At 45.4% G+C, this 68,387-nt stretch overlaps 6 protein-coding genes across 10 annotated transcripts in view; 5 read left to right on the top strand and 1 right to left on the bottom strand.

Moving 5' to 3' along the window:
• The first annotated feature begins 10,261 nt into the window (after positions 1 to 10,261).
• Positions 10,262 to 15,349, top strand: LOC134424829 (ovomucoid-like). Its single transcript, XM_063168956.1, has 8 exons — positions 10,262 to 10,346; positions 11,312 to 11,331; positions 12,103 to 12,239; positions 12,723 to 12,780; positions 13,050 to 13,186; positions 13,701 to 13,761; positions 14,645 to 14,754; positions 15,246 to 15,349. The coding sequence occupies exons 1-8, from the start codon at positions 10,292 to 10,294 to the stop codon at positions 15,289 to 15,291; spliced, it is 624 nt and encodes a 207-aa protein (XP_063025026.1). The 5' UTR covers positions 10,262 to 10,291; the 3' UTR covers positions 15,292 to 15,349.
• Positions 15,350 to 17,087: 1,738 nt separating this feature from the next.
• On the top strand, positions 17,088 to 19,221 carry LOC134424828 (ovomucoid-like). The gene is made up of 4 exons (XM_063168954.1): positions 17,088 to 17,197; positions 18,011 to 18,033; positions 18,474 to 18,598; positions 19,041 to 19,221. Exons 1-4 carry the CDS (start codon positions 17,143 to 17,145, stop codon positions 19,084 to 19,086), a joined length of 249 nt encoding a protein of 82 aa, XP_063025024.1. The 5' UTR covers positions 17,088 to 17,142; the 3' UTR covers positions 19,087 to 19,221.
• A 5,358-nt stretch (positions 19,222 to 24,579) lies between these two features.
• Positions 24,580 to 28,848, top strand: LOC134424827 (double-headed protease inhibitor, submandibular gland-like). The gene is made up of 8 exons (XM_063168953.1): positions 24,580 to 24,809; positions 25,284 to 25,306; positions 25,839 to 25,966; positions 26,223 to 26,268; positions 27,100 to 27,227; positions 27,366 to 27,411; positions 28,068 to 28,201; positions 28,671 to 28,848. Exons 1-8 carry the CDS (start codon positions 24,752 to 24,754, stop codon positions 28,714 to 28,716), a joined length of 609 nt encoding a protein of 202 aa, XP_063025023.1. The 5' UTR covers positions 24,580 to 24,751; the 3' UTR covers positions 28,717 to 28,848.
• A 3,060-nt stretch (positions 28,849 to 31,908) lies between these two features.
• LOC134424571 (serine protease inhibitor Kazal-type 6-like) lies at positions 31,909 to 36,163 on the top strand. The gene is made up of 4 exons (XM_063168379.1): positions 31,909 to 32,068; positions 34,185 to 34,216; positions 35,137 to 35,249; positions 36,012 to 36,163. The coding sequence occupies exons 1-4, from the start codon at positions 32,011 to 32,013 to the stop codon at positions 36,055 to 36,057; spliced, it is 249 nt and encodes an 82-aa protein (XP_063024449.1). The 5' UTR covers positions 31,909 to 32,010; the 3' UTR covers positions 36,058 to 36,163.
• An 11,794-nt stretch (positions 36,164 to 47,957) lies between these two features.
• On the bottom strand, positions 47,958 to 60,649 carry UBLCP1 (ubiquitin like domain containing CTD phosphatase 1). 4 transcript variants are annotated; one of them, XM_063168947.1, is made up of 11 exons: positions 60,599 to 60,649; positions 58,070 to 58,263; positions 57,292 to 57,383; positions 56,797 to 56,882; positions 56,593 to 56,708; positions 55,428 to 55,526; positions 54,483 to 54,520; positions 52,279 to 52,377; positions 51,731 to 51,847; positions 50,293 to 50,420; positions 47,958 to 48,974 (listed from the first exon to the last, which is right to left on the bottom strand). In XM_063168947.1, the coding sequence occupies exons 2-11, from the start codon at positions 58,221 to 58,223 to the stop codon at positions 48,947 to 48,949; spliced, it is 957 nt and encodes a 318-aa protein (XP_063025017.1). In that variant the 5' UTR covers positions 58,224 to 58,263; positions 60,599 to 60,649; the 3' UTR covers positions 47,958 to 48,946. The 4 variants fall into 4 exon arrangements, with proteins under 4 accessions (XP_063025017.1, XP_063025016.1, XP_063025018.1 ...); XM_063168946.1 differs by having other exon boundaries at positions 60,541 to 60,626; XM_063168948.1 differs by having other exon boundaries at positions 58,070 to 58,260; positions 60,541 to 60,625.
• A 6,988-nt stretch (positions 60,650 to 67,637) lies between these two features.
• The window catches only part of RNF145 (ring finger protein 145), a 44,517-nt gene continuing 43,767 nt past the window's right edge, over positions 67,638 to 68,387 (top strand). Inside the window, exon 1 of one of the 2 annotated variants that reach the window (XM_063168943.1) lies at positions 67,638 to 67,780. The gene's annotated coding sequence lies outside the window, so the exon portion shown is untranslated. Of the gene's footprint in view, positions 67,781 to 68,293 lie in introns of those variants that run through there. The other variant, XM_063168944.1, reaches the window with a different exon arrangement.

Below are 68,387 nucleotides of genomic sequence, written 5' to 3'. Positions count from 1 at the left end.
GTTTTATGTCGAAGTACATAATGGAATAAATCACTAAAACTGGACCAGGAAATGGGAAAAGCCTGACATTGGAGTTTAAATATCCCCCAGGCTCAGGGGGTGTTTTATGAGGCAATATAACTATAAAAATAGGGCAGCCTTCTCAGGGACAGCGTGGTTTTCTGTGCCTTGGAGTTGTTTTTCAGCTGTTCCATGGTTACTGACTGAGCGTGTGTTACTTAGATGATTTCTTTCTGCTTTGTATTGGAAATGGCCTCAAGTTGCACCAGGGGAGCTTTAGATCAGATGTTAGGAAAAATTTATTCATGGAAAGGGCTGTCAAGCACTGGAAGAGGCTGCTCAGGGAAGTGATTGAGTCACTTACCCTAGGGAGATTTAAAAGATGTATAGATGTGGTGCTTCAGGACGTGGTTTAGTGGTGGCCTTGGCAATGGTAATGGTTGGACTTGATGATCTTAAAGGTCTTTTCCAACCTGAACAATTCTATGATGAGGCAAAGGCGAGCACATTCCAGAGAGAACATTAAATTTTTGTGGCTTTGGAGAGAGGTGGAACAATACCAGGGTTCAAGTGCCACTAAGAGACTTGAAAGGTGGTGTCAAGGCACGGTGGACTGAGCTGGGTTCCTGCTTGGGCACAGACAGGAGTGGCTGGATGGGTGGATGCTACTGTGGTGGGAAACAGAGAGAAGTGACAGAATAGTTAAAGCTGGAAGTGAGCCCTGGAGGGCATCTGGTCCATCCTCCCCTGTCAAGAAGTCCCCAATCTCCTTATGAGCTCAGTGCTTGCCAAACTGCAAACAGCAGCCATGGCTGTGTGGGTGACAGATGCTTTAGTGCTGCTCAGCCTGCTGCTCCATCCCTGCTCAGGTGCAGGATGCTGCAGAGCACTGGGGCTTTCTTACTCACCTTGAGCTGCCTGAGCAGCTTCAAAATAGTCAGGTTTTCTCAAAAAACATTCCACAGTCATGCTGGGAAAGCTTGGTTTTTGTCCTGGAAAGAGACACTGAAAGGATCAGCTGCAAGCACGGACTTAGTCCTGCTTTGGTGGACTTTTATTTTTGCTCTCTTGCCATGACCAGAAGCAGCCTTATATCCTCATTCAAGGATGAAGTGAAGGAAAAAAAGGCTCTGACTTTGCAGAGCCTGCTGTGGCTGCAGCACGAGGCATCTGAAGTGCAGCTGGTGCCACTCCAGAGGCTGCCTGGCAGCCACAGCCCTGGGGATGGGGACGGAGCTGCCAAGGCTGGACCAACTCTGACGTGTCTCACACTGCTGACCATCCAGCCTCAGGATCTGTGACCTGTAAGTGTACCAGGGCATATCACAGAGGCCGTGTTTTAAAAATATAAATGTCCTCCCTCTTTCCATGTTTGTCTGACTTATCTTTATAGCGTTATCAATGTTTTCTGAGTCTACAGTCATTTTTCTTGCAACACAAAGAGGGGGAAGAATGAGGCGAATCATTTAAATTTTGATTGATAAGTGGAATGTAGAAAACAGTACTTAGTCCTTTCATATTGAGCTGGGAATTTTTTTTCACCTTTTATCAGCACTCATACATCTGCAAGTTGTAAAAAAAAAAAGCCCACAACTTTTCCTTGAGTGTGACTGTACCTAAACTTCCTTCAAACCCGTTATCTAAAAATCTGTGCCTTTCAAAATTATGTCTGCTGATAATTTGCCTTGGTTTAGCTATTTTTTCATGTGCTGCATTTGTTAGTGAGGCGTGTGGATGGGCTCAGACACTCTGTCACTCTCTTGAGGGATGCTGGAGAGTGACAAGGCTCATCCCACTGATTTTTAAATATTCATTTCAGAAGAATATTTAAATTATTTTTAAAGCATTTTTATAACCATATGTTCCTCAAAAAAAAAAAAAAAAAAAAAAAAGAAATCCAGAAATAATTATTCAAACTCATTGTATCAATTGCACCATCCTATTTAACTGACAACTGGCAAAGAAAATAGTTTGGGAACTTTAAAAATTTCCTTGGACCTCTGTGTTTAAAGAAATATATAGCCCTGTTATGCACCCATTTCATCCATCAATGTGTTCACACTCTGGCATGTTCATTCTCTTGCTGTAATTTAATGTTTGATACAGATTTATTTGATTTTGTGCCATGCCCTGGGCTCTGGTTTTGTGCTCTCTGCAGATCAGCGAGTAGAGAGGCAAAAAGCAGCAGTGGAAGGAGCCTGTCTCCAGCTGGCAGACATCCACACAGCCCAGGAGGGCTTCCCACATTTTCACCAGCTGAGGTGAGGCCCCATGATTTTAAACTTGACATGAAACTGCAAAGAATGAGTGTTCATACAGCGTGCTGCTTCCTGCCTATTTTTCATGCGTAGAAGTAAAACATTAATTTTGTTCAAGCCCCCTGAAGGACGAGGAATGTTTGGATGAATTGCTGTGAGCTCTTTCTTGCATTCCCTTTAAAGCTGGGCTGCTGCCCGTGCCCCAGGGCATTGCTGGGGATGGCCAGTCAGGGCCCCCTGACCAAGTGCTGGAGCAGATCCGTGGCACAGATGGTTCCACTTACACCAGTGAATGTGGGATCTGTGCCTATAAAGTGTCATTCTGAAGGAAAGAACATGCTTTCTGAGTGACAGTTCCCTAGCCCCGTGGCCTCTCCCTGTGCTTTTCCAATTTATCCTCCTTTTCTCCATCTCCACTTGCTGTTTGTGCTTGGGGGTAAATCACGAAGATTTAGCTGAGAAAAAAAAAAAAAAAACAGCTGAAGAAAGTATCTGGGGTGGAAATTCAAATGATGCAGCACATTCAGATGGCAGAGGTTTGTTGACTGATAGGTTTATAATAGTCAGAGACAGTAAAACCCCTTCATTGTTGGTGGTTAACTCGGGTGAACTCCCCACCACTTGCATCATTTGGGAGTTTTATGTACATTCAGCACTCGTGTCCCTTTGGGAAAGGGGTCATACTGAGCCTCTAATGGCAGACTTTCAGAGAACATGGGGCACTCAGGAGCAGCAGTGAAGGCAAAGGAAGCAGCAGCCTGAACTCCCATTGCTCTTGGTGGCAGCATCCCAACGGTGTCAGCCGGGCGCTGAGCAGGCAGCGCAGGATTGGACGTCAGTGATGCAGATACCTTCTGTTGACATTTTATTTGGCAGTGATTTAACACGAGCTTTCTAATATTGCTGTTCTCCACAGGCTGCATTCCAAAGTAGGAAGGGAAGGAGTGCAAAATGATGCAAAATATGAGACAAGTAGGAGAAATATTTCTTTGCTATAGAAGCATTCGCAAGCAGCCTCCACTGACAGCAGCAGGAAAGTGCAGAATAACACGTTTCAGGACCAGAAAAGGAGGCACACAAAGCCTCTGCAGAGATCAGTGCATTCAGTTCTCCTGAGATAAGAATGTTTTGTCAGGTTGCAAATGGGGCAGTGCCCAAACCAGGGGATGTAGGGACCCTATGATCACGTATAATATAGCAGTTGTCAAGCATATATAACTTACTAAGTAAATACCTGGTTATTTTGGGTTGCTTTGCTGCTGCAATAGTTCAGAGAGGGTAGAATTCCTGCTGTCTACCTCAGTTTTACTGTAAAATGGTAAAATCCTGTAATTTGGCATCCTGTGCCTTTCTGTCAGCACCAACTGTGCTTCACCCATGTCCAGATGCAAAGAATCAGCCAGTGGTCTCATTAAAGCTCAGCTCTGCGGAATAAATGAAATTGTTGCCCTTTCTTTTGATGTTAATAATGAGGATGTGTTCAGTGGTTATGATGCTAATAGTTCTTCAGCTATAGAAGTTCTTTCCATCCAGTTCAGCCTCTCCCAGCCAAGTGTGGAAGCTATAGCACCATGATATATCCTGCCTCTCAGCCTCTCCTCCCTGCTGTTCCCACCAGGAAGAGCAGTGAATTTCCATTCTAAGCCTGTTGCACCTCTCTCTTGTTGCTCCTTTATTTGCAAGATCATTCTTAAAAACCAAACTCTCCTTTATCCCATATCCAGGGGCTCCTGATTTTATCCCCACACAGGAGAGCAAGCACCTTCACTTGTCTTTTCCAAACATTGTTCCTCATTTACCTTTTTGCTGGTTTGTTGGCTGATAAGGTGAGACCTGGGGGCATGTTTTTGCTTGGTGCTCTGCTTCTTGCTTCTGTTCTGGCTCACCCCATCCTGTGGTTTCACATGGAAAAAGGGTTTGCATGGGGATGTGATCCCCTGATTTTTCCTGGGGCAGAGTGATGCCTGCAGGTGACAGTGGCACTCCTGGTTGCTTCCTCCCACATGGGGTTTGTGCAGGGGGACAAACCCTTGAAATGTTTATCTAACTTAACCCCCCCTTTACAGCAATTCCTTGGCTACATGTCACTGTCTGTGCACAAACTTCTTCCCCCTGTTTCTCCTAAGTTGGGCAGAGCCTCAGCTCACCCTGATCTGAGCTCACATAAAGCAAATCCCAGACCCAAAGGGCTCAGTTTCAGATTTATGGATGATTGCAGACCTGGTGCTGGTCCAAAAGCCCCGAGTCCAAGGCTTTGGCCATTTACCCAGGGAAATTCTCCCTTGGTTACATACTGCTCCATGTAGAGCTTAGGAAAGTCACTCCTTGTGGGCTCTGATCAAGGGCATGAAAGGAAACTGTAACTCATTTACAGCCAGGCCTGCCCAAATCCCCAAATTGTGTGTTACTTACCAAAAGGAAGGAGATGTAAACATTGAAGGTTAATTACCCTTTTGTCAAGAACACTTTGTGATCTATAGACATATCTGTCAATCTTACAAAAGAGAACTGAGGGGAGTGAGCACTGCAGGCATGTCCCCATGATAAATTAATGAGACTTGGCAGCTCGCTGTGAAGAGATGATCCCTGTGCTTTGTGAGACAATAACCTGGCTCCCCAGCCAGCCTGGGCACAGATTTTGTGCTGCAGTCACATCCGGGGTGGTTATCCCTCTGTAAACAAACTCTGCAATGCAACTGTCCAGGGATCAAGCCATCTTCCTTGAGGCCTTCACTCTGCCGCTCAGTGTGCAGCAAGTGCTCATCCCAGACACCCCAGAGCTTTTTCCAGTCAGTTAAAATATCTGACTTGTGCCTCTCTCAGCAGTGACACGCCTTGGTGGGTCACAGAGCTGCCTGCAATCCGAGGGACATGGCCACATTCCCCCTGCTGTGTGCTGTTCTGGTGATGGGAGTGCTGCTGCATGACTGGTAGCTTGAAAATGGGTTCAACTATTCCCTGGTTTATATAACCTCAAAGCAATTTGCTTTCATAGCTAAACATGCTTATTCATTCTATTTTAACCGTGCATTGAGCTATAAATAATGTCTCATTGCAGATAAGAATCTATTGAATTTTATTATTTGTTTTTGTACCTCGGGAAGATTTTCTCCTGAAGGAGACTTTGCCAGCCCTAGCAGTGAAGCTGCCTGACTGACTCTGTCCTCTGTCAGCCACGAATGGTGTCAGTCCCAGGTCAGCTGCCACTTCCCTGCAGCCACCTCCTCATTGCTCCTGCTTGGGCTGTGGCAAAGATGAGACGAGTGCTCAGTGATGCAGAGCTGAGATCACTGAAGTGTTAGGGAAGCTGATTGAACCAATGATTTCCTGTTCCTCTGATCAGCTGCAGGTTAATACCTCAGTGTTACCTCCAGCCCACCTCCCCTGCAGTGCATTCACTTCAAAGAGCAATAACCTGGGTCAGTGTCCAGCCAAACTGTGTGGGTTGCTGCCTCCTTTTTCTGGTGTTCATTGCGGCATTGTCCTGCTTCTCATGAGTTACTCCTGTCTTCTGCAGTGGAGCCCTGGCCTGACATCCTTGTCCAGAAACTTCTCTGAGCTGGAGCACAGCCTGAGCTGGGCAGGTGAGGGATGGAGATGTGTCCTCAGAGCTGCTGCTGAGACCCTCATCTGGTCCAGGCTGCACACAGCAGGGAAGTGGATGATATTTGGGCACCTGATTTTCCCTGGTGCAGGTAACTTTTCTTGAGATTCAAATGCTGATGCTCTTCTGGAGAAGGGTCGTGGTGGCAAAGTGCTGGGCTCCTGCAGAACTGAGGAGACTTTGAAATCATTGTGAGCTAATAATGTCTTGAAATGTGGATGGTTTAGTGTGTTATGATGCTAATAGTGGTTTAGATGGTTTATTTTAACAATTATTACAATCCACTCCTTCTGTTGTACATGTCACTGGTCACCCCTGTAAAAACATTCTGGGAGTTCTTTGTAGAGCTGTGACTCTTTAGTAAAGGCTGGAGGAAAATTCTGAGAAGACTCTCCTGGGTCATAGAGAAATATTATGATTTTTTTATTAATAACAGCTATTTATAGGAGAGAGAATTATATAAGTACAACATAAATAAAATAATTCAAGTTGTAAGAGCTCTCCAGAGATCTCTGGCTCAAATCCTGATCAAAGCAAGGCCAAAGTCAGAGGCAGGTCAGGGTGCCCAAGGCCTTTCTTGTTCAGTTGGGTTCTCAATAGCACTGAGGAAGGACATGCATGGCCTCTCTGCTCTCTGTGCTTGATCATACTCGTGACAAGGAATAATTCCTCACATTCATTCAGAATTTAATCCTTTTGCCATACAGCTTGGAGAAGACTTATCTCTGACCCCATCAGGGAGCTGCAGACAGCAGAGTGATCCCAGTAGCCATCTATTCCCCATGATGAACAAGCCCATCTCCTTCAGCTTTCCTGGAATGCCCTGTGCCCTGTCCCTGCCAGCCTGCCTGCCTCTGCTGGACTCATTCCCATGTGTCAACATCTGCCCTTGTAGTGGGGCCAAATTCATTCAATTCATTGCACAAGTAACGTGAAACCATGTTAGCCTTCACCTGCAGGGTACAAAGTTCTGCCCATGGTCTTATTAGCTCAGGAAAACATCCACTGGCATTACCTGGATCAAGCTCTATTTAATAAGTTCATAAACACATGGATATGTTTTGGTGGTGAGATGTTTTTAATCGTATCAGTGACTTTGTTTGCTTTATTGCTCAGTTCAGATGAGGCCTTCAAGCACTGGGTGAGAGGCAGAGCTTCCATTTGTGCTGCATTGGTTTCTCCAGGCATGAGGCTCAATGCAAACAGTTATTGGCCACACTGTGGCCAAAAGAAAGCCAGAGATGAAAACTGTAGCCTGAATTGTGTTTAGCAGGCATTTTGGAGTGATTAGAGGCATTTTCATGGAAGAGCTGCAACCAATTGGTATTTCCCACCTTTACAGCAGTTATTTGTTAATTAAATAATGTGTCAAACCCTGGGAGTGTTTAGAAAAGTGTATTAAATGATTTCCCATTAATTTATCAATGTGTTATTTATGCTGGGGAGTTGCATATCTGCTAAGAAAATTCTTCAACCTCAGTTTTGATTTTTTCAGAGAATAGGAAATCGATACTGGAAAAAAAACTGTAATGGGAAACGTAAAACAAGGATTTACATGAGTAAGTCAGAGAGGATATTGTATAATGGCCAAATCCTGCTCTGGTGTCAGCACACAGACCTTATGTGCTCAGGACCATAACAGGCAGCGCCCTGAGGTGTGGCACTGCCTTTGCTTACCTGCAGAATACAGAACCATAGAAATTTTTGGGTTGGAAGAGAGCTTAAAGATAATTTTGATCCAACCCCTCTGCCATAGGTAGGGGCATTTTCCACTGTCCCAGGGTGCTCCAATCCCTGTCCAGCCTGGCCTTGGACCCTTCCAGGGATGGGGCAGCCACAGCTGCTCTGGGCACCTGTGCCAAGACTTCCCACTAAAGAATTTCTCCCTAATACTCAATCTAAACCTTCCCTCTTTCTGCTTAAAGCCTTTCCATTCCCCCTTGTCCTCTCACTCCATGCTCTTGTCCAGAGTCCATCTCCAGCTCTCTTGTAGGATCTCTGCCCTCGTGCTGGCTGCTGCTCACAGAGGATTTTCCTCCAGCCAAATGGTCATTAGCCATATGCTGCATCTGACTTTGAGGATTAGAGGGCCATAATGAAGTGGATTACAGCAGATCAGTGGCAGGATTGCAGACCAAATCCTCTTTCTAACTGTTCTTCCAGGAGCAGCTAAGGCCTGAGAGACCCGTCCTGCAGCAGGAGCTCAGCCAGCTGTGGCGTTTTTCCATGCTGTTACCAGAGGTGGGATAATCTGGAGCTGTAACCCTGGGTGGGGAGGCTGTGGATGCTGAATGGCTGTGCAAGTGCCTGAACCTGGGGATTTCTGGGTGAAATCCCCCACTTTTGTGGCTTGCCTAGGTGGTACCTGTGGGGCTCAGGTGTTGCCCAGTCACCATTTAATTGCTGCAGATTTCAGTCTCCCTGAAGTGTCTGTAGGTGAGAGAGTGAAATAAGGCACCTGCTGGACATCCAACAGGCATTGTGGTGCTCAGAGAAAATCTGAGTTGCCTGGGGCCAGTGCCAGACCTAGAGCTGAACCCAGGAGTTGAAGTGGAAAATTTTTCAGTGGTGTAACACGTGCCAGACTTTGGCAGGAAAATGCTCTCCACTCATCAGGAGAGGTTGGTCTTGCCCAAAGGACAGCACTGTCCAGGGCTGGGGCTGTGAAGGCTGGTGAGGATCGTTTGGATAGGTCTTGGTTGGATGAGGGAGCGGCAAATTCCATATTTAACCCAGAGGGATGTAGCTCCCTCCAACTCTGCACAGGAAAAATCAGCAACTGTGACATGCAGGGAGCAGCTTCAGTAACTCCTGCACATGCTCAGGGAAAAGAGTTTGGCTTCCAGAGATGCTGCTCACAAGGCACATCAGGGCAATATATCCTGAAGATGTGCCAAATCTGTCTGAAATATTCATGCATGCTCCCTGTAATTTACAGAAACAATCACAGCAGCATAATTATTTCGATGCTTCTGCCTGTGAAGAATCTCATCTCTTGGATGTGAAAATGTGACCTGCATATCCACACAGCCATGCTGTGGCCTTCTGGGTGTGCCAGGAGAGGTGATTCCATGCAATATCCAATATATCCAGGTAAGGATCAAAATATACCCTTTAGACTACTGTGGTGGATCAGACAACAACACATTTGCTTGGGGTGAATTTCAATGATTTCAGATGAATTTCATTTGTCTTATGGGTGGTGCCTGGTTCATTAAAGGCAGCACCTGTAAAGCACCTTTTGCTCTGCACATCCCAAAATTCTGAAGTTACCCTAAGCACAATGCTTAGATCCAATGACCCCCCAAAAAACCCCAATCCTTGACATTATGAACCTGTGAAAGGGATGGGCAACAGGTTACAGGCAGAACTCACTCCTGCAAAATTACAGCTACTAAAACAGCTGAGGTGCAGACCTGCTCCTAGGCAGGAGCAATTTGGAGATGACACAAAGGCTGGTGGTGTGAGACAGACAGGGAAATGGGGACAGATTCTATATTTTAAGAATCATTTTATAAAATACCTGCAAGAGGAAAGGACCTACTGTACTTTCAGGTGTAGCTGGTGCAATGTAAATAGGTTCCCAAACCCTCAGTGTCTTTTGTTCTTCAGCTGGCTTGGCAGAACACCCTGAATCCTTGTGTTTAACTGGGACCAGGTCTGTAAATAAGTGCTCCTTGTTGCTAAGGTTCAAGTGACATTTTTAGTGGCATTTGACAGATTTTTAATCTGCTTTCAAGTCTTCTACTGAGCTCTTCTATACCCAGGCAGTGAAACTGTCATGAAGCCTTGGCTTTACTCAAACTGGTGCCAAAAACCTTTGGATCCACAGGCTGGACACGGTCCTGCCAGACCTGCCTGATGAAACTTAGCTGGTGCTGCTGATGGCAAAGCCACACCTGAGCTGTGTTTGTACCTAGAGGTGATTATTTGGGAATTTGGGGAGAAAAACCCACCCAAAAGCAGAAAGGAAAGCAGAGACTCAGCCTGGCCTGCAGGCAGGGTGGTACTGCTTAAGCTGTCCCTGATGGGAGATGTTGCTCTACAAGAGACAAATCAGTGGCCTGCTCTTTATTCCCCTCAGTATCTTGTGCTCCTTACATTTCCACCAGAGTCCCAAAGAGGTTTCTTTTGTCCAAAAGGCTGTTTGTTTTCTTTTGACCACTCAGAACTTGTGATACTTGTCTTGATCTATTAACCAGGTGTCCAGCCAAAATCAATTGCCTGGCAGGCTCAGACCATTACCCGAAAAGTCAAGACCTCCATAAATATTCCCGGCCTCATTGTGCTGCTGACAGATTCTGCAGGTTGTTCTATGTTACAGTTGAACAGTTTAGACATTGCATTTGTATATATTTGCAGGCAGCCCTGCAGGGACCATCTCTGAGCAGAGTGGGAGCAGCAGCCTGCAGACTCCAGCGCCTCCAGCATGACCAGGGCAGCAATTCTGGTGCTCCTCTCCTTCGCGCTTTGCTGCGCCCCAGGTGAGTGATTCTCCAGGTGTCTCTGAGTCCCGGCTGCCTTCAAAGGGATAAGGCAGAGGATCCAAAGAGAGGAAATCTCCTTCAGAGGGCTCTGCTGCCTCGGTTGGCATCGTGCAGGTTGCAGGGGTGTTTTTCAGGGTAGTCCTCAGTGGCTCGCTGCTGTAGCTGGTGGTTTGTCATAAATATAAATAACAGCAATGGAGTTCTGTGCTGGCAACTCGTGCTGTTACACTTTGTACACTGATGTTCTCACACCATTACACTGCTTAGCCTTGTACAATTACAGCAAATGGATGAATACTTGAAATAAGGCCATGAGAAGAGGGTCAGACCTCTGGTAACTAGTAAGGAAAATATTGTAACGGCACAGGCAAGTTCTCTGCAAGACCCTGGCAAATTTCCTGCAATGCTCTTTCTGCTAATGGAACAGCAAGAGATGAAAACAAGCCAGACTCTGATGTTCTCACTGCATATTCACAACTTATGAAATTACAAAGCCAAAGATATTTTTTTCACACTCACCTTCTTTCAAATGCATATTTCTGTCAACAGATGCTGTATGTATTTGCTTATCCTGTAGGTGACTATTTGCATTTGTCTCTGTTGATTCAGGTGTATTTCCAGATACATAACAGCAGCGCTTTAGGGTCAAAGCGGATGTGTAAAAAGATAAGGAAGGAAAAGCTGTTCTGTTTTCAATTAATAAATCTACATGTCTCAGAACAAAAAAAGAACAAAGCTATTCAAAAAGGTGTTTCATCATAGCCAGCAATAAGCAATGCTATTATGGTTATCAACATAGAGGAAAAAAATCATACATAGTTTATTTAGTTCAAAAAACAATCACTAGAAATCATTTGGCTTGGTCCTGCACACAGGAATTTTATATCCATATTTCCAGCTTTAATTGAGGTCTTATCACATTGGCTTTTGTTCATACTTTCTGCCTCTCTTTTCTTTTCCAGATACTGTCTTTGGGATTGAGGTAAGTGGAAGATTTCTTTCTGTCACCTTTCTCAAGTATGTGGCCTGATAAAGGTATAACCAAAGGAATGGGAAAAACCTCCAGCCTGTAAATGCTCAGCTGTTTTTCACCCAAGTGTCACACTCAGGTCACTGTAATCAGATCCTACAGGGTAAAACATGAAATTATACTGCCCTGGGCTGTACATCTATGCTGTATGCTAATAATGTTTTAGTAGTAATGTTATAATGTTTTTGGATTAACTAATTTTTCAGCAACTTTACACTGGTCTAAGCTTTAAACTGAAAATACATAGCTGGTTCTAAATTAAAGCAATAGGCTAGCATCAGAACTTACCTGAGAGCAACCTACTGAAATACTAAAATACTCTGAGCTAATCCAGCTTCCTCACAGGTCTTGGTCCTCTGAAAAAAAAAACATGATCAGTGTATTAAGAATGAAAAAGTAAAACCAGAGGTGCAGTGGAGGGGCCACAAGAATAGAAGATCTAGGGACCAATGTAGAGCCTTTATAAAATCATGTCAAGAGAGCATGAGAGACCAGCACTGGTTTATCCCATCCAAGGGGCTGCATGGTTATAGCTCTTCCCTCCTCCTCCTCTTCTCCTGCTCTTCGGGGACATCTCTGCAGGAAGGATTCTCCTGAGGGACCCACAGCAGAAGTTTGTGCTGTGGCAGTGAGGACCGGTTGTACCAGCCCAGTGTCCCACACGCACTGAGAGCTGTGAACGTCTCAGGTTTTCTCACCCTGTTGCTGTGATTGCTGTGGCAGGTGGACTGCAGTACCTATCCCAACACCACAAACGAGGAGGGCAAAGAGGTGCTGGTGTGCAGCGAGGCCGTCAGCCCCATCTGCGGCTCCGACGGCGTCACCTACGGCAACGAGTGCCTGCTCTGCGCCTACAACGCGTATGTTCTGCTTGGGGACACGTGGGGACCCCAGGCAGCACAGCTCAGGGCTCCTGGCACCACCACAGCTCACCAATCTGTCACACATCACCCGTGTCATTTCCTCCAAAATGAGCTTGGCTATCACGGCACAGCGCTCAGGCTTTAGCCGCCGTGTCTTTCTTTTGCTTCTGTAATTTATTCAGGTTTTTTCTTCTCTGTCTCAAGGAGTGGCCAGGTGATGGCTCTGAGAGCACATCTCATCGCAGCAAGAGGATAGAGATGCTCTGTTCAGGGCTGCCCAAAATGGCCCCAAAGCTTCCCAAGGTTTTACATCCCTGCCAGCTACTCAGCTGATGAGGGAGGGTGGCTCTACCTTCTCAAATACAGATATAAAAAAAGCCTGACTGAGAAAGTCAGTTTTCCCTTGTGTTAATTTTAGCACCTAGAATGTTGCAAGACATCTTTGCTGAACTTCCTTACATTTGTCTTTCTCCCCTGCAGAGAATATGGAACCAATGTCAGCAAAGACCACGATGGAGAGTGCAAGGAAGTTGCCCCCGTAAGTTAAACCAAGGGCAAAACAAGGGGTGTGTCCTGCTTCTGAGTGTCCAAGGGTGCTTATTGAAATAATTCAGACCCTAAACAAGAACACAGATGAGCTGCCACAATCTTGCAGTGGTCACCTCCAAGTGAAGTGCCATCACTGAGACTGAGAGAAAAGCTTTTCTCCCGCTGTGGTGCTGTCCTGTGTGGCCAGGCAGACACACCCGATCCCCTTGTGTGCTGTCAGCAAGGCCTTCACCAGGGCTTTGTTTGTTCCCTCCCCAGGTGGATTGCAGCAGGTACCCCAACTCAACCAGCGAGGAGGGCAAAGTGGGGCTGATCTGCAGCAAAGACATCAGCCCCGTCTGCGGGACCGACTGGGTCACCTACGACAATGAGTGCCTGCTCTGCGCCCGGAGCCTGTGAGTGCTGAGCACAGGGCCTGGGGCTGCTGCTCCTGCAACTGCTCTTTTGGACAGCAGGACTTCTAACAAGACCTCCTCTTTTCCTCCTGACTAAACCTTGCTGTCCTCTGTCATTAGAAGGAGATCCATGCCTTTGGTGTAGGCAGAGAAGGGGAGGGCTGGGTGGGGATCTCACACAGGAGAGGATGCTGCTCTTAACTAAGTCAAAAGGGTCCGTGTGGGAGATGCTGCCTTGCAGAGGATAACAACTCACCCAGGGGGCATTGACATTGTCACACAGCCTGTCTCCTCATCCACCATGACCCCTGTCCCTCACATCTTGCTGCAAACCAGCTCCCTGGCAGGCAGTGACACCACCCGAGCTGGTCCCTGGAGCCACATGGGCACAACATCAGCTGGTGCCTCCTGTATCCCATCCTTGTGCCTGGGGCTGCTCAGCATTGCTGGTGATGGGGCTCAGCAGGACAGGCTGCTTGCAGGGCTCCCTAATGCAGGTCTCTTCCCTTCCCAGGGAGGCTGGAACCAGCATTGGCAAGAAGGCTGATGGTGAATGTAAGAAGGAAATTGTCGCAGTAAGTGATTTGGGTGATCAGGGGCTGGGTTTTGGTGCTGCTGCTGTCAGGGGAAGCACTGCCAGTGTCTGCAGCAGCCCCCAGACCAGCAGAAGTGAAACAGCTGCTGTGCTGCAGAAGGGGAGAGGTTTTGCCTTCTCTACATGCAATAAATGTTATTTGTGTGAATGCCAGGAAAGGAGCGGGTGACTGCTCAGGAAGGGATGAGTAAAAGAGTAGTAGAAATAATCCATCAGGGCAGAACTGTGAAAAGGAACAGAGAATGGCTTTTGGGGTCCGACCAATGCTCCATCTAGACCCTGGCAACTTGGTGCAGAGCCTAAGCCTAGTACAGTCACTAAGCCTTGATAGATTTCTCCTCCATGAAATTCCTCAGCCTCTTCCTGCACCCAGACACACTTTTAGCTCTACAATTCTCCTCAGCAAGTGCAACACCATTGCTCCAGGAAACAGAATCCCACTCTTGCAGTATCCAGCCACCTGCTGATCTTCCAGTTTTAAGACTCCAGGAGGGATAGTGGACCTTTATAGAGGATCAGCACTCCATTTCTCCAGACACCAGTGTTTTTCCATTTAATTTCCTGGCCAGCTTGGGAACACAGAGCACGGCACCTTCACCGAGTGAACTGCTGCTGCTTGGAAATGCCATGACCAGGTTATGATATACATCTCTTCAAACAGGAAATTATGATCTATTTTTATATTATTAAATTCTCCTGGCATGGGAGAAACTGACACCTCAGTTTATATCAGATGTGCAAGGAAGTTAATTACGTTTGGTGAGATTGGTATCACTAGCACTGCAGCTCTAGCTCAGGGTTCAAGCCCTTGTGCTACTGACTCCTCCACATCAGACTCTTTTATTTTTATTTATTTTTTACAGGTTGACTGCAGTGACTACCCCAAACCTGTCTGCTCACTGGACTACATGCCTCTCTGTGGCTCTGACAACACAACATACAACAATAAGTGTATCTTCTGCAATGCAGTCGTGTATGTACAAATATCAGTGATGTCTGTTTTATCAGTTGCCTCCCGTGGGCACAAGTTTGCACAGTTACTGCTTTTTTTGTTTGCTGGATACTGTTGATTAGGGATTTGGGGCAGGAGGGAATGCCAGCCACCGTGTCAAGCGTTCATTTATTTTTTTCATTAGAGCATAAAAAATGCTACGGCTGCTTTGTCAGTGTGAATGGTTTGAAGAGCATTTAACCTAAATGGAATTTTTCTTGCATGCTGCAAAGGAAATGAAATTCCTTTCCTTTTGAAATTCCACTGTAGTTTCCCCACAGATATTTTCAGTCTTAAGAATGGGTTAAATTGTTTCACTCATGTCTTAATAATCAAATAGCAAATGGGAGTCTGCAAGTTCCTTGGCTCTGGGGCAGGATCCCATCTGACACCATCTCTAGGAGCCATCAAAAAGACAGATTATAGCAGGCAGGACTCTGTGTTTAATTAATTCTTTCCTCTCCTTACTTCAGGGACAGCAATGGGACTATCTCTTTGAGCCATTTTGGAAAATGCTGAGTATAGTGCCAAGAGAATTCACCACGGGATCCTCACTGGAAAATCCCAGATAAAGATCAGTCCATCTCACCTTCTGGGGAACTCAGCTCACTCCTGATTTTCTTTCTCAATAAACTAAATCAGCAACATTTCCCTGTCTTCTTTCATGTGTTGGCTCATGAAACATTGCCTTGATTTGTTGGATGATGATACTGGGCAGAATAGGTTACGTGCTCAAAGCTCTGGGATAGAACAAGAACATAATCTTCCTCCCCTCCCTCTCATAAAAGACAAAAAATTAAATACAGATGCTCCAACCCCAGAGCTGTATGTCTTTGCACATAATGACAATAATGTCCCTGCATTAGTGCTCAGACCCTTTAATGTTTGACGTTGGACAGGGCTGAAGGGGTGGCACAGGAGGGTCCCTCCTCAGGTGCTCCTGGTGCATTTTCCCTGTCAGCAAAGCCCAGTCCCACCTTGGTGTCACTGCCCAGAGCTGATCCCTGGCTCTGTGCTCCCCTCAAGTGCTGCTCTCTCAAGGGCACCCTGCTGGCAAAGCCCATATTGTTCAGACACCTGCAATGTCCCTGTCTATTTGTCCAAGTCCTCCAGCTGACTTATTACCAGATTTTTCTCATCCTGGACTCGTCCTTTAAAACCTTTCAAGTTTTGAGATTAATGCCTTCCTAGGTGTGGTGCCTACTCCTGCCTGCTTGTCTTCTCTCAGTCTTCAATTACACAGTGTTCTCTGCCAGCCCAAGGAGTATTTCAGCAGTGTTTCAAAATCCAAGGACAAAGCATCCTTCTGTTTCTTGAGAGTGTGACCTGTCATTGGCGTATTGTGCTTGAAATTTATTTTGCTTTTGTCTTCTGTTTGAGTATTGAATTGGGTTTTGTTTTTTTTTTTTTTAATCCACACAAGAGAGTCATAAATAAGTTGGGCTTATCCCTTCTAAAATGTAATATCTCCCGCATGCATTTCTTCTGGGAGTCAAAGGGAGAGGGGTGCTTGTTCTCCTTGATGGAGGTTGTCCCAAAAAGCAATGCTTCGGTGGTAAAACAAAGGATTTATGGAGAAATGGGCAGATGGATGAAACAGTGATTTCCAGATTGGGTTCAGCTTTTCTAGGATCCATGCTAGGGTCCCAAATCATTCTGTCATCATCATACTAAAAGTCTATTACTGCAAAGCTAATGGCTTTTAGGGGAAATAGCAATTGTAAATTTTTTTTTTTTGCATAGTCCCATAAAAGTTTCTCCATTCCTTGTCATTTTCCAGGATTCATTTCAGTGTCTGGGATGCCCTCTTGCTTGCCTTCCTGGTCCATTGTTTTCCTGCTTTCACTATAACTTAGTGATGTTTTACTTGGGAAGCACAAAAATAAAAGGAGAGCCTTTCTGCTATGGAAGCATTTCATTCAATGATTTTCTCGTGAAAAAGCACTGCACAAAAATAAGCAGTGATAGGTGAACACACAGAAAACCTGACAGCACTTTGCACAGTGGCTCTTTTGCCTGCAGGAATTTTCTGTGGTCCTTCAGGAGGAAACTGTCACATATTTCACTTAAAATAAGGACTCAGAGGGTGTATCTCACACATCTAAACTCCCCGTGACTCCCGTTGATGAAGAAACACCACTCTTGGCTTCCAGCACAGCTTACCTCCACTGATATTACCACTGAGACAAAAGGCTGGAAGTGTTGCCCCAGGATAAGGGTGGATAAGGCAAATATGAACATGCACAAACACACACGCCCCCCCAGAGGAGCAGGCACACATATAAGCGTGGTTGGCACCTGAGGACAGAACCCAGGCTGTGTTTCCTGAGCAAAAGCCCAGCTCTGCTGCTCGCAGCTCATCCAGCCACCATGAAGATCACGGGAGTGCTGCTTCTGCTCTCTCTGGCCCTTTTCTGCATCTCAGGTGAGTGGCTGTGCCTTGGAGTAAGCGCTGGCTGTCTTCAAAACCACAAAAAAAACCATCCTCAGACTGGAAAGAGCTCCGTTCTGCAAGGACTTATTTACTCCTAGAAAGATAGTGTTGAAAAGACTTGACATCAGAGACTATCACTTATGGGGTAATATTTTAGCAACAGAACTGAGTGGGTAAGAACAACTGTGGGAACAGCTCTGCTCTCAGTGCTAGTTTATGCATAATGAAAGAAGTGACACGAACGTGGTGCAACCCAGAGACTCAGACAACCAGTGCTTAACCTCTGAAATCTTGCAGAAACACAAATAATTCTACTGAATGAAAGTGAACATTTCTTGCAGTCATCCTGAACTGAGGTGTAGTTTGAGAGCCTGAATTGCTGTAGGAGCTTTATAAATTCACTTCTCACTAAATACTATTCTTATTTAAAAATAATATTGGCAATGCATATAAGATGCCTCTGTGTACTTGTCAGCTTTATGTCCCTCTTTACCTCAATAATTTGCTTTGCTTTGAGTTCATGTCCTGTTCCATCCTTTGAACCATAGAAAATGCCTTTCTCTTCTTTTATTTTACACAGCTTTTTCCATTTTGACTGTAACCCTCATTAAATAAAAATACTACAGAATCAACATACAGTATGGCACAACATTGTGCCTGAAATTCCTTTTGTCTAAGAATAATTTGCTAGCACATAGGGAGTTGGAAGATATGTATTCAGGGCATGCATTCTCAGATTTTAACAGAATCTATGAATTACATTTGTAACATATTTCATTTGTTCTTCTGTTTTTTTTTTTTTAGTTCCAGCTACTGATGCGCTGCAGGTAAGGGACAGATTTTTCTATTCTCCATCCTTTATTTCCTTAAAGCAGTTTCTGTATAAATCTTTACTAATCACATCATGATGGAGCCTTTCAAAATCCTGAGACACCCAGCTGCCTGAGCAATATTTGCCACAGATATTATCGGGTGAAATTGCCATTTTCATCTGCTGATAGCTTCAACAAGTAGGGCAGCAGCCAGCTCATGTCCAGGTTGTTGTCAAAGTTACTGCAGCATCGTTTGCAGTGGTTTCCCAGGCTCTGCATGGCTGGAGGCAGCACTCCTCTGCATCCTGCCCCATCCCTGGGCTGTTCCTCAGCATCTGGGCAGCAAGGGGGCAGCTCAAGGGGTGTGTGGGGCCTCCTGATGCCAACTTTCTCACCCAGCTTTGCTTAAGAGCTCTTTTTTTTTTTTTTTTTTTTTTTTTTTTTTGTGAATACAGGCTGCACCTGTCTACTGCAGGAACCAGAGGACCATCAGGAACATGTGCTCCATGGAGTATGTCCCCCACTGTGGGTCTGATGGTGTCACCTACCCCAACAAATGCACGTTCTGCAATGCCTACCTGTACGTATGGAATAAATCTCTTCACCTACTCAGTGGTGAATTAACTTAGCTTAAACTGGCTAATCAGTCTTGGACACTGGCTGGAGAAGTAAAGTGCTTTTATTTCATTTGTTTTTCTCTCACCATTAAGGGTAATTTTTAATTTTTTTTTGAGAGTTTGCTAGGAACTCCTTTGTTTCAGATATAAAGACACAACATTGTGTTCCACGTTTTCCTCTTACGTGATTTGCAAAAGAGCTTTCTCTCAGCAAAGTCTGTTTCTTAAAGACTATTTGGTCTTTTAAATTAAGAACTTTGCTTGTCTTTATATGTCAATAATAAAAGGAAATATGTGGAATGGAGTTCAGAAGTCCCTCTGTGGTGTAGAGGGACAGACCAGCAGTAAAAGCCCAGGTGTTCTGTCTCTGAGGTACTGATTTCTTACTGATTTCTTTCCCTGCAGGAGAAGCCGTGGAGTTCTTGCCTTGAGGTCTCTTGAAGCCTGTTAAGTTCTTGACAGGATTCAGCTGAGAAAGAGCATCCCTCCCTGAGAGTGTTCCCCATGGCAGATGACTTCCTAAACCCCTGACCCTTGAAAACCTCTTATCAACCCTGAAACCTCTGACAATAAAAAAAAGACCCAGCATTTATGTTGTCCTTCAGTCTCATTCTGGCTTTACCTAGCAGGTTGCATGATTATACCACTGCAACAACCCTGGGGTGTGGAAATTAATGGGCAAATTACAGGGGAGAGGGAGAAGGGTGTTCTGATCCACAAAAACACCAACTCCAACTGCAAAGGCAATGGGCAGCTTTGGTGGGCATCTGCCTTTATCCAGCTTTCCAGAAGAAAAGCCAGGCTGGGGATGCATCCTGGTGCTCCTGTCCTTTTCCTGCTCTGAGGGGATGTGACAGAGCCTGAGAGGAGCCTGGCTGAGAGGAGCTGCCTCCCTCCCCTCCCAGCTGCTGCTGTCAAACGCCTGCAGCCTCCCCCAGCCTCACTCTCTATAGCCTGGCAGCACCAAGAGGCCCCGGGCAAACCTAAACATTAACATGATTAGAGACAATCCCAAGACTTGTAATTGGGGTGTTCTGGCACTGCTCTGCCACACAGAAGGGGTCCTGCTGGCACAATGAGCTGCTCACCCCTGTTTCAGTTCCCAGGGTTATCCCCAATTTCTTACACCTGCAGGAGAACATGTGAGGAAGGTCACATTCCAAGCTGCCTCCACCTCGCGAGCAGGACTGAAAACTCACCTGTAGCTGAGAGAAAGCCTTTTGCAATCTGCTCTGCTCCCCAGAGCAATGTCACAGGGAGTTTTCTCTGGGCTGCCCACGCTGGTTCATTGCTGAGGGGCACTGCAGAACACCCGTGGGCAGCCAGAGCTAACAGAGCTGCTGTCCAGGGGATGCTGGCAACCACCGAGCCCATCTGGGCACCTCACCCATCACTTAGTGCTGGTTGAAGGTAATTACCTTGACTGTCGCTTGTAGAGGATCCTTTGAGATTCTCCGGCCTCTGGAAGCCTCGGCTGATGAAAGGAAGGGCTCAGAGTCGTGGTGTTAATTTATTATTCATTAACAGCCAGGCGCTGCCAGTGCCGCGTGCTGCAGAGGCAGCAGCCTCACAGTCAAATAGTTAATGATCTTAAGTGACAATGTGTCACTTCCCAGAGACTGCAGAGAGCAGCTCTCTAAAAGGAGACAATTTATTTCCAAAAGACATGATTCTCTGCAACCATTTAGTGCCAAGTCCCTTCCTGGGGCTGGAATGTCCCTCCTGTCTGTGTGCAGGAAGGCTTTTCAGTGTCAGATGTGATTTCAGGGGACCAGGATAAATTGAGGCTCTGGGAGGTGGTGCTGGGGGTGTGGGGCACATTCAGGCTCCTTCTTCTCCCCCTCTGCAGAGCGTGGGAGTCAGGCTAGGAGAGCAGCAGCTGCAGCAGTTATTTTTTCCTCGGGCAGCAGCAGGGAGGATGAGGATGGCCCTGAGGAGCCGCGATGCCTTGGAGACAGCAGAGCTCCCGATCGTGCTGGGGATCCCTGTGATGCTCAGAGGGCCTCTTGCAGGGGCATGTCTGCCAAACAGGAAAATCCAGCAGGCAATTAAGGGCAGTTTCTGTGAGTAGAAATGATAAATCCTCTGGCACTGCTCAGGAGTGACCAGGGGCAGGGCAGGACCCCAGTGCAGCCCCGGCCTCCTGCCCCAGCAGCTCATCCTGGATGCTCCTTAAGATGGAGAGGAAGAGCATTCTCCTTTATGAGCACCTCGTTGGAAATAATTTTTTTTATTGCTTCTCAATAAAATCCTGCCACAACAGCACAAATCCTCTCACCATTACTAATCTAACTCTCCCTCCAGGAAATTCAAGGCAGGAAACATTGTCTGCCTGCCAAGGTATTTTATGGTACAATTCTTTGAGCAGTACCTCAGCACTTTATGTTATTATCTGATGTTTTGGATTCAGGAAATGCCATTCAATTACCCCACAACCTGATTAACACATTGCATATACTTATTTTGTTTTGCTTTATTTTATATAATTTCTTCTATTTTTGTGCATTGTTCGACTTGTTTCTGGCCAAAATATACCTCAGGCCAGTCTAGACCTTTCTGTTAATGCAGTTTCTCTCTGTGGCTTCTGTCAGGAGAAATGGTTTATTACTGCATTCTTACTTGATGTGGAGAAAAACAAAATTATGTTTGAAAAGTGAATTAATTGCGGGTGTTTTGGGGGGCTGGCTGTGTCAGAGCTATTGCAGCGAGGCAGAGCTGAGATTCACTGAGGGATTGGGATCCTCAGCCTTAAGCTGTTAGCATGCAGCTTCCAGACAGTCAAATAATTCCAGACACCCTTGCCTGTGATATCATCTATGCTTAAAAGACTGGGGATATTCAGGCAGCAATCAGATGGCTGAACTACAAGGAGGAATAATAGGTGAGTGCGGCTTAGAGCAGGGGCTTTGCGGGCTGTAAATTGAATTTCTGCTCTCATAGAAGATGCAGCTCTGCCCCCGTGTGCAGAGGTGTGGGAACAGCAGCTCGGCCGGGATCTCCTGCGGTTGCTCCCCATGCCCGGAGCCGCAGGGAGCTCCTGCCCGGGCTGCAGCCGCTTTGTTCTCGCTGTCCGTGACTGCTGCAGAGCACAGGGATGCTGCTGCTGGCACGGCAGCAAATCCTGCGCGCACACACCCACCCTCGTGTTTGATAATAATAATAATAATAATGAAAAAAACCCCCGTTGTTGCTCTTTGTAGCCAGATGAAGACTATGGCAAGTTTTAAACCAAAGCAGGGAGCATCATCAGTGAAAAAATTTTTAGGTTGTGGTTGGTTATGGACTTGAGGTAGGAAGTCTTGAGATCAGAGGAAAAGCTTCCCAGGAGATTATCACTGCTATGGGAAGAAATGCTGCTGGATTAGAAACCCGGAGTTACTGGAAATGTACCTTAATACAAGAGGACTCCTCACATGATGGCCAACATTGATCCCATCCATGTGGCCATAACCTTCCTGAATGTTTGTCCTCTAGGAGTCAGGAATAGAAGGAAGCATTTTATTTAAGAGTTTTATTTAACCTTCTATATGGATCTCGTGTCTGTAGTAACATTAAAATAATCCCAAAGTCACTTTACTGAGCCCTCCATCATGGTATTTCTGAGCCTCAGAATCACAGGATAGTTTGGATTGGAAGTGACCTCTGGAGATCCTCCAGTCCAAACCCCCTGCCAAAGCAGGGGCACCTGGAGCAGGTGACAGGAGCATGGCCAAGTGGGTTTGGGATGACTCCAGGGAGACTCCACCACCTCCCTGGGCAGCTGTTCCAGTGCTCTGCAACTCTCAATGGAAAGAATTCTCTCCTCCTGTCGAGGTGGAACTTGTGTTTTAGTTCATGGGCACTGCTCCTTGTCCTGTCACTGGGCACCACTGAGAACAGTCTGGCACCATCACTCACATCCCAGGGCTTTGGGCAGGTGGGCTCACTTTGCCCTTCCCATTTGCAACAGGTGTAGGACATTTCCCAAGGCTCGCCGTTGTGAGCACTGCTGTTTTTCACTGCTCCTAATGCCTGCTTTCAGTCCATCTGCTCTCCTGTGATTAGTGCTGCCCCATTCCCTCTGTTTCCTGCTGCTCCTTGTGCAATCCCCTGTCACACCTGTCCCAGCAGCTCTCCTGCCCTGCCCTGCAGAGCCAGCCCTTTGTCTCCCATCCCTTCTCCCAGACCCTGTAGCAAGGCTCTCTCCTCGTTTCTCTTTTCCTCCCTGCTGCCCTGGGAAGTGGCAGGGGCTGCTGGAGGAGAAGAGCTTTTTGGATGGGCACCAAGACCCTCGGGGCAGCACGTGAGGCAGAGCGGATCTCCCAGGGGATCTGGCTAATGAAAGGGCAGGTGCTGGCTCAACATGAGAGCGGTGCCGCTCCCCGGCCGACACCTGCCAGGCACAGCAGCTCCTGCTGGCTCCAGCCTGGCAGGAAACGCAGCAGGAGAAGCAGCACGGTTCTGCTAATGGGGATCTCGGATCTGGAGGTGGGTTTGGGGGAGTTTGGGTGGCAGGGCTGAAGTAGAGAGAGATTCTGCTCCTGGAGCCCCCCCAGGCACGGGGCTGGCAAGCAGCACCTCCACTGGTGGCTGGTGCAGGCTCTGAGGAAGCTTTGTTTTCAGACTTTGGCATTCCTGCCCCTGGAGATTAATCAATATTAATGCTTCCGTGACTACGGCTTCCTTTCCAAATGTGCTCACAATCAGTTCAAGGAATCTGAAAGTCAACACGCTCAGGATGCTAAGAATGCGACAGAAACAACTTTCAAAGGAACCCTTCAACTTGTGATATTTGTGAAAGAGATCCAAATAGCATTATTCATTTATTTTTCAGGAAAATGATTTCATTGATATAAACAGGCCAAATCCCACAAGCTCCATTCTCTGACTATGGTTCCCTTACACCTTCAGTTACATTTTTATGATTTATCTGCTCATGCCAAGTGTCGAACATCTCCCAGGATAATAAGAAAACCAATTCTGATTTTCTATTTAAAACTCAGGCTGCCTTTAAGCCACATGTATGAATTAGGCTTCTTCTGAAGCACAAACAAGTTCCATCCGTCACTTCCTCCCGTGACTACCTTAAATCAAAAATTTATTATTTTATGCAATATCCCCTATTTGTTTTTCCATACACTTGCGATAGAGTCGAGCCACTTAGCAGAGCCTAGCACATTATTTATCACTTATCTTCCCTAAAACACGACTCTCAGCTGACACTCTAAATTTAATGCCATATAATTGAGGGAGAAGGGGGAAGCCTAACGGCTCTCCTCCTGTTTGCAGTTACTGGAATTTTTTCTGGAATGCCTTTGGTATTAACAAGGCCATTTCACCTGCACAGAATACCAGTTGCTTGCCATTAATAAGAAACATTATCCCAGTACAGATTTAAGGCTACTTACTCTCATAATTTCTTAATCAGACTCGTGCTCATTGCCAACAGATGAATAACTATTGCTCCTACACAGAAATGTCTAATAAACTTCTGGGGTTTTTTGTAATGCTTTTATCTCGTGATGACTTTCTGTGGGTGAGAAATCCAGTGTACCAGGAAATTACAGGACAGAGTGTGGAGGGATTTAAAGATGCTGAGACTTCAGCATCTTTACAGTGCACTGATGCTTGCCAGACCCCAGATATGATGTCAGTAAAATGTCCCATGCTCCTGTCACCCCACTCTGCTGTACCATGAAAGTCTCCCAGAGCCCAGTGCCTGTCTAGCATATGTGATATGGTGAGCACAAGTCAAACACTTCCAACAAATGGGCTCTTTTTTCCCTTCCCCAGCTTCCATGTTCCATTTCATAACATCCGCTATTGAGACAGTGCTCCTGTTTGGAAAGTACAAATCACTCATTGTACAGCAAGACGCCTTTGTTAACAAGCTGGGTGTAGCTCACATTTTTGTTTAATTCTTCTGGGCATCTCTCTAACAAACAAGTATTCTTTGGAGCTCAACTCGGTAATCGATACAATTTTCTTAGTTTACAGAGCAAATAATTACTTTCTGGTGATGACTTCACAAGGTCGGGGAGATGCATATAAATACTGGGGAGGGAGAGGGCTGAGAACCATCCACGGACTCTCCGGCAACCGACCCACACGGATCAGCCGCCACCACCGCCGCCAGCATGAAGATGGCCAACTGTGCTGCCCTTCTGGGGCTGGTCCTTCTTGCCTGCTTTTCTGGTAAGTCATTTCTGTCATTTTTGCTACACTCCATGCTGGTCTAGACCTCCTGATCCTTTCCCTGTCTCTGTGCATCCTGAAGGATGGTGCAGCCTCTTGGGGATGGGATGGTTTGGGAATACGCGGCCTCTCTTTTCAATGAGCTTCACCCTTGTGCAGACAAACAGATGGGATCTGTGCTTTAAGCTTTTGAGCCTTAGTGGGGATTATGGAGCTAAAGAAGGATGAAATTTTAGGTCCTATTTCTCGTTTAGTGAGTCAAAATTTCTGGTTTCACAAATAAGATTTTTTTTTTAATCTCGGTGTATCACTTTGCATTTACTTGGAGTAGATGAAACATTTGGGAGGATAATCACTTCTTGGTAATGAGAAGGTGTAGTTGGCTGATCTGTAGGGAAATTGACGATTCCAAAGGAATTTTAGTGAAGGACATAATAAAATTTTTACATTTTGTAATTTCTATTTTTATTGTAGATCTTGCTGTTGCTCAAAGACGGGTGAGTATTAGATCTTTGTCATTTAGTCTTGATTTCGAAGTCTAGATGAATAATTCATACTCACGCTATATGTCAGGGAATGCTTGAGGGAAAAAAAAAGAGAGAATGAATAAGAAAGAAGTGCCCCTAAGTGCACCTCTTTTCCCAACGTAAGAAAACACCTTTGTCAGAGAGAGATAATTTAGCACTTTGATGATTAAAAGGACAGCGATTAATAATGTAGAATGCGAGTCAGCACAGCACAGAGTGCCAGTAGAAAATCTATATGACTATTGAATATCTGCCTAATATCTTCCCTGTCTTGATTCCCCAAGGAATGATCATTTTTGCCCATAATTCTCGCCAAAATTACTTTAAGTCTTAACAGCAGAGAGGCGCTTTCATTACGCTGTAAGAAACTCGATATAAATTTTCTTCCACCATGGAGGAGCCATTGAGATTCCTCACAGTAGCCTCCCAGTGCAGCAAAACCAGGATTAGGGCAAGGACCCCCCTCTGTCAGTTTGGAGACATGATGAATCCCCTTTCCCAGGCCAACTGCGCCTCCTACATGGCCTCTGGAAAAACCATGAGCGTCGTCTGTCCCCGCAACTACGACCCCGTGTGCGGCACCAATGGCCGCACCTACCCCAACGAGTGCTCCCTCTGCAAGGACTTCTTGTGAGTAGAAAGTCCCCTGATCACCCACAGCGCCAGCTCGAGCAGCAGGAAGAAGCCCTTGGGGTTGTGACTAATCGTGGGGTGGGCTGGAATTTTCTTAAGTTTCTGTCTTCCTTAATGCGCGGGATCTTCTGTGTCAAAGCCCCAAAATCTGATTAATTACAGGGGCTTTACGGGTGGAGGGACTTGATGATTGAGATGATAACATGGCATGAAAAGATTAATCCCTGCTTTTCTTCTCCCTCTCTCCCTCCAGCCGCAACCGTGCCCTTGACAAGAAACACGATGGAAGATGCGTTAGGGTATGGCCTGAGATTGGTTCCTTCCCCTGCTGGGTGACAGCCAGGCCCAAACCTAGCCCAGGATTCCTTCTGTACTGAACCCACACAATTGCTAGCTCTCAGAAATGGGGTGAAAATGAAGAATTTCAGATTGGCAGGAAATTTAATTTGCATTTTGCTTGGACTGACAAAATCAGTGAGTTTTAAAAGGCAAAAGATCTTCTGTAAAACAGAGTTTAGAAAGGAAGCTTATTGATTTCAAGAGTGTTTCATTCTGTGTTATGAAAACACTTCCCTTTACATTTAGACTCAGAGGCTTGTTGTGGCTAAGAAATTCCCAGAAGAAGTTTGAATTTCAACTAAACTGTAATTTTGTAACAGAAAAAACCTGATTCTATCAGAATGTTTATCACAAAGTTAAGTTAAAGTTAGTATCAATATAGGGAGCTACCATGAAGTGACAAAGAGTGTCTATTTTTAGTTTAGAGAGAGAGAGGGAGTAAAGAAACATTCTGTCTGTGCAATTTCACATAATACAATGACTCCCATTTCAATACACTCAGAGTAATTGCAGGAGCAGTGAGCTGAGTGTAAATTCCATTTTTGAAAGGTGTGAGGTATTTTAGGCAAGGATCCTTCATGGTGGCATTCAGGGGGGAAAATCCCCAAGATGACAGGGATGAAGCCCTCCTCAGAACAGATAGTGATGCTGTACCCACAGGCACGATTTCATAGCCCTTTTCATCTTGCAGCTCTGGGCAGAGGGGGGAATATCTCTTGCACCACACTCCGTTACACAGGGCCGCTGCAAAGGGGAGCAGAGATTCAAATGCTGCTCTGGGACTGTTTCAGGTCGATTGTACTGGTTTCCTGAAGCCTGGCAGTGGTTACAACATCCCCTGCACCCTGGAGTACTCCCCCATCTGCGGCACCAATGGCATCACCTACAGGAACAAGTGCCACTTCTGTACTGCTGTGGCGTAAGTGAAGGGCCCAGGGCAGGGCAGGGTTTTTGGATCAGTATTTCTCTTTTTGGTATTTGGAGCATAAAGGGGTGGTTTGGCTCATGAGGCAGCTGCACTGTGCTCATTCATTCTCCACTTGCTTTCCCCCCAAAGGAGCGGCCTGGACGTGAACCTGAGGACCTACGGAGAGTGCTTCCAGGTAAAGCCAGAAATCTGCACTCTTAACTGCTCTTACATTTTACAACACTAATTCATGGCTGAATGATAGAAATGCCTCCACTCGCCTGGTACACTTGGCCTGGAAATAGGACTTTAGGAAAATAGTTATGCCAGGGTCAACAGGTATGGAACCTAATCCATGGCTGAGATATTTTGTCCCCTCTCTGATCTGGGAACAGCAGGAAGAAGGTGCTGAGACCTTCATTTGCTGTGGAACTGGATGAACAAGAGATGGTGCATCATTGATGCAGCAGCACTATTAGTAGCAGTGATTCCCTGGGTGGGAGAACTCGGTGCACTGGGACTTGTGACCACCCCCTTTCTGTCCACTTGCCTCTGCTTGCCTGCTGGACCAGAGCAGCCAGTGGGAGGGCCATCCTGGAAATACCAGCATGGTCATTCCACTACTTTTAGCAATATTTATTAGATTTTTTTTTTGCCTCCACCATCTCCCTACTCCAGACTGTTCCAGGCAAGCACATTCTCCGAGTCTGCAGAATTACTGGAACAACAGAGCCCTGCTCCTGAAAAGTGCTTTCACGCTTTGCCACATCACAAATACTAAACAAACATAGAGCACTTATGTAGGAAAATACAGGCACCAGAAGTTTTAAGCCCTGTTTTTTGTTCCATTAGCAAAATGTCAACATCGACTGCGGCAACTTCCAGCAGAAGGGCGGCAACATGGTCTGCACCTCCGAGTACAACCCCATCTGCGGCTCCGACGGCAGGACCTACTCCAACAAGTGCCACTTCTGCTCCGCTGTCTCGTAAGTGCAGAGCTCACCACGTGCCCAGGGAACCTGAGCAGCTCCCGTGCAGCTGGTGGGAGCCCCAGAGCTCCCGTTAGCTCCCATCCCTACCCCGTGCTCCTCTCCCAGCGCTCGCTCCTCTGCCAGCTCCCTCCAGGCACCACAGATCCTGAGCCTGAGTGAGTCTTCTCCTCCTCCCCTTGCAATTAAAAGCAGATCTCTGCTTGCAGGCTCATAGCATTGCTGGCTGCCTCCCTGTCAGGGTGATTGAAAGTGTGACCGTAGGAGGTGTCCAAAATTATGGGGTTTGTCCCAAATCTCCTCAGTCTATGAAAGCGTGTAACGGGAGGAATCTGAAAAGAAGCGGAACATTAAGTGAAGTACTCTATGACTTGGAGAGCACAATGGCTTTTGGGTTATTTGGGCAAAGTTAGGCTATAAAAATGAGATCCATGTCTCTAATTTTGGTCTCCCTCTCTCCCTTCAGACGCAGCCTTGGAAGTCTGTTCTTCAGGCACCAGGGAGAATGCTAAGCTCTGGAGCTGGACCCTTCAACATGACACTTCCCTCACAAATTCTTCAATCAAACATGCTCTTCCTTGCTCCCATAACTGTTATGCATCAGTCTCTGCTTTGATTGATCAATAAATTAAATGCAGCCACAATCTTGGCCATGGAGTGGTTTTCGATTTTGGTTTTGTTTTCCAGGAGGGGTAATGGTCTTCAGGCTTTTGGGTACTTTTCTGACAGGCAGGAGAAGTGGTGAAATAAACCACAGTAAAGAGCCAAACACCAGCCCAAGCCCTCAAGACAGAATGTCATTCTGTAGCAAACCATCAGAAAATGCTATAAAATAGCACAACTTTGAATCTAATTTTGAAGCCTTGCAGAGTGTAAATGGATTTGTCTTTGTCACAGCACTGGAACTTGGAGGAACTGTTTCTTTCAGGGGCCTTGGCCTGGTGGGATGGTCCTGGGGGAGTGTGGGAGGGGGTGTGATCAGCTTGACCTGGTCACACCTGGGCAAGGGGCAGGTCTGGTGGTCAGCCTTATAAAAAGGAGGCTCACGGCAAAGGGAGGAGGTATCTCATAGGGAGGAAAATGAGGAACTGCTGCTTCCTTGAAGGGTGTGTCCATTGAGATTGTGCCCATCAGCAGAAAATTGCAGCAAGCTAGGCAAGGCTGTAATGAGCCTAATGAGAACCTGAGGAGAAATTAGACTGGGCTCAGGCTTTCAGCTTCTTGCAGAAGAGATCTAAAAAGCTGTACTGGTGGTATTTGAGGCAGAGGACCCCTCAGGAAAAGGTCTTGGGTTTTCTAACTCCAGGAAAGAAGGGCAAGAAGGCGTGCTAGCGGTTCAAATGTGTTTTCTATCTGGGGAAAAAAGGTGTGAAGATAACATCTTTGTGGGAGCCTGAAGCGTGCACTGCAGGAAAAATGACATCCGTGACTGTTGGTGATGATGTGCCATCTCTTTGGGTGAGTCAAGGAGTTAATATGCAAACAGCACAAGCAAAAAAAGTCCCAAGTGCCATGGCTAACACACTCCCTTCCTCATCCTTTCTCCACCTCCCATTCTCTTGTTATGTAAAAGAACACCTGCTGCTAAGGCTGATATTTAGGACAAAATCTGTGACTTTCAAGACACTTTTTTTGGTCTTGTTTCCTGAAGTAGATAATTTCTTGACCAAGAATTTTTTAGGTGCTCCCCACCAGAATGTAAGAGGCTTAGTCTTCCCTAGAACCAGCACAGAGAGCAGGAAGAAGAATGGAAATTCTTATTTTCGTGGGTTCTTTTGGTGTTACTACAGGTAAGATAAATTACATCATACCTTTGTGCCTGCTCCTAAGAAAACAGAGAGAAATTGGAGAGTCACAAGAATCCTCACTAATTACCTGAGTGTCTGATAAAACAGTTAAGGAACAGTAAAAGCAGCCAGTTTGGATGTGTTTGTTGAATTGTTTTATAATTCCTTGTTGGACAAGAGGTTTACATAGCGGCCACAGAGCGGTGGAGTTCTGGCCATAGCAGGAAATCATCTTCAGTGGCAAGGTCTTATTGTCAGCCTTCTGAGGTAGCTTGTGCCTGAGGAATCAGATAGCTGCTCAGAAGGCTTTGGAAAGGCCCAAAAAAAGAGCTGCCCACCTGCAGCAAAATGGGGACAAGTGGTGAATATGTGGCAGTCTCATAAGCCTCTAGATTATTAGAAGACTAAAGGTTTGTAGCATTTAAATCTAAAAAGTGGCCAGCAAAGGTTGGGACTCAGCTTGACACCAGCAAGACTCTGCACAGCAAGGTCCAGGTGCCCTTCCTACCCCTGAGAGGGACAGAGTTCCCCCCGTTTGCCACCAAGCCCCTGTTCAGGTGTCACAAAGAAGTGGAAAGGGGCAATAACAATAACCACCCGGCTGGCAATTCAGCCTTTTCCTCTGCAGGGTTTGTTCCCTGCCTGTGTTTGCTGAGGCTGGAGCCAGCCCAGCTGTGCTGCAGCAACCAAAACGTTGTTTGGGCAGATAAGGGGCTGAGGCATCGAGGCTGTGGTGACGTCTGAGAGCAGAAAAGGCAAACAAGGAGTGCTGTGAGTGGCAGAACTGAGCGTGGCTGGGAATGGTGCTGCGGCTGACGGGTTTGATAACTAAATTACATGAGAGGCTGAGTCGTGAGATCACCCTTAATAGACAGCCCAGGATTCGCCTGTCAGTCATGGTTTCCCTGCCACTGTGTGGATTTTAAGATGACTGGCAAGCTGCAAACTGATTTCAGTTTGCTTCCCCAGATGTACAGCACCCATAGCATTGCTTTCCTGCACAAACTGGCTGGGGATGCTAGTAGCATCTTTCCTCTGTTGCTAGAAAAAATGTATAGAAATGTGATCTTTATTTTTAATTTTTTTTTTCTCACTCCTGTGTAAAATTTGGCTGCAACTAGCTGTGTATTCAAAATTCAGTGGGGGAACTGAAACCCAGATATATCTACACACATTCCTCTCCTAAGCCTTGCCTCCTTGGGAAAGCATACTAAAATTTAGGCTTATTCTTATCTGGAGAGGTGTTTGGCGAATGGTGTGCCTGAACACAAATCCTTGCACAGCCTCAGCTGGAAATAGAGCTTGGATCTGCCAATTCCCCATCAAATTCCCACCACTGCCACTTATGGTGGGAGCAGAGCTCTAACATATGTTTGTGAATGTGAAAAACTGGAAAAACATTGACAGCTAGAGTTTAAATAGTTCAGGGAGGAGAGTCAGCAGTCCTATCTGGGACTGTGCATACAGCGAGCAGAGCATGTCACAGCCCAGCTCTTCTCCACCCCAACTCCACAAATTTAGAACCATCCTCAAAAATAGCCAGGGAACAACGTATAATTGGTTTCACAGACAACACATTCTCATGCTGTGATTTATTTCGTAACGTCTAGTGAGTGTCATCACTCGGTGCTGGCATTCGGAGAGGGCCCAGAGAATGAAAATTACCAGCTTCCCTGATGAATCACTGCTTTGAAAATTCACCCTTGTGAGAATCCTGTGACTATTTGGAAAAAAAAATAAAATATAATTATGTTACAAGCACGTCTATCACTCATGTAATTATCCCTTTCTAGGTTTGATGTGGACAGGGCAGCATTCCTTAAAGCACCATAAACCGGCCAGGACCAATAATGGCTTTAGAAACCAAGTGGAGAAGTTCTCACAATTAAGGTGGGGAATGAGGACAGCTACGGACAGGCGCATAAATACACAGAAAGGCAGCTCTGTGTGCACACTGTGGGCTCTGGGACTGACACAACACCTCCTGCTCCATCCTTGGACTAAAGAACTTCCTGCAGCATGAGGGCTACAGGTGCCTTAGTGCTTCTCAGCCTGCTGCTGCTCTCTTTCTTCTCGGGTAAGTAATCTTTTCCCTAGCCTAGAAAAGAAAAACACCAAAACCTCTCCTGACAACAAATTTTGGAGAGTCTTGATCACTGGCTGACAGGCTTGAAGATAAAGCTGAGCAAGTAGAAAATATCTGCAGGACTTGCTCACTCCTATGACATATTTCCACTCCTCGTGGGCCTCTGCAGTGGATAATGTAGTGGACGTGTCACTGGGAGACAGAGCGAGCAAATTCTGAGCATTTCTTCAGCAAATATACCAAAGCAGAGTGTAATTACGAATTTTTGGTACAAGCGTTCACTGGAGAGTTTTGCTGAACCAGTTAAAGAAGAAGCTCGCTCACCTCCAGGTCATCTGCTCTTGTTTTGATCCTGAGCATCTTGGTATTTGGTGTTTTCCTTGGAGATGTGGAGACGTAATTAGATGAAAGTTTCAGCTTTCGTTGATGTTGCAGAGAAAAGCCTGAAAATTAAATTCAAATGTCCTCAAGGAGTCAGAACAAAGAGGGCAAATTAAAAGGATCCAGCAGCTATTTATCTGGAGATTTACCCATCTCTGTGATGATGTGGGGAAGCTGAGTGATGATTTTTGAACCTGTAGATCATGTCAGTGTTTATCACTTGCTTGAGTCCAGCTGACCCAGCTCTGCAAGGTGTGTGGCAACAGTTATTGAAGAAAATGTGGAACAAGAATTATTTATACTTGTTTTTCTGAGAATAATTTGAATAAAGAAGTCACTTGAGAAAATGGCAAGCTGTGCATGGAGAAGAGGTGAATTGCTTTGTACACATTATTCGTTATGAAATATTCATCTGTCTCTAATTGAGTCTTAATTGGGCCTGGGTTCCGTCAGAAGGCTGATTCTTCCTTCCAAGGCCAGGCAGAATAGCAGCAAACCCTGTGATCTCCTGTAAAATAAACAGATGTCAAGAGGCATCATCACAAATTCTTCTGTAGCTGCATGCAATATTTATAAAAACTATTTAATGAGCTGTTTAGTAAATAATATGCAGATAGCCAAAACAGTGCCTGCAACATTATGGCAGCCTAGCCAAACCTGAGGACAGGGTAAATGTGCCAGCACCAGGAAAAACCACCAAAGGACAACAGAAATAGCAAGAGAAGTAGGAAGGCTTGATGGATGAGGGTGGAGCTGACTGAGGGTTGGGTGGGATTTCCACTGGGGAGAGATGAGTGTAGGACAAGGTCCTTCCACCTCCTGCCCAGAGCCGCCTGAGCAGCCCCAGAGCTGGCAGTGACCCCTCTGACCAGCAGGCACAGCCTCACCAAATGCTGGGCTGCGAGAATCCGTGTAACTGGGTGTTCATCCCGCTCTGCTGTGACCCAGATTCTGCAGATCTGCATTCAGCCCACCCTGGAGTGTCAGGCTCCCCCTTAGAGACGTGACAGGGTCGCCCCATTTCACAGCTCTGACTCAACCTACACTCCTGCCTGCTGGCTTTGCTGGGAAGAAACATGAAGAGCATGCACTGATGAGCTCAGAGCCCAGAGCCTGTGGTTACAGAAGGGATTTTGGTGCTGGTTCTGACCACTGCTGCCTGCTCTGCTCCCTGTCACCCCATGACATCTCTTGGTATCTCACTGGGGCTGAGCCTGTCCTGGGCTGTGCTGAGCATGGCTGGAACCCAACCACAGGATCTCCTGCTCCACAGTCCCCTCCTGTCAGCAGCACCAGCCACTTGCATTGCTCAGAGGAGCAGGAGCCTGAAAGCCTTAAAAGCCACCGTGGTTTTAAAATCTCTGGGAGCGCAGTTCCACATCTGATATGGCAGCTTGCTTCCCCAGGAGTGGCTGCCTTCCAGGAGATTGGGTTATGTGTCTGAGGTGTAGCTAGCAGCTGAATGAGTGATTGCATGGTATTTTAGTAGCATTTTTCAAAATAGGAAAATACTAAAAGGCAATTCAGATAATGTATTTCCTGCCCCCTCTTCCCCCGTGAGGGATGACGGAGTAGGAAAAACCTGGAGTGTGTTTCACTGTGGTTTGCATAAAAGGTTTGTGAATTTAGCTCAAGCTTTATCAGAAAGTAACGCTGACGTGTAAAACCTGTCTGGTTTTTATTTGCTTTTTTGTTTTTTTGTTTTTTTTTTTTTTTTCCCTTTTAGTTCCAGATGTAGCAGGTCAGGAGATTGAAGAGGTTAGTGCTGCTGTTTCTGCTTGCTGAATCTGCATTTAATAGAACCATGGAACCATTACTGGTGGAAAAGACCTCCAAGATCATCGAATCCAACCTTTGACTGATCACCACTCTGTCAACTAAACCATAGCACTGAGTGCCACATCCAGTCATGGCGTTTCACTTTGGAGGAATGTTTTTATAACCAAAATCTTGGTGCTGGGTAAACAGTTTTTAATGTCTGCTGGGAGCAGGTGGGTCCTTCCAAGTATTCCCAGAGCTGGGGAGTTCACTGCTGCCTGGGGAATGTTGTGTGGCCACGTTAGCAGGTAGAGCAGGGAAATAAATGGTTGGTTTGGCAAATGCTTATGTGCTGCACCACTTTTGACTTGGCTTCACTATCCAATGTTCTCCTGAAGCAAATGGATTATTGAGTGTCTTATTCCCTCAAATTTAGTTAATCCTTGGGATTTGTAGAGAGACAAAATACCTGTACACTTCCTGGGCATAACTTTTAATTCCCTAGGTAATTTCCTCATGGTTTCTCCCTCCTTCCTCTGGGAAAGCAGGAGCTTAGCAAGCACCAAACTGAGCGCAGGGTTTCGCAAGACACTGAAGTCATGCAGCAGGGAGGTAGCTCAGCTCCAGGTGCCTGACAAAGCATCACTGCTGACTCTTCTCGTGCATGTCTAGGCTAATCCACTCCTGTTGTTGGGAGGTCAAGACTTCTCCCAAGTGACTCCAATTTCCTTCCTCAAACATGGGGCCAAATTTCCCCTGAAGCGCTGCTTCTGTTCATTTCTGAGAGGGCTTTTTCTGTCAGAAAACAGGCAGTGTCAGAAAAAGCCTTACATTAATAATCTTGGGTCCAATTTGGAAAGTGAAACAAAGAGCATGGGGGTCCTGAAAGGGTTCTTTTTTAATTATTGTTCCTTGTGCAGATCTGTAGAGAGTTCCTGAACAGAAGCGTGTACTGCACGAGGGAGTCCAACCCTCACTGCGGCACGGATGGTGTCACCTATGGGAACAAGTGTGCCTTCTGCAAGGCAGTGCTGTAAGTGACACTGGGGGCACTGGAACAGCAGGCTCTGCCTTCATTGCCATGGATCTAGGGGTGTTCTTCATGGAGGGGAAGCCCTGTATCCAGGCTTCTCCTCTTGTATGGACCGGCCTCTGAACCGTGCCATGCAGAATGTTTCCTCCTTGGAGCAGAGCTGTGTGCTATGAGTTAATTTTAATTCATTTCTGGGCGTTGCAGGATGCTGGTTGCCATGCTGAGAGGCAGCACAGGGCCTGAGAAGCAAATGCATCCTGCCTGTACCTTCCACAGGCACTAAATTGATGTACAATTCCCACTATGTGCCACAGGCTGCAGCTCTCACTGCCCACACTCCTGGGTACTGAGAAGTGCTGGAGGAATGTGGGAGCTGAGCCATGCCAAGTGATTCCTGAAAAGTCTGAATGAACTTTGTGGAACAAGACACAAGATCTCAGAGAAAGAACAGGATGTCTCTCCTTTTCCTGAGCCTTGTCACCTTTTAAAGGAGATGCAACAGGAGCCATCCCTGATGGATGGAATGTGCTTGAAAAATGTTTTTGCCTTAGCAATCCTTACATTTAGTGTGCAGCTAAGGCTGCCTTATCTTGGGGCAAATCAGAGAAGAAAGAGGAGAGGAGAAAATGGGTGGGTGCTCTTGTGAGGCACCAGGGAGATGCACTGGCACCAGTCAGGCCTGTTGGGGTGGGTGAGCTCTGTCCCAAACTGCTGTGTCTGTCATTTGCTGCTTGGTCTAAGTCTCTCTCCCTCCTTTTCCAGGAGAAGTGGAGGGAAAATAAGATTGAAGCACCTGGGGAAATGCTGAGTCCTCCCTGGCCCGAGCAGCAGGAGCTGAGCCGCCCTAGGCTGCAGACAGGAGCAGCCCGTCCTCCCTCTGCTGTCTCTGCTCAATAAAATAACACTCAGCACCATTCTTGGCTGGATTCTTTCTTCCATAAGACCCAGAAGAACGCTTTGATCCAGCCATGCTGGAGCTTGATGCTGGCTTTGCTCTCCAGTGCTGTTGCATCACCTCCTCCTGGGAAGGAAGGCGATTCCCACGGCTCCATGGGCTGTGCCCTCCTGCCCCTACCAGCCACAGCCCCTCTGTCCCGTCCTGCCTGGCAAATTGGCACATTCTGGGCAGCCAAAGACTGCTCCTGCCCGACTCTGCCCATGCCAGGGGGTGGGCGACAGCAGGTTCCCTTGCCAGCCTCCATAGCCCTGCTCCCTCTCTCAGGGGTTATTGTGGGAGGGTGATGGGAGAGCTGATGAGCAGCGTGACTGCCTATGCCTCATCTCCTTTGGAAAGCAGAGACAAGCCAGCTGAGCATAGGGAAATATTGCTCCATTTAAGCCTGCACCCAGAAGATGGCAGGTGGAGGCTGGTTTTAGGCAGAAGCTGCAAGGATCTTCTTCCCAAATCTGTCTTCTCCCTTCTTTCCTCTTAGAGAACGCTTTGTCTTGGAAACTGTGAACTCACCAGCCTTACTTTCCTGCTGCCAAGTGGCTTCTCATGCTAATAAAATTATATTTAGAAGGGAGCCAGATTGTATAAATTGTCAATAATTTAAAAAAAAATATTCCCTGGAGCAGAAGAGCTGTGGGTTTACTCGCCCCTTCTCTAGGATAAATTCTCTCTGAATTATACACAGACCTTGATTTTCTAGGCACACGTTTGCATTTATTTACAATTTTTAATACACACAGACTTCATTCCTTTCTTCACTTTTCACACTGCTGCCCTCTCTCTTCTTCACTCTGGCTGACAAATCCCTCTTTGTGCAAACACAAGAAAAGTAATTTTACGGTCTCTCCCCTTTCACCGTGCAAAACTCTCACAGGGAAATACTTGTGGCATCCTCTTGTTAAAACATTGGCAGCAGATCAATGGGACAGCAGCACCTTCATGTTAAACACTTAACTTTCAAAGGGAGCTTTAGATTTACCGTGAGCCTCAGGGGTCAACATCTTTTGCAAGCACCTAAATGCTGAGCACCTAAACCTCTGGACCTTGTTTGGACAGAGCTGGAGCATCTGCCTCTCATGCCACAATCCCAGCTTTGAACTCAGCTGGGGCACAGTGCCTAAAAAAAGAGGCTTCAGCAAGGTGCTCAGCGCACCTAATACCAGCTTCTTCTCTGCTAATCCACATAACCCAATTCTGGGAAATGCTTTGTCATTTGGTAACTTCCCAGGCAGCCAGCCAGTGGCTGAGCTGCACGGGCAAAGCTTTGTTTTGGAGCTGTTTTGGAGCTTCTCTCAGACCAGCAGCCTTTGATCCTGATGTTTTCCCCATCCCAGCCTACTGGATTGTTGCAAAATCTGCCACCTCTGCTTTGAAGCAGACCAACCCTTGCTTTGGCCCAGTTGTACAGCCTGGGCCCTGGTTTGGTTTTAAATTCAGATGTTATGCTTCCAAACTCGACAGGACATGCGGAGAATGGGCAGGATTAAGGGGAGCAAGAGGCACAAGTGGTCCTGAAGAACACATTGGGAAAAGGCCTCTCCTGACCAACCTTCCAGCTTGGAGCAGGATGGCCTCCACCACTTCTCCTACTGTAGTTATCCTGTGATGATCCTGTTACATTGTGTGGCAGAGGACCAGCACCATGTTCAGAGGACAGGAGCAAAAAGACCCCATTTTTAGCATGGAAAATGACATTTTAATAAGAGAAGGGCCATGGGGCATCTTTAAGCCTGAGATGGCAATCACTGACTCCAAAATTCTCACAGCATATTGCCATATCTAATCCTTTTAAATCTGGAGGCTGAGATAACAAGGACAGATCATTGCAGAAGTTCAGTGTTAAATAACCATCATTTACCTTGTTTTTTTTTCAGAGAAAATAGCAAATAAAACACCTCCATACCTCACAGACCCATCTCCTCCACCTGTGCCCGGGAAGTGGAGAGTGGGAGTAATCTGCTTTGAGGAAATGACTTCCCTTACCTGGGGACACTTCCCAAAATGTCCCCAGGAGAGGCCAAGAGAGGCAGAGCTGCCTCAAAAGCCACTTCAGTTGTGATCCATCCTTCCAGCTGAGCAGGCCCATGGTTCCAGTTACCTGGGATGGAAGGGATGCTTTGCTGGAGCCAGGTGTGTCCACTCCTGGGTTTTGAAAGCTGGATTCACCCTCCCAGTGGGGCTGATGGATCCCTGGGACGGGGCAGCAGTGGCCACAGGATGCCCAGCCTGAGCCCTCATCTGTGTCTGGCTGCCTCCCCAGAAACACACACCAGAACAGAAATCAAGCCTTCAGCTTGATTTTCCTTCCACTGTTTTTCCTTGGTTTTCTTCTTACACCTTTGAATTTGTGTTGGGTTTGGGTTGTTTATGTGGGGGTTTTTGTGTTTTTTGTTTTGTTTTGTTTTTTGACAACTTTGGAAGGTGAGTGAGTCATGATAGATTTGAGATCTCTCTTAGATAACATCTGAGATGAGCATCTTCACAGCTCTTCCTCTCCTGGGAGGAAGGGGCAGAGGCTGGCAGTGGAATGAGGGCCAGGCTCTCCCCACACCTCACTCAGGCCCCCCACCAGCTAAAATACAACCAGAATGAATTCTGTGCATGGTCTCAGTGCAAGGCAGCCACTGCTCACAGCTGAGCACCCTCCTGTGACCATGGCAAAGGGAAGGATGCTATTTCCCTCTCACAGCCTCACTCTGCTGGTGCTGCAGCTGATCCTTTACTGTGTCCAGCTCTTGGCCCATTTAACTTGTGAGCTCAACTGTGCTTCCTCCTCCTCCTCCTCCCCAGCCCAGGCACGTGGCACTGGCACAACTCACTGGGATCCTTTGCCCTACTTTTTTCCCTTGACATTCAGTGTTTGACAGGGCTGCCATGGGATGATCCAAGGGTGGTGGTGCTGACTGCAGGGTTCCCACAGCCTGGCTGGGGAGGAAGCTCTGGACCTGGTTATCATTCAGGTTCAACCTCTTTTTCCCCAAGAGGAGCAGGCTGGATCAGCTTGGGAAGGACTTTGGTCCAACCTCCTGCTCAGGGCAGGGTTAGTGCTGAGATCTTATCAGGCTGCTCAGGGCTTTAGCCAGCTGAGAGCCCTCTGAGGTGGATGTGCAATCTCCTCCTTGGGCTGTCTGTGCCAGGGTTTGGCTGTCACTGTGGTAAAGAGTTTTTTTCCTTGTGCACCCAATTTCAACACCTCTTCTTTCAACTCCATCTCAAAACTGTGTGCCACCATGAAGAGTCTGAATCCACCTGCTCATGAACCTGCTTTTTTTACTGGTCATTGATGTTATTTCCCCCTGAAATCTTCTTCTCATCTCCCTCTGCCCTCTCACTGAGCTCCAGCCCTCAACTCTCTTGGTGGTTTTTCACTTCAGTTTTTTTTTTCCTTATTTTGGGACAGAGCCCAAAACTGAATATTGGAAGGGATCCTGAGCCATGGGGAGAGAGAGAAGGATTGTTCAGGGCAGGAGAGCTGTGGGAGAGTTTCAGGGCACTGAAAAGATGTAGATGGTGACATTTGCTGGCAGCAGCAGGAGGATGTCAGAGTGGATTGGGCCCTCATGGATTAGAGAACAGCTGAGCCTGCCCTGGGGTGAAAGGGCTGCCAGATGTTGGGAATCAGCCAACAATTCCCTCCATCACAGCTGGAGGGCTTAAATAGGAGCCCAGGGGAGAGATTTGTCTGTTTGAATGGGCTACAGAGCAAAGAGAAGGTGAGGAGTGTGCTTAGGGGTGTGAGTGTTGGTGTTTGTTTTTTGGGAGCTGGTGAGCATTTTGTGGGTTTGTCGCCTGCTTTTGTGGGTGGGTGGTTTGCGGGTTTTTTCGCCCTGAAATAAACAGTGTAGTTTAAGAGATAACTTTTAAGTTTAAGTTAAGAGCTTCTTACAGGAGCAGCTGCAGTTATTGTGTGTGGTCTAGGTGTCCTATAAGGTGGCTCTAAAAATGCTGGAGAAGGCTTTGAAAATGTGGAAGACAATGATTACCCCAATACAGAAAGGAAGAATGGGGGAGGAACAATGTTTTACCCCCATAGAAATGCAGGTGTAACAGGAAGAACTGCTGGTCTCAAACTCCCACATGAGGTGGTGCTTCAAGGAACCTCTTTGGCTTTGTCACTCATGGGGCAATGAGGGACAAAGACTTCAAGAAGAAGGTAATTTCTTCAGGATTCTGGAGAGAGCAGGGTTTTGGCACAGCTTCAATCAGGAGCTGAAGGATAAGATCGAAACTGCAGGGGCAGAGGGATGCCCTCCACCCTTTGAAGCTAAAATTGCTCAGTTAATTGTGACCGAACAGAAGTGTTGCTGCCATGGCAGGGGCTGTTTCTGGTGTTTACCTCCTTCTCAAGGAATGCTGTGTCTTTCTGTGGCAGGGTGATTTTGGGGAGTCACCTGTGACAAAGCCAGGTGATAAACTCATCCTCTGCTTCCAGACATTTCCCGAATCCTCATGCCCAGTCACCCCAGGCCAGCGGGGCTCTGGTTCTGTCCGATTGTGGTGCTGCCCCGTTAGAAAGGAGCCAGGGGAGCGCAGGATGTCCCTGTCCCTGCCCTGTGCCCAGGATGCGCCGTTCCCGGGCATTGGGCTCCCTCTGGTGACCGCTGGGAACGGGCTCTGCTCCTGCTGCTGAGGCTCCTCTGGAGAGCAGCCCCGAAACCCTGCCTTTGGGACAAGGTCAGCCCTGCAAGAATGGGAAAAATGAGCAAAATGCAATTTTAGGGGTCCTAGGGCTCTGCTGGGGCAGGATCCATCGCCTCCCATCAAGAGGTTCAGGCACAGGGAGCAGTCTCGTTCATACAAGGGGTAAAAGGGAATAAATTCCTTGGTCTGAGAATACTCATCCCTCTCTTCCCACAGGGCATGGCTCACCTCTCCTGCACACCCTGGAGGATGAAGCTCGGGGACAGAAAAACGCAGCTGGGGTGAGTTGGCTTCGTGTCTCTGTGATTTGGGGGATGCTTTTTGGTTACTGTGCCAGGTGCAAATATTGAGATTTAGCATCAGTGCTGGGATCTGAGCAGGGCACATCTGCACTTTTCACTGAGCTGATCCGAGGCTTGGACCAGCCTCTGTGAGGGATTTCCCCCCTGAGAAAGGAGCCCCAGCCAGTGCCTGCTCCTGCATCCCCCAGCTGTGGGGCAGCACGGCAGCTGCATCCCTGCATCCCGAGGGGTCTCAGAGGAGCTTCTGCAGCTGAGGCTGTGCTGCTGCTGCCCCTGCCCAGCCTCGGTGGCGTTCCCAGGTCCTGCCAATCCCTTGGAAGGGTCCAGGGTGCAGTACTGCCGGTGGACACTGGATGCTGCCACAGACCGGGTGCTTTCATTGAGTCTCTTCAGTGTAGTTTTGGCACCAGGCTGTGATCCCTGAAATGTTGTTTTGGTTTTTTTTTCTCATAAAGCCCCAGCTCCTGGGCTGTGGTGATTAGGTGGCATCTAAGTGTCTACCTCCTGAAACAGATGTATATTTGTATATGTGTTTCTATAGTTCAAGCTGAAATAGATCTATATTTCTATATGTGTTTAGATAGTTTAATATAAATGTATATATATTATAATATAATTTTTATATAATATAAATTTATATATAATTTGTATAAGTGTTTATATAGTTTAAGCCCTTCTAATTTGACGTCAAATCACGATTCAAGAAGTAAGCTCATAGAACTCAGTGACAGAAAAGCAAACTTATTTGAAAAATCGGCATGATGTTGTAGGGAGGGAGCAAACAATTCCAGAGGACTAAACCCCATCCTGATGAGCCCTGGGACACATCCTGCAAATGTTGCCCTGGTAGCTCCAGGAGTCTGGCAGGTGTCAGCTATTAGGACGGCTCTGTGTTCCTCCTTGCCAAGCTCAGGTAAAATCCCTTATTTCTGCTTTCACTGGGCTCTTCTCCTCCAGGTGTGCTGGTCAAACACTCAGCTTTGACCAGCCAAGCCTCACCTGCCCTCAGAAGCAGCTCCGTGCTGCTGGGACAGGAGGGAGGATGAAATGTAATTAGGAATGAGCCTCAACCCCTGCCCTTAGCAGATGGATGGCCCTTGGCCGATGGCGCTTTGCTTGTGAGAATGAACTGAAAAGCTCTTGAGCTTCCTGGCTGTGCCAGGGCTTTGCTGCTTTGTGGATGCTGGCAAGGTGATGGAGATGTGAGAGCCACCCTTTCCCTGCGGGGATTCGTGTTTAGAATGGGAGAATTTGCACTTTGGGGACTGGTAGGGGGCGACTTCCTTTCCTTCCCCAGTTTCTGGAATTGTGCCCTGCTCTTGACTGAGTCAGTGGATCTGTAATTACCTGTGGTGCCTACATTCCCATTAAGGGATTTTATATGTTGATCTCACAAGATTTAGTGCTCATTTTGGGGTTTTCATCTTGCTGGCTGCCCAGAGCCTCTCAGTGTGAAGTGCTGGGTTAACTGCAGGGCCAGCAGAGATGCAGGCAGGCATTTCTCCCTGAATCACCCTTATCCCTGATCCCAGCACCCAGCTGAGGCTCCTGGGCCAGCAGGGAGCTGTGGAGCTCTCAATGCACCTTCCCAAGCATCAGAGGGCAATGAATATCTCTGCATCAGTGATCTCAGTTTAAACAGACATCTATTTTGTAGCATCTCTGTTTAAAACCAGGCAAACTGTCATAAACTTGGTCAGGGATTGCTGGGCTGGGTGAAGGACAAGCTATGATAAACTCATTTATCAGTGACAACAGTGTCATCTCAGCTCCATAAAACTGAATGTTATGTGATTTACTACTTGCTGAACTATATCTACCTAAATTTTTTGAAAGAGGAAACTCACATACAAACCACTATATTTTGATTCTGTTTAAAGAAGTCAGAAATTTCAATTGTTTACCTGCTGTCTTCCAGCAGCAGCTACTCACTTAATCAAACCAAAATAGCTTAACAGCTTCTGAATGTGTTTATCACAGCTAATTTACTATTTGTGGGAGTGGAGGTATTGCCTAGGTGTAATTACAAACCCTCTGTATCTGAAGCTCAGAATTTCCCTCAAGGGTTAGACACAAATAATTTTGGTTTTAATTTAGTACCATTTGTTATAGAAAAAGACTTTGCTACATACCTGTTCTGTCTAGTCACATCTGTAAGGGATTAATCAGATTAAAAAAAATCCCACATCACTTTATCATTTTCATCTCTGAGGCAGTTTAATACACTTAACTTTTCCAAAAATGTGCTCATTTTGGTCCTGATTCAAGAAATATCCATCATTAGGACAGCAGAGGGACCCAAAAGTGCATCAGTTGCAGTTTAAGTGTCTGCTTGAAATTCTGCTCATGCTCCTCCACTAAAATGCTGCAGCTTTCACTGCTCACAAATGTCACATACACCCCTGTATGTCATGAAATGTGAACTGAATATAGAAAATTGGATAAACAATCGTAAGTTTTGCAAAATAGAATTCTACAGCTACCTCATCTTGCCCTAGGCACCAGGATGTCTTAGAAAGTTTTACTAGAATTTGTTAAATTTACAATATTCTTAGTGTGCCACCATTTGTTTTTTGAGTGTGACCCAAACTGGGGGTGGGAAACACCTGAGGGGTGAATTTGGGTGTTCCAAGCTCATCCATCATGGCCAAAGCTCCTGCAGCCCCTGAGTCACTCCCATGCCACAGCGCAGTGCCTGCCATGGAGAGGAGCCCATTGGGCAAACAGAGACTCAAAGATTCAACACACCCACTCCAAGAAACTTTTAATGAGGGAAAAAATCATAGAGCATTGGAAAAAAACAAAGCTGGAAAGGAGCATTTTACCCACAGTTTTACTGTAAGAACATGCTCAGAAGCAGAGCTCTTGAACGAGCTCAGCACTGACACCCATTTTTTATCCATCTGTGACCATTTTCCTGCAATGTGAAGCAATTTAAACAAGTTTATTGACCAGGCTGTGAACCGTCATTCATGCCCAGCTGTCTGGCCCTGCTCTCTCTGCCCTGTGTGACAGATCCAACTCAAAATCCAGGGGCTGATCTTGCAGCAAGCAGAACAGGCTGGAGAGGAAAAGCCCAATCAGATCTGAAGGCTGAGAGAATTAACTCAGGAGTTCATAGTAAACTCTGACTTCTTTTTAATGCCCTGCTCCTGAGTTTGACTTGCTTTGCTCTCAAGAGCAGCACAAATTGTGTGCTCTTGAGAAGAACAAGGCTGCCACTGTTGAATACCAAATGCTTGAACGCCACAGATATTTAGCACTAAAAATCTGATGCAATCTTAGTGTTTCAAAACAGCGAGGTCAAAGTCTTCTGGGGTGCTGCAGGGGGAGGAGGGGACATCACCCAGCAGCAGTGACCTGCTCCAGGTCACCCAGTCCCCTTCCATGCAGGAGCTGCAGCCAAACCTGGCCCCTGCTGTGATAAATGATAAAAGCTGCTCTTTTCTAATATATAAACACCTTTACGAATGGTGGGGTGCGAGCAGAGTGGGTGTGGAATTCCAGCCAGGCAGTTTAAAGGAATAAAAACTAACACAACAAAAACTTTCAGGGGGTGTTAATGATGCACTTTTTACTGTGCCCAGCACCCCAGCCATAGTGCTTTGAGCATTATGCAATTTGAGAACAATCTCCCTTTGACTTGTACCCATTCTGAACAGAAAATGAATTGGTGGGAAAACCATTTGCCAGGAGAGACACAGAAATTAATGGCATGGCATTGTGTGTGACTGTGTGTGGCAAGGACACAGGCCAAGCTGGGCACGGACTCCTGAGAGCTAAATGAGCATCAAAGGAGCTCCAGAGATGAGCAAACTTCCTAAATAAGCATAAATAATGAAGCTCAGGGCTGTATGAGGAAGCTCATCAGTATATAAATAGTTCATTTTGAAGTTCTCTATTATAAAACACCATCAGAAAAGGGCTGATGCATGAATGAGATTGAGGCCTTGTGTGATTATCAGTGATCCAAAGGATAATGGGGGATGATAGAGATGGGCTGGGAAATACATGTCTAAAGTGGTGAGGTGCAGCAGATAAAGGCAGGAGAGTCAAACTTGGCATTGTGAGCCCTCAGAGCTGTTTTTCAGCATTTTTAGGACAACCTAACCAGAGCTGTTCACCTGCCATCACCAGGCAGTTTTTGTTGAGTCTTTGAGGCTACTGAAGCATGTCTTGGCTGCTGCAGAGGCCACTCAAAGCACAGATATCAGCACCAGTCCCTGCTAACAAGATATTGCCAATATTGCTCACACAGGAAAGTTGTAATGCCTGCAAGATGTCCCTTGTCTTCTCCAGGATAGAGCAGAATTTTATCTACTGCTGTTATTCTGTTCCTCAGCATCTTCTTTTCACTGAATTTTTTCTCTGTGAATCCCCCTCAGCCAAAGCATCCATCAGCACCCTTGGCTGTGTGCAGCTGTTGCTAAAATCCACCAGTACCTGCCACAACTGCTGAGGTGATAACAGTGAAATGTCCAAGGGTTCTGCCTCTTCATCCAGCATTTCTTGTTTTAAGCAGCTTTAATGAATGGGGAAAACTGTGTGCTTTTCTTTACCCTCTGAAATACAGTTTTTACCTGGCCTTTGTCTAATTGTGAGCCAGTATTCAGCACTTCTCACATCAGCCTTAAATACATCTGAACAGACAGAGTGGAAAATTGTCTTAAACCCTTTGGCATCCACTTGCTGTCAGTTGAATGTCAAGTCAGGAATAAAAATTGGCAAGTAGCTGTAGATTTCACAGTCATGCAGCAGGATTTGTGGGGCTGAATTTGCAGTTCAGTTCCTGGCTTCAGCTGTCATTCCATGCACCTCCTGTGATGAGCATTCATGCCACAGAGAGGCATTGGAGTTGTCAGATATCCAGGGCTTACTGAAATAACTTCATTTTGAAATGGACTGTCTCTTCTGGTCTGAATAATCAGACAGAACAACATACAAAATGTTTGACGTGTACTGGGAGCCTGAGACAGTCTCTGACACATGAAAATATTTGGAATAGTTCAGACTCCGTTTAATGCTTCTCCAGAGTTTTGCAGAATGGTAAATTATGAGCTCTGTAATTAAGTTGTACGCTCCCTCTCCTTAATTATACTTTAATACTGTTTCTTTTAATAGAGATAGTGAAAGCCATTAATCAAATACTTCTCAGGCACCTCAATAGCATCTAAAAGGAAAGTAAATGTTAGCAGGGAATAAACCTTTAAACTTTGCTGTCCATAGTTATTCTCCCGGCTTAACTAAATTATGGAAATACAAGTAGGTAAAAACTGCCTTCCCTATTGGAGAAACAAAAAATCAGCACAGGTATTTTCCTCTGCATTTATGAGCAATAAATACATTGTTGTGGGGCTAAACTACCCATTTATCCCTGCAGGTGCTGTGGAGTTTGGCACAGCCATGTTGCAGGTACAGCCCAGAGCAGGCAGGAGCTGCTCTGTGTGACCCACTCCCATCTTCCTGAGCACCTCCAATTCTTTTATTGCAGGCTATAATAGCCCTTCCTATTCCCTTTAGTGCTGTTCCCTTTAGCTTCTGCCTGTGGACTTTTCTATGAAGGTGCTGAACTCTTTTTTGAACCTGCTGATGCCACCTGCCTCCACAACCAACCATAGCAACAAAATCCAGATTTATTCCTGCTGCTTTTACCATTTTAAGCCACTCTCCCATCAGTGCCCCCTGACTCCTGTAGTCATTTGAACATCAGGTTTGTGCTTGCCTTATCCACAGCTTCATGATTTTAAAAATCTCAGCCAAGCAAATCCCAGCAGCATTTTTAGAAGATAACCAAATCAAACTGCAAGACTAGTCCCCAAACAGAAAATATAGTAAGGGAAAAAATATTAGTCATAAAAGACATAACTTGTCAGCAAGAGCTCTGTGTTACAGTCACTTTGAGATCACACTTGCATGTTCCAGCTCAGCTTATAAAATATTTGAAAGATGAGTGCACATCACCTTCAGATCAGTGAATGCTCTAAAATTCTGGGACAAAACCCCCGTGTTACTGAAATAAAATCAAGATTGATTTTTTTTAACTTTGCTTGTATAAAGCAAAAGAAATGAGTATTGCTCTTTCACTGTAACCTTCTGTTTGCAGGCCAACTTTGAGGAAAAAAATGCAGGCACATGTTTAAATACATTCCCTTGGTTTGGTTTTCTCTCTCTGCCCAGCACAGGCTCCACAGCTGATTTAATTGCAATGCCTTGACTTCTTTCCACTGTTGAAAGTCAAGGGAATTCCAGCGCACCATACCGCAGTCCCACATCCCATGATCTCTGCTGCTGCAGCTTTTCCAGGCAAGGATCACTGGTGTAAGCTCAGGGATTCTCCCCGTGCTGTCTGTACAGGTGTCAGGTAGCTCCTTGATCACAAATCAGCTCTAGGAGACAAATCTGCAGCTCTTCACCCTCCATCCTTACCTAAAGCACCACTTTTATGCACCAGGTTTCTGGTTTGCTCTGTCAAAGGCACCTGGGGCTGGCACTAAAGCACACAGAGCCCTGGACAAGGACCTGGATGTTTTCTGACAGGTCACTGAGCTGGAGCCTTGCGTGCTCAGCCCAGCAGCTCATCTGTGCCTGCTGTCCTGACAGCCTGACATGAGCTGTCAGGGCTCCTTTCCTGGCCAGCCTGGTGCTGCACCACGTCCCTAATCCACAGAGGTACAAACCAGGCTCTTATTCAACTCCTGATGCAAACCCAGAGTCTCTGAAATCCAAACAAATCCTCCAATCCCCCCAAATTAATAATGTTGATGGTTCCTCTGTTATGCAAGCTGAATCCTGAAGGCAGCACAGGACACAAAGTATGAAAAAGGTATTTATTATTTACACAACTGCTATAGTTCCTTAAGAACAATATATACCATTTTTTATTTGAAAGGGTCAGTCTTCTTTCAAATCCATGAACTGCATAATGCACAAGTGTTGGAAATGCCAAACAGCAGTCACATCACACTTCTATAGTGCAGGCATAAGCAGCGCAAGTAAATGATATTTTAAGAACAGTATGGCTGAATATTGTATTTAAACACAGTGTTTGCACTTTGACAAGATTTAGCTAGAAGAGAACAAGGGTTTTGTTCATGCTTTGTTAGGAATGTGACTTTCCCATCTGAGGTTTAAACCCTTTATCTGAGATATGGGGATTTTTCAGGCAGACTGCTTTTCACTGATCAAATAACAGTGGGTTTCTCTCCCCCAAACTTCAATCTTTTGTTTTCCAGTAAACACTGCTTTATAGTACAAGTTCACACACTGGGGTAAACTGGCCACACAGGTGGTACTTTCCCATCTTACTGTCTTGCACAGAGAAACACTGACATACTAATACATACCAAACTTAGACAACTTGTAATTTATAGACTTAAATACTGGGAGAGGGAGACTGTTTCTAAAGATGGAGGGAATAGAGGACTTATACAATTCATACACTGCCAAGGTTGGCTTTTTAATCAACATTTTTGGTCTAAATATTTTTTTTTTCTAGTCTCAGAATGGTTTTGGTCTTTGATGGTTATGGTTATACTTCAGCAGCAAAGGAGAGGAAAGTATTTTGAGAAGTAACACCAGAACTGAATGCAAGAAAAAGCAACTGACTTGTTTCTCCCACTTTGAGCTTATTGCTGTGATCTTTTAAAAAACCCACAACCAACCAGCTGGAAGACCAAGTTTAGCAGTCGTTCTGGCATTGGGTCCAGTGTCCAGCACTATTATACTCTAGCACAAAAGCAAGGAAAAGTCCAATGATCTTAGTGATGTTCCCTTCAATTCAGTGCCACACAGTTTTATTAGTGTTACTGTCCTTGCTTCTTTGAAAGATACCTGAAAGAAACAAAAGTAGAGTTTTTCACCAAGTAAGAGGTGGTCACAAATATAGCAGAGATCTTAAGATCAAAGTATGACTTTGCTTTCTTTTCTCACCAGCAATCCTCCTACTGATAACCAAAAATTAGAAATGCAATCAATCAATAGCACTTATGATTTTTATTTAATTTCAATTCCATGATAGGTTATCTTGCGGTAATTCAAAGTCATGTTCTAGTTAGACACTATCAGGCTTTTTAAACAAAAGGGAGGAAGGAAATGGAAACCTGTTTCATTCTAAGAGGATGGAAAATTACATCATTTGGAGAAGTGGCTTTTATATCCATTAGTAATGGCACTCCTTCAAATAAATTCAGGACTTTAATGAACTGATGCAGCATAACCTGAAAGGAACAGCCCTCCAGCAGCTTCTCTGGAGAAGCTGAGTGACTCTGAACTGCTTTCTGTATTCTGATCTCACAGCTCTCTTGGCACCAGAGCTGGAGCAATCTGCCTGTGTGGTGTGAGAAAGGCTTTGCAAATACTCTAGGAGAAAGAATCCAACCAATTTCACTGACAGTGTGAAATATCCAGTGAATTTCACTGCTTTTAAGGTTTAACATTTCACTTTCTGTTCTACTCAGAAAAGAAAAAATTGTATCAAGCCTGTAAGGCTCCATTTTTTAAACACCAAAGGAGTGATTTTCCAACAGTTTTTCTTCACATGCATTGAAGCCTCTGGCTGTTGCATAAAACAAAGAATAATTTTGCTGAAGCCCTTCAGTTAATCACTTTCTAGCAAGAATTAGGATGCTAACTGGTGCCCTGAGCACTTGGAAAACTCCAAGTTTGTTTTTGTTTGTAAGACAGTTACTTGGAGTTGATGAATCCTGCAATACCGCTCAACCTGGATGTGCCTAAGAACTACACTAACACCACAAAGCTTTCAAGGAACTTCTAGAAAAGCTGCCCTAAAACAAACGATTTGGGATCTGAACCCACAGTCTAACTTTGCTGGGGTGGAAAGAAAGAGGTTTCCAGGGACCATGTTCCTTCAAAAATTCTTTTCCTTTCAGGATGCATAATTGCATAATTGGCAGTACTGAATACTGGAGAAGTAGGAAAACACAGATGCATTCTGTCAAAATCTTATCATTTTAGGGAAGCTATCCCAACACTACAGCCCTATTAAAATTCTCCTCAAACTAAAGGACCTTTATAACCGTAGGTTATAAAGTTCATCAGTTCCATTGTTTCTGGTCTTTGTAGATATAACATCAAGCAAAACACTGGGGTCAGGGACAAAAGGAAACAAGAATTTTGCCTTTTTTCTTACCTTTCCCAATGTTTGTGATTCAGCTCCAAAAAGTCATCTAGTTTTGCTATTTCTTTGAGGTATTGGGTGAGCTTTAGAAGCTCCTTGTCTTTATCCCGATTTAAATGTGCTTTCATAAAAGGCCTTATCTATAGAAAAGCGAGAAACTGGGTATAACCATTTGCTCACAGAAAGAAAAAATGCTTTAGATTCTCTATCATTTACCATCTGACTGAAATATATCTTCAGTACTATGACAAGTTATAACTTTTCACAGGTAAGAGGAAAAAATGTTTTCAACCAGTGGGCAGATCCAATTTGTCCCGTTCATGCAAACTGGACTGAGGGGTTTTTACCTTGCACGAACCAGAAAAAAATTCTTTTCTCTTGCACTTCTTCAAGGCCCGCCCCCCCCACAAGATAGACTGAAATGATCTGGAATGCCACATTTTCTAATTGATTTCATAGATTTTTGCAGGAGGGTTTTCAGCTCAGCATTGTGAGTTGTGTGGTATCATTGGCACCAGATGCTTTTTTTCAGCAAAAGCCTTTGACTAGAACCAGAGCTGTTGTGAAATGAGATATCAAAATCAAAGCTTGGAATACATTATACCTGGGCTTTGTTTTAGTGATTCAGTGCTCTTGTCTGCAACTGTTAACAAAACTTTGACAAGTATTTTTCCAATCTGAGCCAGAGGGACCTCTGGATAATCCCCTTCCAGCAAGATCTTTGCTATTCCTGATTCTCCTTCCAGTTAAGACAATCTTGTTAGATCTCATCAACTGCTCTCCTCCACATTGTGGATACTTTCAAAAAGATACCATCTTGAACTTCTGCATTTGAAAATATCTTTTTCTTTTTTAGAGAGATTTATGCAAGTTGTTTTACTGCTAACACTGCTCTACTATCAGATGTATGTAGAAATTTAAGCTGCACTCTTATTCAGAACCAGCAGTAATAACAGAGCACACACTGGCTGACAGTTGTATAAAATGAAATATTTGCTGTTCTATAGTCAAAATGGCTCAAGGTACTAATTATTTCTCATATAGAATACTTGTGATTACCCTGTCATACTATCATGAAGTGAAGCCATTTGTTATTTGACTTATTTTTGAATCTGACCACTCTGGAGATTGAACATCACATTTTCAATGGTGCCTGTCAGTAATGCCCAGCTTGATTACAGCTTGCAGGTATAACTTAGGCAGAAATAAGAATTTCATTGATTTTGCTTATCTATTAATCACTTAGTAGTGACACAGGGTTTATTTAATACTGTTATTGGGGAAATAATAAGCCAGACAAATGGCACTGTGAATTAACAGGTTTAACAAAACATGCATCTTTGCTAGTTAAAAATAGTCTTTCTTTATGCTGCAGCAAAGAAGCAGGAGAAAGTAACACTTGAAGTATCAAGAAAAAGTAGCAGTAAATGAAAATTCCAGTTTCCATTACCTTGAGTCCATTCTGTGGGTTCATCAGGAAGTTTCGGCCAATATCATCAAACATAATAGTATTTTTTTTGCTGTAATATTCTGAAAACTTTCCCCAGATAACACCAAGAGGCTTCACCTGCAAACACAACACAATACAAAGTATCTGAGGTAAATCAGATCACGTGCAGGAGATGAAAATGCCATCTATAGGAACCTGAGTCCTAACTTGAATGAACACTTGTACTCTTTTGCTTTACCATTAGCAGGTAGTTGGCTTTAACAAAGGAAGATGTGAAATAATATAACATGAATACCCTCCATTAAGGAAAACTTTTCTTTTGGCACTAAGTTTTCTTGCAACAGTTAGCTGCTGTTTGATTTGAAAGCTGTGACATCTAAAGATACCATTCAAAACATTAATAGAGACTTCCAGTAGAAAAAAATCTGTGGTTCCAAGATTCTTGCAGTTTTATTGCATGAAAACTCTTGAACAACTTTTTTTGTTGAGTATTTTAAAGGGGTGTGATAAAATGCCAGAAAAAGATTAGGATAAAAATTGTTACTTACATCTATTAGTCCTCTCCGAGGAGTGTGCACTGTTATCATGGCAGCACTGTCCAGCATGAAAGTGATCTTGTAGTTTGCATTGGTACTCACCCCAAGCTCCTGCATTACAAAGATTTATGATTAAAGCTTCTAATTATGACAGTTTTACTGCTCAACAACTGGAACAACGATTATAGTACATTGTTTGTCACGGGGTGAGCTGAGGAGGTTTATCAGAGACGCACTAAAAATAGATACCTGGGAAATTTGCATTTGTTACATAATGAGGATCATAAAAGTGCACACAGGGATTTATTTTTAGTGTTTAATATCAGGAACTTAACAGCTGATGCTGGCAGAAAATCAAAGCAACTTTGCAGAGAAGGCAAAATACAGAGAGGGTTTGCTCAAACCTTCATGCACAACCTCTCACAAGTTCTCCACACCACAACTTAACTTTACAGGAATTATGTTCTGGCTGCTCTTTGTTCCTCTCAGTGATTTGCACAAATTACAGCCTAATCCAAGATGGAATACCCAGGAACATCTCAGTGTCACTGTTCCCTCCTGCATATGTCCAAGATAACCAGTGTTAGTGTCAATTTGCACTTTTAAGATTTGGTAACTCCTGAAATACTGTAAGTAAAACAACCTTTTTAGAAATAAAAAACTTAAGACTAGATGAGGGAGCATCATTTCCATTTCAAATCCTTTCCAAAGCTGAAAAGTACCAGTAAAATCTGCTGACAAGATACAACACAGATACTGCTGACAATTTCTGATGTGTGAAACAGCAGCAATATGTAAACCTGTGTAACAGGGAGAAAATACCCACTGCAGCAGCTCTTCTGCAACTATCCAGCCACACTTACCTGATTTGCTTTTATTTAAAAATGCAATCTTGCAAATGAAATGCTCTACCTCCCTGGGTCAGTATCCTGTTACACTGACAGAACCAGCTGTTCTAGAATGTTTGAATTTCAGGCATAAAAGGGTGGTAACAGAGATTAAATTTGCTTGTCTGATACTCCTTTCTTTTAAATGCCATTCCTGCTTTGTACTTTAAACCAGAAACTTGAATGCCACCTATTGCTGAAATCACAGCTCCCTGACCAAGAGTGAAACTCTGGGAGGGGAGCACCCCTGGTGCCTTCAGTTAAGGAGAAACAGAAAGTGGCATCTAGTGGCAGGAATCTCAATGGATCGGGGTCCAGCAGGAGGTTGGAAAAGCAACCTGGAAATGCAGAAAGGTGACCAGTGCTGGGGAAAGAACCCAGTTTTGAACAATGGTTTTCCACAAGATTGAGTCCTAGCACTACTGTGACAACACAGTATAAATATGTGACACAAGAATGCAATGCTTGCAAGGCTGAGCACTGATTTTACTTGCACCAACTCCACAGTTCTGACTAAAGAGTCTCATTTCTAAGAGGCATTTTTGATTAGAAAAGATAGTGGCAATTAATTATTTTGAGGAAGAGAATGCTGGAAAAATGTGTTTTGCTCTGTGAAAACCTGAAAAAATAGTTCGTAGTAAAAGCTTAAATTTGGAAAGGTTTTTCCTGGAATGGAAATAACTTTTGATTTATAAACATAAAAAACCCCTAACCCACCAACCAAACACACAGCAATTCTTAGTAAGCTCATTAGATTTACAGCTAAGCCTGACTGTAAATATGTTTACCATGAGGTCAGCTGTTCAAAACTGGCTTCCTGCCTGATTCCAGAAGGGAAGAAACCAGAAAGTGAAAGAGCTCTTATGGGATGTTTAATAAGGCAGAGGAAGCAACAGAACCCTCAGCTGTAAGAGGTAAAGATAAATATGAGAAGAGTTTCCTCTTGATAACCTACTCCAGCATGTCACATCTGTCTGTTCCTTTAAAAAAAAATCACATTTAAAGACTGGAGCTCTATAATTAGAGGTAAGATGAAAGCAACTGTGCAGGGCTGCGTGACAAATCCAAGTTTCAGCTGGTACTGACTTGTGTTTAGTTCTGCTAAATTTAACACCTACTGCTGATAGTTTGTGTGGAATTCTAAAATTAGATTCAATCTAATTTTGTGATAAAGATAATTTCAAGTGACTATGGAAATTGAAACAACTTAGGTTATGATTCATACAACCTCCTCTGTTTCTAACCTGCTCTACAATGCTGAGAATGAGCACAACTGCATGAAGGGTTACTCAGACCAGAAACAAATCAGATGTTTTCAGAGCAACTTACTTTCATTTTGGCTTCAATCCACTTCATATTAGTAGCAGCTGAAATAAAAGGGAGAAAACAGAAATAATGTTTTATCAAAATAAGTCATTGGCAGGCCAAAAAAAGAAATAAGCTAAGAACTTGTTCACTTAATATGCCAAAGTTTTACACAAAATTTAATTTTAGAAAGATCCACTTTTATTGCAGCTTTTAAAGTCTTAAAGAAAGTCTTTTATCAGGGAAGTCTATTTTTGTTTGGAAAAGCTTACTTTTCAAATGAACAACTACATGAAGCACTGCAAATATTTAAACCATTTTCTAGATCAGCTGTGACTGAACCACAGCCTGTAAGACCAGGGATAGACCTGGTTTGAGGAACCTCACTGCCTGTGCAGGATTTCCTCCTGGAAGCAATGTCAGGAATACATAAAATCTGGAAAGAACAAAGTATCAAACTGCCCACTGATCTAAGAATTTGGAGAAACATTGTTCAAGACTATGAAAATGGAATTTTGTAACACAATTTTAATATGGTTTGAACCCTGCACTGGCTAAAGTCTGTTCTCCAGCTGTTGGACAGGAATTGAACTAGAATGCAAAGGCAAAGGATCAATCAACCATCCCTGCAGACAGGAGAGTTGAGATTATTTGTAAAATCACTATCAGTATTCTAATGTTGATTCTACATTTCTGTTTCTTTGTACAAAGTAACAGTCAGTAAAGTGATGCTGAGCTTTACTCTGTGACTAAACCCATTCTTGTGAGCAGTATGTGGGGCTTTTTCACATAAGAATTGGTATTTTTCTAAAGTATTTCTAATAGTTGTGCAAATTACAGCCAAACGTTTCTGTATCATTTCAGATCTTGTGACTCACACTAAAAAGCAATATAAAAACCTCCCACCTGGAGTCTCTGCTCTGGATGACAATTTACAATAAATTCTTAGGCATAGAGTATAATACTTACACCAAATTACAATATCATAGTCCTCGTATGCAGAAGTCAGGAATTCATGAAGGTACGGCCTCATCAGCTCTACCCCAGTTTCAGCACATGACCTGTGGTCTAAACAGAATATAAGAGATAAGCAATTCAATATTAAAGTATTAGTTATTAAAGTCCAGTCTGATTTTCCTTTCTATCCAGAGACTCCAAGAGTTTCATGAGGGGAGCACTGAAGCATTTTAAGGTCATGAATGATTTGGTATCAAACTCCCATTCCCATTTTAAAGGTGGAAGGACAAAGCAGAGGGAATATTTATCTGTTGGTCTCACAGCGACTTGAGGGCTTAGCAATAATTAAATCAAGAGATCTCTGAGTATGAATCTCTTTGAAGAGTCAGGGTAAATCATCTGTGCTCTTAACAAATTAGTAACTGGCCAGATATGAAACAGATTCCTTCAAACCTAGTCCAGTTGATTGTGTGAACATATATCAAGCTCATTTCAGAGATGCAAACGTTCCTGCTTCAGTTCCAAAACTGCTGCAAAATCTGTCAGCAGAAGACCGCTCAATAAAAATTTTAAAACTTAGAAATAGGCTGAATTTTGATGTCAGATTGGAAACAAATGTCATCAAAAAGGAAAGCTAAGGAAAAGGGAAGGTATTATTTATTGCTCACAGTCATGCTGCCATGGCACACCTAGAAACCAGAAAGTTAAGCCAGAAGGAAAATTCTGGCTTTCAAAAAAAAACCAGCTTGGCAGAATTTTCAAGAAAAGCATGTTTTTGTGAATGTTTAGTAATGATATGTAAATAAAATTTGAAGCTGTTCTCCCACACCCCCTAGAAGTAGAATCAATCAGGTACAGAATGAGATCATTATTTTACAGTATCTTGCCAAGTTACTGTGATGGTCAAGATACAAGTTATCAAGGGAAAGACTATCAGGACAGAAAACTAAATTGCTGCTTTTTTATGTCTTTTTGCAGCAATTAAATAGCTGCTGCACTAAAATCAACAACATGCAACGCTTTAAAATACTTTTTAAAATGTGAACAAAAGACCACAAAATCATACAAAGCAGAAGTTACATTGTACAACACAGCAAAGCAAAAATCAAGAAACCTGATCTGGCAAATAAATCAAGCTCTTAAACAAACAAAACACACAAATTGCATAAAAACTCACCAAATAGTGTATAATCAACATCTAGCACCAGCAGCTTTTTTCCTTCTCTAGGAGGATTCAGAATTTCCACTTTGTATTCTTTAACTCTACGGGAGATTTTTAGTAGATTTTCTTCCCTGATGTAACAGTGCAAAGAGTTACAGTTAATTAAAATGTACACTCTACAGTCAATAACAAACTGTTTTAACAGCTTGAACTCCTAACCTATTTTCTACTTCCACAACTTCCTCTTCAATATCAAAGTCATTGACCACATCATCGTTATCTGGAGGCGGCCCAAGGACATCTTCCTAGAGGAATAAAAATAATAAAAGATAACAAGGATCAGAGAGGGAAAATAACAATGGGTATCAAGTTTCTGTTACTGCACATTGCAGGGCAGGAATACCATTTAACCAAAGTGGTTTCATTTTACTAGTGGAAAGAATTACTAAAGTATATTGATGACAGATTTAAAAAGTCAGTGAGTATCACAACTATAGGTTTGTACTTCAAGTGCAGAACACCACAGGAGTTTCATGAGTACACTGCTCTGAGAGTTCTGCAGCAAAGTTTACTTTACATAAAAAAATGCCAACAGAAATCTATTGTACTATCTTTTTTTAAAATGATGACTAGAATAGTCAAAATTTAAAATCACAATTAGGAGACACGAAGCATTTTTTCCTGTTTAAGCTAATAAACAAGAAAATTATTTACCAAACTCTCTTCACGAGTGCCCATCATCATTATCTTAGTATTTGGTTTCAACTTGAGGGCTCCAAGCTTAACATCATCATCTGCAGGTTTGCCTGTAATGCAGATTTTTTTTTTAATTGAGGTAAAGATTTCAGAAAAATGTCAATATATTCCACGTGTAGTTGAAATAAGCTCCCTGTGAAATACCAGCTATGCCAAGCTGTGTTATCATAATCTTCCACTTGCAGTGTCTTGGTTTTGGCTGGGATTGAGTGGATTTTCTTCTTGGTAACTGCTGCAGTGCTGTGTTTTGGGTTTGATTTGAGAATAATGAGGGACTGGATAGGCATTGGTCAGTGGGTGGTGAACAACTGCATTGTGGCACTGGTTTCTCTTGGGTTTTATGCCTCTTTCTCCTCTTTTCATTACTATTATTATAATAATTAGTATTATATAATATTTTATTATCTTTCAATCACTGAACTATTCTTATCTCAACCCATGAGGTTTACTTTTTTTCCCCCCAATTCTCCTCCCCGCTAAGACAGGGCAGTGTGAACCACTAAAATATGACCAGATAGATGTATTAATAATAAACAACATCCAGTGATGTAGGAAGAGATGTATTAATAATAAACAACATCCAGTGATGTAGGAAGTGTCTGTATTCACGTTCATTCCAGAGCTACAACTGGGAAGTGGATGCTCTGTTAGTGCACAGATCCTGCCTAGCATTAGGGGATGTTTGTCCTTAAACACCTCAGGCACATCCCCAAGAGCAGAAAATAAGGAGAGTTACCCTTCATTTTAAGCCCCAGCAGTTTCTGACGCTCTGGTAACACTCCAGTGAGGCCCTTCAGGGACTGTTTCAGGTCCAACACTGTGTCTTCTTCTGACAGAGAGGTTATTGTGTACTCCTGTCCACCCCATTTTATTATGAGAGAGAGAGACATCCTTGAAGCATATGTTCAGTGTTACTGCCTGAAAAATCTGCTGCAGGAGGGAAACACAAAGATCATGTAAGGAAGAAAGAGGAGAACCACTCTTTCCACAAGACAAACCACAACATCTACTCAAAGCATTCTTGATTCTTTATTATATTGGACATCAAAGAGCTGTTTGATGATAAATGTGTTGAGAAAGTGCTGAAACAAAGGGAGAAAGAACAGTGTTAAAACTGGGGCTCTGAGTTCCACTTTGATGTTTTTAGCAATGTCACATTCACATCTGCTGGGTGTTCTGTGCAGGTACAGCCTGTGCACTGCACACTCGAGCACAGCACTGCAGCACCACAAAAGCCATTGCAAAGCTCAGAAATGTCCTCTGCAACACTTATGCAACCAAACCAGCCATGGGTGCCTCTCCAGATGTAATAACACCACAGCAAATATGAAATCCCTAGCATATATAAGCCCATAAAAATAGTTCTGAGCCCAACAGTCCATTTTTGGCACTGGATTTCTCTAATCCCTTCCACTGTGCAATACCTGCAGTAATGCACACCCCAGGTTACATCTCACTGTAGCAATATCAAAGCAGGAATTTGAAAACAAAGCCAAAACACACACCCACACGATGCAATTACACCCAGAGAACTGCACTTTCATTGCAGTGCTGACAAAATAACCATAATTATACTATCTTTAATTTACACAGCATCGTTTATACAAATTGTATTTAACAGTTTAGCCCTACATTAAACACAGCAGAAAAACAAGATTTTTAGCTTAATGCAAAAGGAAAAACATGTTTTTTCTCTGTTAGGGCTTAGAAAGAGAATCAAGGAGCTAGAAAGGTATGAAGAGGCTGCTACAGACAGTCAGGAGATGCAGAGAAGGCCTCTGCACCACTGATGGTGAAACTCTCCTCAAATGACTGATATTTAAAAAGAGAGCAGATCTGTAAAAAATCTTGGGTTGTCAACCTTCAAGAAATGCAGGTCTGGCAATTCTAAAAAATCTCACAAGCCAAAACTCTGATCCTTCTTCCTCTCTGGCTTTGTATTCTCAGAGATTACCCAAATTCAGAAAAAAATCTCTTTTACACAGGAAAGGCTGTAGGGGACAAACCTGTAAGTGCTCAGGCATAGCCACCAAGCTCAGAGCAGATGAGAATTAGTCTAGGTATAACCTCCTTGCTAAGGACACTAAAAACCTCACCTCCATTCTGTTGCCTCTAAGAGTCCTGAAAACAAATTGAAGAGAAAAACTTGTATCATTGGAAAAGGAATTTATTTTTTTCCCAAAAATTGTCAAATCAGACTGGGACCTGGCATGACACAGTGAAAAAGAGACTCATGAAAAAGGGGTCTTGGAAGCACTAAGAAATTCTACTGAGGCTAAGGCTGTATGGTGTTGGTACACAGTGTTATTATCATGAATTATTCCTGTCCAGAAACCTTACACTATGTCAGAAAGGAGAGTTTATTGTGTCTTTCCTTACCTGTACCATACAGCTCAAATCATTCTGCAAGGACATGCACAGGGCAAGAACTGTCAGAAAACTTCTGCAGTCTCTGTCCAGCGCTAAATTGAAAAGATCATCCCTGCAAAGCTGAGCACCTAACCAACCCTCAATCCTTACAGAACTACAGCTCTGTCACACAAATGCTATAGGAAACAAGACACTTTTATTCCCTGCCAAAAACACTCAGGGGTCCGAATCAAGGAAAATGGGAAAATGGCTTGGGAGCAGAAAAAGACAGGGATTTCCAAGGGTTCCACCATCGGGGCTGGGTGCTGTGTTGAACTGAATGTGTAGAATTGAAGCTAATTTTGCTTCCTGTGGTTAATTTCATCTTCAAAGCCTTTACAAGACCCTTGGGCCACCAAGACCCAATGGGCTGGAAAGCCACGGGTCAGAGAAAGCATTGGAGTTCTGCTGTTAAATTGCAGCACTACAGCCCTTTCCTGGGACTATTCCGAACACAGACGCCCCCATCTCGGAGTTCCGCTAAGCACCATGAACCCGAACCCCCTAAACCACGCCGGGTGCCCGCCGAGCGCTCGGGCCGCCCTTCCCACAGCACCGTGACAGGTGCGGGACGGGGATCGGGGCCGGCAGCCGCTCGGTGCCAGCGGGGCTCCCCTGCCCCGCCGAGGCTGCCCCGGCAGCGGCGCGGCCCGGCCAGGAGCGCCCGCTCGGGGCTGCGGCGGCCGCGGGGCTGCGGAGCCGCTCCCGCCCCGCGGGGGCACCGGCCCGGCCGCGACACCCGCCCGCCCCCGGCCCCCCGGCCCGGCCCGGCCTCCCCCCGGCCCCCGGCGCACCCACCGGGCTGTGCGGGGCCGCCGATCCGCCCCCGCCCTGGCAGCGCGGAGCGGGCGCTCACCCCGGCTGCGGGACCGGCTCCGTCCCGGCTCCGCCGCGCAGGAAGCGGAACTGGCGCGCGGCGGAAGCGGGAGGAGCCCGGATGTGCGCGGGGCCCGCCCGGGGGAACCGCCGGCCCCGAGCGGTCCGGGCAGCGCCGGCCGAGGGCGGGGGCGCTGCGGGTCCGGCCCCGGGCAGGGGAGCAGGAGCTCCGCGGGGCTGCTCCGGCCGGGACACGCAGCACACCGGCAGGGAACGCCGCGGCACCGCAGAGCCCTCGCCCCCTCAGCGCCTCCTGTCTCCGGGGAGGCTGGGGAGGCGGCTAGCACGGGCAGCTGCTGGCGTGAGTGCCAGCTGTGAAGGAGTTTATTGTCTGTTTCCTTTTGTTTATTCATATTGTTCTGTGCCCTGGGATGTGAGACCCTGCAGAGCTGCCTCCAGTTCTGAGCTGCTGGAGCGAGTGCAGAGAAGGCACCAGGATGATTACAGGGATGGCTCAAGAGCAGCTCTGCTGGGAGGAGAGTTGGGATTGTTCAGCCTAGAAAAGGGAAGGTTTCAGGGACACCTAATTGCAGCCTTCCAGTACCTGAAGGGAGATGACAGGAAAGCTGGAGAGAGACTCTATGGTGTCCTGGAGCGACAGGACAAGGGGGAATTGGTTTCAGACTGAAAGAGAGTGGGTTTAGATTGGATATTAGCAAGAAGTTCTTTTCTGTGAAGGTGGTGAGGCCCTGGAACAGGTTTTCCAGAGAAGCTGTGTCTGTCCCATCCCTGGGAGTGTCCAGGGCTGGGCTGGATGGAGCTCTGAGCAGCCTGGTCCAGGGGAAGGTGTCTTCCCACATCTGGGGGTTTGGAAGGAAATGACTCTTAAGGTCCCTTCCAAGCCAAACCATTCTGTGACTCAAAACTCTCTTTGCTACTAAAGCTGACACTTTACAGGCACATTTGGTGTCTGTTGACACTTCTTGACTCCTGTTGGGGTTCCTTGGAATTGCCTTCAGCTGCAGTGGTTCTGTGCTTAGGCAACAGATGTAGAAGGAAAAAAGAGGCTTTGCCCCAAAGTGACCTTTTTCACTCAGCGGTTCTGCTTTGCAGAAATAGTTTAAAGGGAAGAACATTATCTGTGGTAAAGTGTGGTTTCTTATGTGAAATCACGTGGAGGTGACAGAGACTGGTTCAGCTTAGTGTCAGTAGAGGTGGTGTTAAATTTGAGGAAGGAAGTGAAGCTTTCAGCCCTCAGTTACCTTATGTCTTGCAGTGTTGAGAGGTTAGATATTTTTTCCTGTTTAACTTGCTAATAAGTAGGGAAAGGAACAAAAGAGCAGAGGTAAACAACTATACACTGAGTAGAAGTTTCTTCAGAGTGGCTGCTGGAGCTTGCAAGAGCCATTCCTGCTGTCAGGGAATCTCAGTGGAGAAGGGCAGTATAAGCAAAAACTGTGTAGAAGCCTGATCTCTTTCCTGAGAGGACATTAATTTAATGTATTTCTTGCCTGGATATGTACTTTCAGTTTGTTCTATATTCAAGTTTTAGTGTAAAAACACCACTTTGTTTTCTGGAAGAGTGGTACAAATGGGAAATCATTGTAATGACTGTTCTTGTCAAGTTTTGTTTCTGACTGCACCTAAATTCACATAAAACCAGTCACTCTGCTCATAACCCAGTCACCAAGGGTTTGCTTTTTGCTTGAATGACACACAGTTGTCCTCTGCACAGAGGCAGCATGTTACAATAGTGCTGGAAAGCTTCCAAAGCTGCAACTGGTAATTAAAGTCACACCCTGTCATGCAAATATGCACCCTCCGGGCCTGCTTAAAATTTAGGTTGCAAAAATGACATCCAGTGTGATCATCTCTGTATTTGCAATTTTGTTAAAACATATTTTGTTCTTTTCTGGTTGCCCTTTACGAAGCTCTCTTGAAAAGGATGTAGTAGGATTTTGGGTTTGGTTTTGTTTTTTGTTTGAGGAATGATATGAAAAAAGTATAAGAATGCATATTTAATTTCTGGTCTGATGCTGGTGTTTTGGTATCCTCAAAAGATGCTCTGGTCCTGACAAGATTCACGTGGTGCAGATAAATACATCATTTTATTTAGCTGTGAAACACATGGTGGTGCTCAATCCTAATGTTACTAAATGCAAAGTGGTAATTTGACTAAAACCATGTAATTACAATTCAAAGACCAAACAGCACAATCTCTATACTGAGGAAAGTGTTTCATGGTGGGGCTCTGGGTTTGCACTGTGGTAAATTGCAGGGCAAGGAGGAAAGAGGAGCAGTGGGAAAATTTGAAAGCAAATGCACGTTCCCTTTCACCTTGATGTGCACTGCTACATCCTGGGATGCTCCAGGGTGAAATAAAAGAAGTGGCTGCGTGTCAGATTGATGCCTGCTGGCTCCCTTCCCATGCCTCGTGTTCACATCACGCATTTCTGATCCTTTTGTGCAATAAGTACTGAAGCCCAGGAGCTCACTCCTAAATTGCTGCTCGTGCTGCATATAAGAGAGCAAAAATTCCCACTAGCAGCTCTGGCAGATGCTGGGTAAGAGTCCTTTGAAATAAATTGTCATTTAAAGCTGAAAACTGTGGAAACCTCAAAAGGTTGCTTTGAGAATTAAGAGATTAGATCTCATCTCTCTGATAAGAAGGTGTTGGAAAGCAAAGGGTGATGACATTCCAGGGCTGAGAGGTGCTAAATATTTGTTTATTCAGTGACTTTAATGGGGGCGAGTCAGTGCAGATGTTAATGTGCTGCAGACTGAAGGGGCCAACAGCACAGATTTCAAGATCTTAAAAGTTTTATTTTCTTTTTGGTTCAGAAAACTCACTTGAATATGCACCAGCCTTTCTATGCCACTTCTAAACTGTACCCATGTTTGGAAAAAATTTAAAGCAGAGTCCATATTCTCCACTAAGAATAGAATAATCCTTAAAATACATTTTGGTACCAGTGTATTTTATTCTCAGTCTGTTTTATGCTTTTTGCTTTTCCCCTAATGCCTCCTTTTATGATATCCTATGATACTTTATTGCTTTTTCTCAGTGCCCTTTCTCTGGTTTATAATTTGTTCTGAGCAGGTGATAAAGGCAGTGATGTCTGAGAATGTCAAACTCTGCAAGTCCAAGTGTTTGCAGCCTCCTGCCCTGCTGATCACCTGTGCCTGCAGCAGAGCAGGCAGGGGGCTGTGCTGGGCACTGCCATCCCTGTGCCCCAGAAATGCAGCATTTGAGGGCTCCCTGTGATTCTGAGTCACTGCCACCCCGGGCACAACTCTGAGTGCTGCATTGCCAGAGTTCAGGGATGCTTCAGGAGCTGCCAGGAGACTCAGAAATGTCTCCAGTTTGAAGTGAAGCACATTTTCTGGTTATTACTAATACAGTCTCTGTCTCAGCTGCTTTATCACTAAAGGGGAAGTTAGAATATTATTTATGTAGTTTCCTTACAGGAGGTTTTTCAGGATTATTTAGTGAATGCTGGCACTGCGAGATGATATAAATACCAGAGGCTTGTTTCTTTGTACCATATGATTTTCCACCTCCTGAATGCAACTGTTATTCTTCTGCCACTATTCAGCCCAATGATTTTTATTTTATTTACTTCGATTCTTTGTATTCTAGATTATGCCCCACTGGCAAGGGATCTTGGGAAGGAACTGTGATGCTTTTGTTCACTGGACAAAACCTGATTCATCCCTTTCCTTACATCACCACACAGCTCTCCAGCTTCCCCACACAGAGATTGCTCTGGCTTTCCTTTAGGTATGTTGAAAATCACAGCAGCTGCTGATGTGTTTGGAGTCAGCGCTGTCCTGCGTTATGAGAGGGGTAAAGATACATTTGATCAAAGGAGAGATTTAATTATAGTGATACTGCAGGAATGGCTTCCTGAAAAGAGTAAAAACAAATAGCAAATTGAGAAACCAGCTGAATTCTGCTCTGAAAAGCATCAGGAATGAGAGGGAAAATTAGGAGATGATGAGAAGCTAAGTGATGGTGAGAAATTTAGGAAATAGGGTCACAGATAGTGAAAACCAGGAATTTTTGAGATGAGATTCTAGAGTGAGAGTAGTTAAATCAGAGATAGATGCACTGACTCTGTTGCCATTGCCCAGTAATGCTCCCAAGTTCTCTTTCTGGATATGGGTTTCTGCAGGAATTAAACTTTAATTAAAGCATATTTGTTCCTTTGTTTACTGAATGGGATAAAATTGCAAGAAGGGAACACAAAGGCTTTGGGGACTGGCTGCCGCCAGTATTATACACGAGGTACCAAATTAGCTTTCACAGGCAATCTTAATTTTTGCATTAGTTAACTTTTTGTCCAATAACCTACTCATTAAGACATTCCTTTGCTTTTGCATATGTATGTATGAATATTTTTTGAAACAATGGTTTATAAAAAGCTTCAAATGAAACTGCCTGTGTTATTGTCCACCTTATGCATGCAGTGTCCTTCCACGTCAGCATATTTTGCTGCTCTTTGAGAATTCTTATGAGGGATTTTCTTTGTAAGCAGTTTGGGGTGCTGGCATGTGTCCATCTGCATGGACAAATTAAGCTTCCACATTTTCTGAACTCTGAGAAAGTCTTTTCAAAGTTTTAATGAGATGTCACCATAGCGGTGCCCTTCAGTCCTCAGTTGCTGATCACTGAAATTCTGGAATCCAAAGGCCTTTGTTGATAATGAGAGATGAATAATCATTGAGTTCAGAATTCTCAGCCACCCAGTGTCAGATGCAGAAGCTTTCAAAGTTCTGGAGAAATTAAGTAGAAGGTTGAGGTGCTTTTAAAAAGCCATGCCTGACAAGACAGTAGTAATGCCACAAACCTGATCTTCTCATTAGAAAACCTTTGTTTTTGTGAAGTAACACATTTCCAGAATTAAATGCTGAGAGAGGACAGAAGGAAATAAATGTGGGGTTCATTTCCTATTGTTTGCTTGCAAACTGAAGTGAGAACTCTACAATACTTTCATTATATAATTACTTCTAAAATAATAATAGATATTTCCACTCCAACTCCTATAAATACCTGTTGTTTTCTGCAGCTGTGAAACATGTATTTGCCTCTCTCTGCTGCTTGCTGTCCTCTCTCCCAGCAGCACTGCAGAGGTAGGACTTAGAGATCACCCCAACCTCAGCCAGCACTGAACCAAGCCCACAAAGAATAGACAAGAAGTGACTCATGATTTTTTTTCCCATGTATGGCATGAGTAGACAAGCAGCCCCTAGAAATGGAGCTGAAATTCTTATGCCTTATATGACAGCTGGTTTATATTCCCTGTGATAAGAAGTGGGGTACTGGCAAGTGTGGAGCAGGATGCAGTTTTGAGTGGGCTGAGCCAGAAGAATGGGGTGGCTGGAGCCTGGTGAAGCTTTTCCCATGTTCTCTGCAGAAATCCAGGGTTTGGAGCAGTGTTTACCCCAGGTACAAGAAAAGGATTAGGTGACAGGGGCGTGGTTAATAAACAGATATGTAAAACAATCACTGGGGACACTGAGCAGGTCAGAGAAGCCCTGTGCAGGAGGGGCTCACTGAACCTCCTAAGCCTGACCAGAGCACAGAGTGATAATGAGTAATAACCACACGTGGGTGTCCTTTGTTTGGCTGGGTCTGCAGCTTTGTTATTTCTAAATTTAATTTAGGAACCCTTGCAAAAACCGATAGATTCGAAATAAACATTTTGCAATACAAAACCTGCTGGTTTTATTTAAATTGTATTAAAATCTGCAGCTTATAAAAAATGGTGGTGAGCTGTTCCATGGTACCTGCAGAGGTTTGGGAGACTCCTGTCAGTTGTGCCATTTGATCTCCTGCCTGCTGCATTCTGCAGTGACTGGAGTTAGGAGAAGACTGGCCCAGGGTGAACACCAAATGCACCATCCAAGGATGGATGTGTTCAAACTATCCTTCTCCTGGAGTTTAGAAAACCTTTAAGTACTCAGACAAAGTAATTTTGCAAAGCACAATTCAAACAGACACCCAAACCCTTATTTAAATATCTCTGCTTCACAGAATTAAAGACGCTGTGTTGAGGTATTGTTAATACCTACGTCTGTGAATGCTCCAGTTCATTAGAGATGGAAGGAAAAAAGCAATTATTAAGTTGGCCAGCCCAACCCTTGTGAACTACAGGATTTTCCAGTTCAGTGTATTCCCTCATTCCTCACCACAGCAAAGTGGTTTTTTTTTTCATGTTCCAGACAGTGTGGCTTTGTATTTTTTTTTTTTTTTAACACTAAGGTAAAAAACATTACTCCTTTTGTGTCATAATTTTTTCCGTAGCATTTAAGAATGTGTTCTAGGGCTTGGCCATGCAACCCTGACAGGATGAGTAAATATTGGTGAGACTTATCTGTGAGCTGAAAAGTATGAAACCGTGTGCTGGGCTGGGCTGTGTGGGAGCAGCCCCTGGGTCGGGTCTCCAGCTGAAAAATGACAGTGCAATAATACAGCAAATCTGGTGCTTTTCTGGTTGGACTCACAGCAAAGGTGACGGGAGGCTCTGCAGTCCAACACTGGAAAAAACCTTAGTATTTAAAAGTAATACAGCACTTTGTGTTCCACAAGGCCACTAAGGAGTATTATTAAAATAGCAGGGCTGCCTTTTAAACATCTGCTCAGACACCACCTGAAATTTTGCTGACCGACTTTTCTGAGTCATTTCCCAGACTCGCAGCTGCCCTGGCGAGTCCGCACGTCCCGAGAGGACCCAAATCCCTGCGCTCCCATAGGAATTTAAACCCCAGCCTCCGCCTTTCAGGGGTGTGGGCGGGCGAGAGGGTCCCGGCTTTACGGACAGAACCCGTTTAGGGCGGGGAGCGCTCCTCAGCCCAAATCCCGGCTCTTTTCCCCCAAAACCCCGCTCCGCTCCCTCCGCCCCCGCCCCGACCCTGCCCGGGGGGGAGCGGAGGAGCCTCTCCGCGGGCGGGGCGTGCGCATGCGCGGAGAGGGGCGGCGCGCGCGCGCAGGCAGCGGGGCCATGGCCGCCCGTCCGCGGGGCCGCGGGGAGTCGGCGGCGCCCTGAGGCGGCGCGGCGCGGCCATGGTGCCTCGAGGAGCCGCTCTGCCGCCGGGCACCGAACCGCCGCCGCCGTCGGTGTGAGAAGCGCGGAGCCACCGCCGCGCCACCGGGGAGCAGGAGCGAGAGGAGGAGGAAGAGCAGGAGGAGGAGGCGGCGGCGGCGACCCCGCGGGTTCAGGTGATTCCCGCACGCGCCGCCTCAGGCGCGCGCCCCCGCGGCGCCCCCCGCCCGCCACTCCCGCGCCCCCTCCGCGCCCCTTCCGCGCCCCCGCTTCTCCCGCGCGTGCCGGTGCCGGGGCTCCCTCCCCGGCCTTCCCTGCGCGCAGCCCCCCTCCCGCTCCTCCCCGCCCTCCGCCCCCCTTCCCCTCCCCGCTCCCCTCCTCCGCCGGCGCCGGGAGCCGCCGGGGTTACTGGAGTTCAGCGGGGCCGGGCAGGATGCGCGGGGCCGCTCGCGGCGCCGGCGGTGAGCGCGGGAGTTGCGGCGGGCGGGGAAGGAGTGTCCTGTTGGGGAGAGGGTAAGGGGGCCGCGGTTCGCATCCCCGTGCTGGAGCCGGGGGTGAGTGCGGGCTCCCGCAGCCCTGACACAGCTGGGGCGGAGGGCTGCGGTGCTGCCCGCCCTGCCTGGGCCCGGGCTGTGCCCGCAGCCGGCTGAGCATCCCCCGGGCCGGCTGAGACACGGAGCGGAGCCGGGCACCTCTCCTGGAGACGGGCCCTGGAGCATATGGTCATGCTTATGTAAGGAGCAGCCTGCTCGTGGCGTGGAGAACAGGGCTCTTTGCATCTTC

The sequence above is a fragment of the Melospiza melodia genome, chromosome 14, assembly GCF_035770615.1.
Source record: "Melospiza melodia melodia isolate bMelMel2 chromosome 14, bMelMel2.pri, whole genome shotgun sequence".
NCBI classification, from domain to species: Eukaryota; Metazoa; Chordata; class Aves; order Passeriformes; family Passerellidae; genus Melospiza; species Melospiza melodia.
The sequence above is the reverse complement of the archived record's forward strand: the minus strand, read 5'-3'. Positions and strand labels throughout refer to the sequence as shown.

Coding starts and splice junctions, on each gene's coding strand:
- LOC134424829 (XM_063168956.1), top strand. CDS start 10,292: ATGACCAGGGCAGCAATTCTGGTGCTCCTCTCCTTCGCGCTTTGCTGC. Junction 12,781..13,049: donor AGTGCAAGGAAGTTGCCCCC/GTAAGTTAAACC, acceptor TTCCCTCCCCAG/GTGGATTGCAGCAGGTACCC. Junction 13,187..13,700: donor CTGCTCTGCGCCCGGAGCCT/GTGAGTGCTGAG, acceptor TTCCCTTCCCAG/GGAGGCTGGAACCAGCATTG.
- LOC134424828 (XM_063168954.1), top strand. CDS start 17,143: ATGAAGATCACGGGAGTGCTGCTTCTGCTCTCTCTGGCCCTTTTCTGC. Junction 17,198..18,010: donor GGCCCTTTTCTGCATCTCAG/GTGAGTGGCTGT, acceptor TTTTTTTTTTAG/TTCCAGCTACTGATGCGCTG. Junction 18,599..19,040: donor ACGTTCTGCAATGCCTACCT/GTACGTATGGAA, acceptor CTTTCCCTGCAG/GAGAAGCCGTGGAGTTCTTG.
- LOC134424827 (XM_063168953.1), top strand. CDS start 24,752: ATGAAGATGGCCAACTGTGCTGCCCTTCTGGGGCTGGTCCTTCTTGCC. Junction 24,810..25,283: donor CCTTCTTGCCTGCTTTTCTG/GTAAGTCATTTC, acceptor TTTTTATTGTAG/ATCTTGCTGTTGCTCAAAGA. Junction 27,228..27,365: donor CACTTCTGTACTGCTGTGGC/GTAAGTGAAGGG, acceptor TTCCCCCCAAAG/GAGCGGCCTGGACGTGAACC.
- LOC134424571 (XM_063168379.1), top strand. CDS start 32,011: ATGAGGGCTACAGGTGCCTTAGTGCTTCTCAGCCTGCTGCTGCTCTCT. Junction 34,217..35,136: donor CAGGTCAGGAGATTGAAGAG/GTTAGTGCTGCT, acceptor TTCCTTGTGCAG/ATCTGTAGAGAGTTCCTGAA. Junction 35,250..36,011: donor GCCTTCTGCAAGGCAGTGCT/GTAAGTGACACT, acceptor CTCCTTTTCCAG/GAGAAGTGGAGGGAAAATAA.
- UBLCP1 (XM_063168947.1), bottom strand. CDS start 58,223: ATGTCTCTCTCTCTCATAATAAAATGGGGTGGACAGGAGTACACAATA. Junction 57,384..58,069: donor GCTGGGGCTTAAAATGAAGG/GTAACTCTCCTT, acceptor TCTGCATTACAG/GCAAACCTGCAGATGATGAT. Junction 48,975..50,292: donor AATCACAAACATTGGGAAAG/GTAAGAAAAAAG, acceptor TGTTTCTTTCAG/GTATCTTTCAAAGAAGCAAG.